This window comes from Nicotiana tomentosiformis, chromosome 1 (assembly GCF_000390325.3).
Source record: "Nicotiana tomentosiformis chromosome 1, ASM39032v3, whole genome shotgun sequence".
Classification (NCBI taxonomy): Eukaryota; Viridiplantae; Streptophyta; class Magnoliopsida; order Solanales; family Solanaceae; genus Nicotiana; species Nicotiana tomentosiformis.
Window position 1 is genome coordinate 132,571,037 of NC_090812.1, and position 72,089 is coordinate 132,643,125.

Consider the following 72,089-nt stretch of genomic DNA (forward strand, 5'->3'; position numbering starts at 1 on the left):
TGGCTGCCGGCTAGCCATTATTTGGGATCGGGATGATGGGATACTTGAATTTGACTCAATTGTTAGTCGGGCTATGTACAGTTCCGCAGATGTCGGATCATTGAGTATCCTCGTGTCGGGAGTAGTTGTAGAATGCATCTCCGCTTGCTGGGAGAGTTTTGCATTGAAAGTGTCTCCGCTTATTGGGAGAGCTTTGCACTGGAAAGGTAAAGTATCTCCACTTGATGGGAGAGATCGACTTGTAGAGTGCGTCTCCGCCTATTGGGAGAGCTTTGCACTGAAAAAGTAAAGTATCTCCACTTGATGGGAGTGGTTGACTTGAAAGAAAAATGTAATCATGGCTGTAAGCTGCACGAGCAAAATGTCAAAATGTTCAAGATAACAATCAAGGAAAAGACAAGCATGCCCAAGAGATACTCTTGACTGCGAGGCTAAGTTGCGGGCATCGATTGGCAAAACGTTGGCGATAAGATTTGTAGCTGTCTACTCTGCTCACGATGTGACAGAACGATCGTGCGGATCGCTCATGTTGGCAGAGCGAACAATTTGCTATATACATGGCTTCGATTGGCGAAGCCGACGTTTACTTTGTATAAGGTGCTCCGATCGATTGAGTTAGCAATTTTCTATATACAGGGCTTCGATTGGTGTAGCCAATGACTCATTTTGTACAAGGTTCTTTGATTGGTTGAGCGGACTATTTGCTATATACAGGGCTCCAATTGGTGAAGCCAACGACTTGTTTTATACAAGGTGCTCCGATTGATTGAGTGGACAGTTTGCTATGTACAATATTCCTTGTTCGTGTCAACAATCTGATTCAAATATCCCTGCAAAGTATTCAAGGGTTAACTTTAGTTATACCAGAAAGATTTAAATAGAGGAAGAGGGGTGATAATCCTGAGAGAGCGGCAGATCCGTCAATTGCCCTAGTATATTTCCAGCATTTCCTTGCGTCATGTTGGCCCTGCACTCAAAGACAAATTCTTAGCGGGAGGGGAGTTGGTTTGTGTCGACCATAGTACTGGCTTTGCCCATTCCTGGTAAAGTTACGCCATGAAGTTCAGTAGGTGGAAAAAATTATGATATTTTACAAAACATTTTTTAGATTTTTTTTGTTTAAGGCAAATGCCGTCGTTCCGGATTATGACATGCTTCGAAAGTTCCTTGAGTGCGAGCGTTGCTTCTTGAAAACTCTATCCCATTGATGTCTGTCACGCCCCAAACTCGGGGAGCGCGACCGGCGCTCAACCGAGAAAATACGGCCGAGTAAGCCCGTTAGATTTCCTTCTACCCAAACTCATCCATGAATAAAGAGGAGATGTACTCCATTAATCAAACACTGAAATTTTTTTATTAACAACTTCCTTTTCATTCCCATTAGCAGCATCATTCATAAATTCCAAAATATTACGAATTTATAGAATTAATAAAAAATATGATTTTCAAATACTAACATTTCTAGTTCAATTCCCCACATCAATCACAACCCACAACCTGTCTACGGAGCCTCTAAGTACAATAGAAGAGTAATATGAAAATGCCGGCAATATGGCCCCGGCTATACCTCAAAACGCAGTACATAAGAAACAAAAGATACATGACCCCGAAATGGAGTGGGGCTCACCAAATCAGCTAGAAAGAGTGTACTGCTATCACTGATCAATGTCGCCTGCTGTAGAACCACCTGCATCCATTAAAGATGCAGCACCCCCGGCAAAAGGGACGTTAGAACTGTCGAATAACACTAGTATGTATAGATAAAAGTCCTCTTTCAAAATAGAATGCCCATATAAGTAAAGGCAACACATAGAAACAACAATTCATAATCAACAATATCCAAATGTCTAGTTAAAACATAATAATTTTTAAAATACGAACTTCATATATAATTTTGGTTGGGAGATCATTAGCACCGATATACCACCATCTTTGTTAGCACGGAGTCCGATCACGCCCGATCGGCTAGGCCATCTCCCCACAAACAATGTGGTTTGACATGTGATGCGAAAGAAAGTTGTTACCAAGAGTAGTACCACCATATCCGCAATATGGCATCTCATCTCCTCCCGATCAGCTAGGCCGCCTTCCCACATATGCCGTGTGGGTTGACTTTTCCAATCCACACTTTTTACCAGTTTCATCCCAATTAAGGGGAATAATATCATAATTTTACCAATATTTCAATTTCATCCCAAATAAGGGGAATAATCACAATCGACCCCTACACCGACACGTGTAGTTTCAGGTGTGGACCTTATGACCCACCCTTCCTCTATTTTGCTAATGAAGCTCCCAAAATATTTTTTATTTGATTTGCACATAGAGGTAACATAAATACAATTGTACTCACCTCAACATCTTTCACATTGTATAAATTCTCATTAGTATTTCCAGTCATTCACAACGACAATATTTCCTTGGCTCATTTGGCCATTCACAAGATTCTTTATTCCTGGCACGATGACCGTATTTCATATTTCACACTTTCACCTCTTTCAATTTCAAATATCACCATCAAATATCAACATATAAAATATTCCGAAAATCACAACTTTAAGTTCATTAGAAATGAACAATTTAAGCACAATAGATGTTTTTCCGAAAAATAGAGTAAACTAATTGGCAATTGATGCACAAGTTTAAATCATCAACAAGTGACACACCATTTATTCTTGAAATACTTTTTTTCAAAAAGGGCAATACACAATTTCCACTCATAAATATGTAAGAATGCAAAACACATTGAAAATGTTCACAAAGCATAGTATTGTTAAAACAGCCACATATGGCATGACTCGAGTACAAAAGCTTTTAGACAATTCTATTTTCGAAGTCATTTTAAAACAGTTGAGTCGAGGCTCATTTCATAATCCTTATCACATATTCTCATTTCATTGGCACCACTAGCCATAACTATAAATTAAATTCTTGGCACGTTGGCCACACTCTATTTCTTCAATTTGCTTATTTCATTTTCAAGCATCTTTAAAGATTATCAACAACAAGACACTTTCAATCAAGACTTTAGGTACATATATGACCAATTTTGAGTCTTAAGCATATCGAGTTTTTCTCACCCAATTGGTATACTAGTTTTCATTTAAAACACGACTCAAAGCCACAACATTTTAATACGCAAACCATACTTTGAATATCTATCTTTCTACGTAAGGTTCATTCGGAATAAACAAGTTTATAGGGAATAACCCGGAATATAGAAGTTGGGAATCTTGAGCCAATCATACTTGATCTTACTGAAACATTATGGTTATCTATTCTAAGAGAGAAAGTTTAGCCAACATACCTCTCTTTGAGCTTTCCTTAAATTACTACAACATTCCGGAAATTATAGCAATCCCAATCTATTTTGAGACATAACAAAATTGAACCATAATTAGGAAGATATTCATGGTTTCAGCTCATTTGAGCATTTTATCAAACACTAGGTGTGCAAATTTAACTACAATGTTCTTTTACAAAATTTCCTTCACTCCACAACCTAATCCTTACTTATTTAAGCTCAACAATCTTCCCACAAATCTTATTGGTACATGCATGTATAAATAATACTCTCATACCCAAGAATTATACTCCTAATCAACCATCTTCTACCCAAATTCGAAATTTAAAACTAGGGTATGGAATCTTACCTCTTAGATGAAGAACTTGTGAGATTTCCTTGTTAATCTTCCAAGATTTGAGCAAGAATTGATGAATAAATTGTTGAGGAACACTTTCTCACTCTAGGGAACTCTCTAACCCTTGAAATATCAGATTTTTGCTCAAGAAATGAGCCATTGCGTCTATTTAACGAATTAGGGTCGGGTTATAAAAACCCAAAAATGAAGCTCCAGAACAGGATATGTGGTCGCATAGCGATCACATAATTGATATGCGGTCTGCATATCAGCCGCAAAATTGGTGCCCAAAATTGATGTCGCATGCCTGGGTCTACGGTCACTATGCGGTCCGCAGAGTGATTCTGCGTCCGCATAGTGGGCCGTAGAAATGCATTTTTCTGCTCAAATTTTCCTTTACTCCGGCACCACGAAACCTTAAACTCATTTGCAAAATTTTACGTGGCTTTACACTCAAGTAGTTCAAAATTTTCCGGGGTGTTACAATGTCGATCTTCCAAGATACTTCTGACGACATGGCTGCTTGCCGTTGCGATCACGTCCTAATATAATCTAATGCATTACAAAGGTTTCCTAGGGTTATGACCGAACCCTTCCAGGTTGCCTACGTATCCAAACGGAATCAGATCTGCATGTAGTTCATGGATGACGATAAAGAAAATATGATAAATATGACCGAGCCTGACTCAGGCAGCCTACGTATCCAAATAGAATCAAGTCAGGACGTAGTTCGATTACAAAATATGCGCAATGATGAGATTAAGAATGGAATGGCTGAGTCTAACTCAGACTGCCTACGTATCCAAATAGAATCAGGCCAGAACGTAGTTCAATTTCAAAAGACGACTGAATCCGATGAGGATTGCCTACGTATTCCTTCCCAAGGAAATCAAGTCGTGGCGTAGTTTCGAGCAACATACAAAACAATATTTGGATTTTCTATTACAAAAGAAAGGGGAGAGAGAAACCGAACCCTACGTGGGTTGCCTACGTATCCCTTAGTGGAAAGTCAGGTTGAACGTAGTTCTGTTATAGCAAAAACCTAACTCTATTGCCTTCAAACGTAGTATCTCTTGATTTTGTCTGAGTTGATTGGCTTCGTGCTAACTCTTCCGTCCATTTTTTCCAAGATTAGAGCTGCACCCGACAACACTCGCTGAACCACGTAAGGACCTTGCCAATTCGGTGGGAACTTTCCTTTGGCTTTTTCCTGGTGGGGAAGATTTTCTTTAGAACCAATTGCCCCGATGTAAACTAGAAAGGCTTCACCTTTTTATTAAATGCACTGGCCATCCTATTCTGATATAACTGACCATAGCATACTGCATCCATTCTCTTTTCGTCAATGAGCATGAGTTGCTCCTGTCCCGTATCCACTCTGCATCGTCTAACTTGGGGTCTTGGATGACTCTTAAGGACAGTATCTCGACCTCTGTGGGTATCACAACTTCTGTGCCATATACCAACATGTATGGAATTTCCCCAGTGGATGTTCTCATGGTGGTCCGATAACCCAGCAAGGCGAAGGATAACTTCTCGTGCCATCGCCTATGATTGTCCACTATCTTTCGCAGAATTCTCTTGATATTCTTGTTGGCTGCCTCAACTGCTCCGTTCATTTGCGGTCTGTAGGCTGTGGATTTGCGGTGAACAATTCTGAGCCTCTCGCAAATTTCTCTCATGGGATCACTGCTGAGGTTAGCTGCATTGTCATTGACGATTGAATCGGGTATCCCAAATCGGCAGACGATGTTGTTTCTGACAAAATCTGCCACTACCTTCTTTGTGACGGCCTTGTAGGTAGATGCTTAGACCCATTTAGTGAAGTAGTTGATGGCTACCAAAATGAAGCGGTGCCCGTTTGATGCAGCATGCTCTATTGGTCCAATCACATCCATGCCCCAAGCGGCGAACGACCAAGGTGAACCCATCACATTCAACTCATTGGGAAGGACCCGGATTAAATCCCCGTGGATATGGCACTGGTGGCACTTCTGCACATACCGGATGCTATCGCTTTCCATGGTCATCCAAAAGTATCCGGCTCTCAAGATCTTCTTGGCTAATGTGAAACCGTTTATGTGAGGTCCGCACGTTCCAGCATATATCTCATCTAATAGTCTGGTTGCCTTAATGACATCTATACATATCAACAAACCCAAGTCTGGGGATCCTCCTATACAGGACTTCCCCGTTAAGGAAAAAGTAATTTTCCAACCTTCAGAGCGCCCGCTTCTGACTATTAATAGCATTCTCCTGGTATTCTCTTGCTTCAAGGAATCTTCTGATGTAGTGGTTCCATGGTTTACCGTCTGTCTCTTCATCTATATGAAAGCAATACACATGTTGATCCCTGATCCCTACCTCGATAGGGTCGATATAATTCTTATCTGGATGCTGAATTATGGATGGTAGGGTTGCAAGAGCGTCGGCAAACTCGTTTTGGGTCCTGGGAACTTGCTTGAGCTCAATCTTCATGAACTTCTTTCATAACTCTATTACATAATGTAGGTATGGAAGGATCTTGACGTTTTTGGCAGACTACTCCCTTGGACTTGGTGTATCAATAGTGTCACGCCCCAAAACCGAGGAGCGTGACTGACGCTCAACCGAGTGCACCCGACCGAGCAAGCCTGTTAGATTTTCTTCTACCCAAACTCATCCACGAATGAAGATAATACATATTTTCACTAATTAGACAAAAATGTGATCATGGTCTACAATACCAACTCATTACTAATAGTTTGCATCATTTTTAAAGTCTCAAATGGGACAAGTAATACAACCACAACATAACATAGTTTGTTTTTACCAGCACTAATACACAACTCACACTATGTCTACGGAGCCTCTATAGATAAAGAAGAGTACAATGATAATGCCAACAACAAGGTCCCGGCTATACCTCAAACAAAATACATAAAGAATAGAAGATACATGACCCGGGATGAAGTATGGCTCACCAAGTCAGCTAGAAAGATGGTGTACTGCTTTCACTTATAAATACCTCCTGCTGTGGAACCACCTGCATCCATTTAAAGATGCAGCGCCCCCAGCAAAAGGGACGTTAGTACCATCGAATAGTACTAGTATGAAAACCAAACACCAATTTAAGAATTTAGAAATACAATATGAATATGATGAATCAGGGCGACAATAGAATTATATAGCTAACCGTTTAAACCATAGCAAGCTTATTAAGAGCTATCGATAACATTTATAGGATTTAAGATGAGATCCTCTGTAATTATCTTCACACAAAGCGGCCCTGTCGCCTCACCCGATGTATGCGGGTCGTGGTGTAAGTACAATACCACAACTCTACTCAAGAGGCCCCACTGCCTCACCCCAATATATGCGGGTGGATGTATAACCATAGTACCAAGAACATACACAAAGCGGCTATGCTACCTCACCCCAATGTATACGGGTGGAAATGCATCAACGATACAAATACCAACACAAAGCGGCTATGCCGCCTCACCCCAATATATATGTGGGTGGTAGTACCACAAAAATACCAAAACTATACACAAAGCGGTCATACCGCTTCACCCCAATGTATGCGGGTGGAGGTGCAGTCCCACAATACCATAATCCCCATACAAAGCAGTCATGCCACCTCACCCCAATATATGCGGGTGGAGGTATATCACAATCACAATCTCTACACAACTTGGCATAATAACTTTCACATAAATCACGACTTGAAATTATAACATGTGGATACACAATCCATAGTTTGGGACACATCTTCAATTTATAATGCAATATGATAAGAGCATTTGAAACAAGAATTGAACATATATTGTCACGACCCAACTGGAGGGTCATGACTAGCACCCGGGCCATACTTGCCGAGCACCAACGTACATTTTATCTAACCTTCCTTATTATCTTTAAGGGCCGACAAGACCAATATAAATGAAAGATATGGATCATGAACATCCAACAATGAAAGATAATGTCATGAACATACGTAACATGGGACGACAAGACTGTCAAGAAACTATATATAAGGTACGAGCTACCATGGTGCCATGAAAGACTATACAACAAAAATCAGCCGACAAGGCATTCCAAACCATACATGAGTCGACACCTGTCTATGAGCCTCTAAAAGAACATAAGTGCTACAACATTGCCGGAATAGGGCCCCGACATACCCATAATGTCTATAACAAAAATGCATACCAAGACCACGGCAAGTCCGGAGAAAGGATCTTGCCAATAACGCTGAACCAGATAGCCTACTGTGATGGGGGAGCTGCGTCTACCCATCTATCAGGACCTGCAGCACGACATACAGCGTCCACAAATAAAAAGGACGTCAGTACGAATAAAGTACTGAGTATGTAAGGCAGAATAGCATAAGTAAGAACAATAATGTAAATAGTGATAGGGAATATACAACCTGTGACATCTGGGTACCTCTGAGGGCTACTGACATGAAATACATGATACATACATATATATATACATAAACGTTTAAAACATATGCCTTTGTGGGCATCATCATCATCATATCGTACCCGGCCATAATAGGCTCGGTAAAACGTACCCGGCCATCATAGGGCTCGGTAGAATCGTACCCGGCCACGTGGAGCTCGGTAAAACCCAACTGATCAGTGGTTGCACAATAGGTGCCATACCCGGCCGACTATAGCGCGGCTCGGTAGAGTAAAATAGATACATATATATGATGCATGCTGGACTCGTTGGAATCATATTTTGAACCTTTCGGAGTGACGTAAGGTCGGTATCCTTCGTACACGTTATTAGGATTAACTCTTCATCAAGAATCTTATAAGAATCAGGAACTACCAACAACATTGATAATATAAGAATAAGAGAAGTAACATCAATATCAATCGTTTCATAAGAAGGGCAGCAATGTAAGTACTGCTAGCTTCTAAGAGTAGAGTATCTTTGGGAGCTCGTTCATTACATTATGTACAATTGGAGTCGTGCAAAAGAATGAAGGGGATAGACTCACATACCTTGTATATACTGCCCAACCTCAAGCTATGCAAATATCACGACTCCTTAGTCTACAATAAGATAAATGACACTATCATTATCGTTTAAGCGTCGTAACTATTATGTATCGACCACAACCTATTTTACGATGAAACGGACAGCACCTCCCCTATTTATATGACTTCCCACAAGTCAATACAATCACCAAAAAGCCCAAACAACATCATTAATAATCATATTGAGCCTCCAAAACAGTCCACCAACCAACAACATTACTACCAAGCTTTTCGATATATATTTCACAAGTTCTAGCTTCAACGACTTAGCTGCAACTTGGATAATCTTAAATATATATAGAGTAAGAGGTTACTTACCTTTAAACAGAAAGAACAACTCCAATTTGACCTTAATTTTCTACGAAATATCCCTTCAATTCTGCCACAAGAACAAGGAAGCGAAACTAGCAATTAATTCGGGTTTTTCGGCACTAGAATTACTTTAGAAGACTTGAAATCACCTAGGGTTGATATTAAAAACTTGAAGGTGTATTTACAGAACATAAAGCACTTAAAACAACCTCCCACACGAGCTGGAACAACACAAAAATCAGCAACAACAAGAAAAACAAGAAACTTACTAGCACCACGGGATTCCCGACATTTGATTTGTGTTGTTTGCCCTTTGTTTGGGTCTTGGATCATGAGAGAACCTTGAGAGACTGTTTTTAGGGTTATAAGGTCTGAATATACTGAAAAATAATGACTTAAAACGGGGTTGAGTTATCTTATATATGTCCAAATGTCTTAAACCGCCTTTGTGGGCCCCATAGAGAGCAGCTTGGCGCACTCTCGCGAAAACGCGAATATCTCTCTATTCCGAGATCATATCGACGAACGGTTTAATGCGTTGGAAACTAGACTCATAGATCTTCAATTTGATAGGTAGATCACCCCATAATTCCAAGCACATTGGGAGTAAAATGCAGTAACATTTGACCTAAAGTTTAAGTAAAATTATAAACCTAAGTTGCGACAACTTTTATCGACTTTTATTTCATAACTCGCTTGACTTCAAGACTTATGATGCGGATATTATATGATTCAAATACATTAAAACAAGACCTCTTGGGACAGTTAATCACCTCTAGTGTTATCCGAAAATACGGGTTACAACATCCTTGATTAGCTTAACTTCAAATACTTGTTAACCACTCTTATACACCCTTGTATCGTTTAAGACCAATAGGATTAACTTATTATCATCTCAAAGATAATCTCTTCTTGGATTTACGTCGACTACCTTACGGCGTGATCTATGATATGCGAATTTGGGTTGTAACATCCTCTCCCCCTTAGGAACATTCGTCCTCGAATGTAAAGGTTTATGGGGTGTCTAACTCATCGTGGATTCCGACGGAGATTTCCGGCTGAGTTTCCCTTATAAAATGGACACTAGCCAAACTTGCAAGCAGTTAAACCCAACCTATGGCCATACAAGACTATACAAAGCATTATGGATATATACATTATCTGCATATCACCATTTTGTATTAAAAAAAAGAGTATTCACAACCTATTGCTTATCTCATAGAGCCGTTTCACCTTATAATGCGTCCTTCTTTCCCCCGGTATCCTCGTTATTTTCACTCTGGAATAGGTAAGGGTATTTAGACTTCATCTCCTCTTCTGCTTCCCATGTCATTTCTTCTATATTCTTGTTCCTCCATTATACTTTCACGGAAGCTACATCCTTTGTTCTCAGCTTGCGGACTTGTCGATCTAATATAGCCACTGGCACTTCATCATATGATAGATCCTTTGTAACTTGTACATCTTTGATAGGGATGACCCGAGAAGGGTCTCCAATACATTTCCTCAACATAGATACATGGAATACCGGGTGGACAAATTCCAATTCAGATGGCAATTCTAACTCGTAAGCAACCTGTCCAATTCGTCGAAGAATTTTGTACGGCCCAATATACCGTGGACTCAACTTACCCTTCTTCCCAAAACGCATAACACCCTTCATCGGCGAGATCTTCAGGAAAACCCAATCACCAACCTCAAATTCCAGATCACGACGTCGGACATCGGAATAAGATTTTTGCCTGCTTTGTGCCGTCCTCAGCCGCTCTTGTATCAGTTTCACCTTCTCAATGGCTTGGTAAATCAAATCTGGCCCATATAATTCTGTCTCACCGACTTCGAACCATCCAACTGGTGATCTACATCTCCTCCCGTACAGTGCCTCATACGGGGCCATTTTAATACTGGAATGGTAGCTATTATTGTAGGCAAATTCTATAAGTGCCAGATGGTCATCCCAATTCCCCTTAAAATCTAGAACACATGCTCGTAGCATATCTTCCAGCGTCTGGATGGTACGTTCAGCCTGTCCGTCAGTCTGTGGATGGAATGCAGTGCTGAGATTTACTTGTGTGCCTAAACCCTTCTAAAAAGACCTCCAAAAGTTAGCCGTAAATTGAGCTCCTCGGTCTGATATAATAGATACCGGCACACCATGAAGCCTAACAATCTCCTTGATATACAACTTCGCATAATCTTCAGCCGTGTAAGTTGTCTTAACTGGTAGAAAATGGGCAGATTTTGTAAGTCGATCAACTATCACCCAGATGGAGTCAAACTTATGATAAGAGCGAGGTAATCCAATAATGAAGTCCATATTAATCACCTCCCATTTGTAGGTCGGAATCTCTATATTCTGAATCAATCCACTGGGTTTCTGATGCTCGATCTTTACTTGTTGATAATTAGGACACTGGGCTACAAATTCTGCAATAGACTTCTTCATGTTATCCCACCAATACTGCTCCTTAACGTCATGATACATCTTTGTCGAGCCAGGATGGATAGAATATCGGGACTGGTGAATCTCAATCATAATCTTCTCTCGCAACCCTGCCACACTAGGTACACATAATCGGCCCTGGTATCTTAGTGTCCCATCTCCTCCGATCTTGAAAGCTGTAATCTTACACTGCTGAATTCCCTCTCTCAATCTTACTAAGGTAGGATCTTCATATTGCCGTGCTTTTACCTCGGCTACCAAAGATGATTCTGCTGTATTCTGTACAGTAACACCTCTGTCATCAGAGTCCAACAATCTGATTCTCATATTGGCCAGCTGGTGAAGCTCTTTGGTCAACCCTTGTCTACCTGCCTCAATATGTATTAAGCTTCCCATTGACTTACGGCTGAGAGCGTCTGCCATAACATTGGCTTTACCGGGATGGTACAATATCTCGACGTCGTAGTTTTTCAGTAATTCAAGACACCTACGCTGCCTCAAATTCAACTCCTTCTGCTTGAAGATGTATTGTAAACTCTTGTGATCTGTGTAGATGTCAACATGGACGCCGTATAAGTAGTGCCGCCATATCTTCAAAGCATATATTACTGCAGCCAATTCCAAATCATGAGTCGGGTAATTCTTTTCATGCTTCTTCAATTGTCTTGATGCATAAGCAATCACCTTCCCACGTTGCATCAATACGCACCCCAAACCTATACCTGAGGCATCACAATATACCACATAACCTTCTGTTCCTTCTGGGAGAGTGAGCACTGGCGCGGATGTCAATCGATTCTTTAGCTCCTGAAAACTATGTTCACAAGCATCAGACCACTGGAACTTAGTTTTCTGTGTTAACTTAGTCAATGGTGCTGATATAGAGGAAAACCCTTCTACAAACCGCCTATAATATCCTGCTAGCCCCAGGAAGCTGCGGACTTCTGACGGTGTTGTAGGTCTCGGCCAATTCTTCACTGCATCGATCTTCTGAGTGTCGACACTAATACCCTCATCAGATATCACATGGCCAAGGAATGCTACTGAGTTCAGCCAGAATTCACATTTAGAGAGCTTAGCATATAACTTATGATCATGAAGGGTCTGTAATACTATCCGCAAGTGGCCCGCATGTTCCACCTCCGAACGAGAATACGCCAGAATGTCATCAATGAATACGATCACGAACATATCAAGATAGGGCCTGAATACACTATTCATGAGATCCATAAAAGCTGCTGGGGCATTGGTTAGCCCGAACGACATCACCAAGAACTCAAAGTGCCCATATCTTGTCCGGAAGGCCGTCTTTGGAATATCCTTATCCTTAACCCTTACCTGATGATACCCTGAACGCAAGTCAATCTTGGAGAAATACTTGGCACCCTGGAGTTGGTCAAACAGGTCATCAATCCTTGGAAGTGGATACTTGTTCTTTATTGTAAACTTATTCAACTGTCGATAATCGATACACATCCTTAACGACCCATCTTTCTTCCGCACGAACAAGACTGGTGCACCCCAAGGTGAAGTGCTAGGCCTAATGAAACCCTTATCCAGCAAGTCCTTCAACTGCGCCTTCAACTCTCGCAACTCTGCCGGGGCCATCCTGTATGGAGGGATAGAGATCGGTTGAGTGTCAGGCAACGCATCAATGCTAAACTCAATCTCCCTTTCAGGAGGAAGGCCTGGGAGTTCATCTGGGAAAACATCTGGAAATTCATTGACCACGGGGATGGATTGTAGAGTAGGCGGCTTCGCCTCCACATCCCTAACACGAACAAGATGATAAATGTAACCTTTTTAGATCATCTTCCTTGCCTTAAGATAGGAAATAAACCTACCTTTCGGCATAGCAATGTTCCCCTTCCATTCAATGGTGGGTTCACCCGGAAACTGAAACCTAACCATCTTTGTACGACAGTCAACAGTTGCATAGCATGAGGCCAACCAGTCCATTCCCATTATCACATCGAAATCAACCATTTCTAACTCAAATAAATTTGCCGAGTTTTGACGACTACAAATCATCACAGTGCAACCTTTATATACCCTTCTAGCAATCACAGAATCTCCTAACAGAGTGGATACCGCAAGTGGTTTACTTATCAATTCAGGTTCAATGCCAAACTTATTAGCCACAAAGGGTGTAACATATGATAAGGTAGATCCTGGATCAATTAGCGCATATACATCATAAGAAAACACAGACAATATACCTGTAACAACATCCGGAGACGATTCGAGATCTTGTCGACCTACTAGAGCATAGGTTCGATTTTGAGCACCACTCGAACTCGGCACTGAACCTCTACCTCTACCACGACCTGTCGACTGCTGAAAACCTTGTGCTGGAGGTCGAACTGATGAGGAAGAACCAGACACAGATCCAGTCGGTCGAGCCATACCACCACCTCCTCTGTTAGGACAATCCCGCATCATATGGCCAGGCTGTCCGCAAGAATAGCACGAGTCGAAACCTCGACGGCACAGTCCAAAGTAGGCCTTGCCGCACTGATCACAACGAGGTGTTGGGGGTCTCGTCTGACTCGTATCTCTATGAAATTGTGAACCTGATGCCCTCGAACTCTGACCTGAACCAGAATAGGTAAATCGATCATACCGAGGCCTCTAAAACTTTGGAGGAGCACTAGCTACAGGTGGCGCCGAACTCCTCGAAGATTGGGGCCTGATACTACCTCTGAACTCATCAGAATACCCTGAAAATCTCGCCCTCTTATGCTGGCCCCTATCCTGCTCCCTATCTGCCCTTTGCTGGCGCTTACGATCCTCTAGGGTCTGGGCATAAGCCTGAATACGGGAAATATCCATGCCCTCTACCAAGGAGGCTGTTGTGCACTCATTTATCAGATGTGGTCCCAACCCGTTCACGAACAGATGCACCCTATCACTCATTTCGGCCACCATATGGGGAGCATACCTTGCTAAAGAATCAAATTGTATACTATACTCTCGTACACTCATATTACCCTGTCGAAGGTTCAAGAACTTATCAGCTCTTGCTCGTCGTATCTCAACTGGCAAGTAGTGACGAAGAAAGGCCTCAGAAAATTCCTTCCACACGGCTGGAGGAGCATTCAGACCCCTAGATCTCTCCCAACTATCATACCATAAAATCGCTAAATCCTGTAACCGATAAGAAGCCAACTCTACTGCCTCCGTATCACTAGCATGCATAACCCGCAATGTACAATGAACCTGATCAATAAATGTTTGCGGGTCCTCCTTGGGGTCTGATCCGGTAAACACTGGAGGGTCTAGATTAATAAAATCACGAACTCTCGCACTAACCAGTTTATCAGCAGCACTGGTATTCTGCCTCTGAGCCTGAGCAGCTACCAAGCTAGTCAACAACTGCACCGCACTGCATATATCGTGGTCTGTAGTGCGAGACGGAGGAACTGGATGTACTGGGTGCCTCCTAATATCCTCTGGAGGAGACAGAGAGGTATGAGACGGCATCTCACTCTGAGGCTCACTTTGGCCTGCTATAGCTGGAGGCACCTGAATGTTACCCTCTCCTACAACTGTATCAAGCCGTTTACTAATCGCTTGCTTCCTAGTCGAAGGCATCGCTAAAATAAAACAAGGTGAATATTAGATATGAACACTTACGACTCAACTCTACGCACGATCTAGATTCAGGAAGAAGGTAACAACCCTAGATGTCACGTAGCCTCCTGATTATAAATGTGGCGCACTACACATCCATAATCAAAACTCTACTAGACACGGCTCATAGACAACCCCTAGGACAGACTTGTTCTGATACCAAGTTTGTCACGACCCAACTGGAGGGTCATGACTAGCACCCGGCCCATACTTGCCGAGCACCAACGTACATTTTATCTAACCTTCCTTATTATCTTTAAGGGCCGACAAGACCAATATAAATGAAAGACATGGATCATGAACATCCAACAATGAAAGATAATGTCATGAACATACGTAACATGGGACGACAAGACTGTCAAGAAACTATATATAAGGTACGAGCTACCATGGTGCCATGAAAGACTATACAACAAAAATCAGCCGACAAGGCATTCCAAACCATACATGAGTCGACACCTGTCTATGAGCCTCTAAAAGAACATAAGTGCTACAACATTGCCGGAACAGGGCCCCGACATACCCATAATGTCTATAACAAAAATGCATACCAAGACCACGGCAAGTCCGGAGAAAGGATCTTGCCAATAACGCTGAACCGGATAGCCTACTGTGATGGGGGAGCTGCGTCTACCCGTCTATCAGGACCTGCAGCACGACATGCAGCATCCACAAATAAAAAGGACGTCAGTACGAATAAAGTACTGAGTATGTAAGGCAGAATAGCATAAGTAAGAACAATAATGTAAACAGTGATAGGGAATATACAACCTGTGACATCTGGGTACCTCTGAGGGCTACTGACATGAAATACATGATACATACATATATATATACATAAACGTTTAAAACATATGCCTTTGTGGGCATCATCATCATCATATCGTACCCGGCCATAATAGGCTCGGTAAAACGTACCCGGCCATCATAGGGCTCGGTAGAATCGTACCCGGCCACGTGGAGCTCGGTAAAACCCAACTGATCAGTGGTTGCACAATAGGTGCCATACCCGGCCGACTATAGCGCGGCTCGGTAGAGTAAAATAGATACATATATATGATGCATGCTGGACTCGTTGGAATCATATTTTGAACCTTTCGGAGTGACGTAAGGTCGGTATCCTTCGTACACGTTATTAGGATTAACTCTTCATCAAGAATCTTATAAGAATCAGGAACTACCAACAACATTGATAATATAAGAATAAGAGAAGTAACATCAATATCAATCGTTTCATAAGAAGGGCAGCAATGTAAGTACTGCTAGCTTCTAAGAGTAGAGTATCTTTGGGAGCTCGTTCATTACATTATGTACAATTGGAGTCGTGCAAAAGAATGAAGGGGATAGACTCACATACCTTGTATATACTGCCCAACCTCAAGCTATGCAAATATCACGACTCCTTAGTCTACAATAAGATAAATGACACTATCATTATCGTTTAAGCGTCGTAACTATTATGTATCGACCACAACCTATTTTACGATGAAACGGACAGCACCTCCCCTATTTATATGACTTCCCACAAGTCAATACAATCACCAAACAGCCCAAACAACATCATTAATAATCATATTGAGCCTCCAAAATAGTCCACCAACCAACAACATTACTACCAAGCTTTTCGATATATATTTCACAAGTTCTAGCTTCAACGACTTAGCTGCAACTTGGATAATCTTAAATATATATAGAGTAAGAGGTTACTTACCTTTAAACAGAAAGAACAACTCCAATTTGACCTTAATTTTCTACGAAATATCCCTTCAATTCTGCCACAAGAACAAGGAAGCGAAACTAGCAATTAATTCGGGTTTTTCGGCACTAGAATTACTTTAGAAGACTTGAAATCACCTAGGGTTGATATTAAAAACTTGAAGGTGTATTTACAGAACATAAAGCACTTAAAACAACCTCCCACACGAGCTGGAACAACACAAAAATCAGCAACAACAAGAAAAACAAGAAACTTACTAGCACCACGGGATTCCCGACATTTGATTTGTGTTGTTTGCCCTTTGTTTGGGTCTTGGATCATGAGAGAACCTTGAGAGACTGTTTTTAGGGTTATAAGGTCTGAATATACTGAAAAATAATGACTTAAAACGGGGTTGAGTTATCTTATATATGTCCAAATGTCTTAAACCGCCTTTGTGGGCCCCATAGAGAGCAGCTTGGTGCACTCTCGCGAAAATGTGAATATCTCTCTATTCCGAGATCGTATCGATGAACGGTTTAATGCGTTGGAAACTAGACTCATAGATCTTCAATTTGATAGGTAGATCACCCCATAATTCTAAGCACATTGGGAGTAAAATGCAGTAACATTTGACCTAAAGTTTAAGTAAAATTATAAACCTAAGTTGCGACAACTTTTATCGACTTTTATTTCATAACTCGCTTGACTTCAAGACTTATGATGCAGATATTATATGATTCAAATACATTAAAACAAGACCTCTTGGGACAGTTAATCACCTCTAGTGTTATCCGAAAATACGGGTTACAACATCCTTGATTAGCTTAACTTCAAATACTTGTTAACCACTCTTATACACCCTTGTATCGTTTAAGTCCAATAGGATTAACTTATTATCATCTCAAAGATAATCTCTTCTTGGATTTACGTCGACTACCTTACGGCGTGATCTATGATATGCGAATTTGGGTTGTAACATATATCTTCATCACAAAACTTATCGGAATACTCGATTTGTAATCAACATCTCGGAACTTACAAGAAAAATGGGAATTCCAATTCTTAAAGAAGGGTTTAGCCAACATACCTCACTTGAGCTTCCTTACACTCTAAATGTTCCGAAATTTTTAGCAACTTCAATCTATTTTAGAAATATAACAAGTTGAGCCAAAATTAGGACGATGATAATGATTCTAGCTCATTTGAGCATTTTATCAAACACTAGGTGTGCATTAAGGTTTCAAGGTCCTTTTATGGAGGATTCCATCATCCCACAACCCAATCTTTACTATTTTTAGCTCAACAATATTCCTACACCCTTTGATAACACATGCATGTAAAATAAACAACTCTCATACCCAGAAATTATCTTGGTAATTACCCATTTCTAGACAAAATTCGAAATTGAGGGTTAGGGTGTAGAATCTTACCTCTAGGATGAAGACCTAGTGAGTTTCCCTTCTTAATCTTCCAAAACTTGAGCAAGAATTGAAGAATAATTATTAAAGAACACCTTCTCACTCTAGGGCACTCTCTCTCACTCTAAAATGTCAAATTATAGCTCAAAAATGGCCCAAAGAGTGTATTTAATGAAGTAGGGTAGGGTTTTAAAAACCCAAAAATAGAGCTCCGAAACAAGGTCTGCGATCGCATAACCGATATGCAGACCGCATACCGGTCGCATAATCGGTGACCAAAACAGCCAGAAACCTGTCCGTGTCTGCGGTCACTATGCGGCCCGCAGACCTGTTCTGTAGTCGCATAGTCGACCGCAAAATTTCATCCAAACTGGCCCTCTCCTGCCTATGAACAAAACCTCTTTGATGTTCATGTCGACTGCCATTCTGATCCCAAGGATTCATGCTTCATACTTGGCCATATTATTGGTGTAAGGGAATCTTATCTCCTTTGAAATTCACCACTCCGTCGAAAAACATTCTCCATCCAGGGTATGATTCTGCGATATATTCTCCGGAAAACAATACCTCTTCGTTGGGAAGGTACATAGTGAGCGGCTCATAATCCTTGTCCATTGGATTCTCTGCAAGGTGGTCGACTAGAGCTTATCCTTTGATAGCCTTTTGGGTTATGTACATAATGTCGAATTCGCTTAGAAGAATATACTATTTAGCTAGCTTTCTTGTAGGCATCGACTTCTGAAATATATACTTGAGTGGGTCGAGCCGAGATATCAAATGTGTGGTGTACGGTGACATGTAATGCCTTAATTTCTGGGTGATCTAAGTCAAAGCACATCAAGTGCGTTCTATCAATGTGTATTTGGCCACGCATGGCGTGAACTTCTTACTTAAGTAGTAGATGGCATGCTCCTTTCTTCCGGTTTTGTTGTGCTGTCCCAACACACATCCAAAGGCGTTATCCAAAACTAACAGGTACAACAACAGTGGTTTCCCACGCTCGGGGAGAACCAACAATGGTGGATTTGACAAATATTCCTTAATTCGGTTGAAGGTTTTCTGACACTCCTCTGTCCACTTCGTGGCAGCATCCTTTTTTAGCAGCTTGAAGATAGGTTCAAAAATTACTGTAGACCGGGCTATGAAATGGATGATATAATTCAGTCTGCCAGGATTCACATCTTTCTTACTCTTAGGTGGTGGCAACTCTTGAATGGCTTTGATTTTTGAAGGATCCAATTCTATCCCTTTTTTGATTATAATGAAACCTAACAATATTTTAGCAGGGACTCCGAATGCGCATTTTACTGGGTTCAACTTCAAGTTGTACCTTCGCAAGCGTTCGAAAAATTTCCTCAAGTCGTCCAAATGTTCTGAACTCTTTCGAGATTTGATGATGATGTCATCTACATATACTTTGATCTCTTTGTGAATCATGTCATGAAAGAGGGTTGTCATGGCCCTCATGTAAGTAGCATCAACATCTTTGAGGCCGAATGGCATGACTCTGTAGCAATAAACTCCCCAAGGTGTGGTGAAGGCTGTCTTTTCTACATCTTCTTCGTGCATCAGGATCTGGTGGTATCCAGCGAAACAATCCACAAACGACTGCAGTTCATGCTTCACGCATTTGTCGATGAGGATATGGATATTTGGTAAAGGGAAGTCATCCTTTGTGCTGGCTTTGTTGAGATCTCGGTAATCCACACATATCCTGATCTTCACATCTTTCTTGGGTACTAGGATGATATTTGCTAACCAAGTGGGATTATTGGTGACCCTCACTACATTCACCTCTATTTGCTTGGTTACTTCTTGTTTTATCCTCAAACTCAGGCCAGGCTTGAATTTTCTGGGTTTTTGCTTGACTGGTGGTCTAGCCGGATCGGTAGGCAATTGATGCGAGATGATGTCAGTACTTAATCCAGGCATGTCATCATAAGACTATGCGACCACATCGATGTATTGCCGGAGGAGCTCAACCAGTTCTTCCTTCTGTTCTGCCTCTAGATGGATGCTGATTCAGGTTTCTTTCATGTCTTCCTGGCTTCCGAGGTTGACCACCTATGTTTCTTCAAGATTAAGCTTTTTCTGGCTTTCCAGCTATTCGATCTCTTGTGGGAGATTGTCTGGCATCATACTCTCATCGTATTTCTTGTAATCTGGATCGTTTTGCTCGAGGTTTTATTACATGTCACAATTGCGAAACCTAGTTTTTTATCATTTTGATTACTGAAAAGAAAAACTAAGTATAAATGAAGTGGTAAATAAAGTTGCAATAATTTTAAGAAAGCAATTCTTTTTATCTCATCAAAATAAAAACGTCTGAGCGTTCAAAGAGGCAAATGGAAAAAAGTACAGATACGGTTTAGGCCTCAATTGACCGTGCGCTTTTGTTTTTCAATTTTTTTTTAAAATTCCACACTACTAAGACTCCCTGCAAACCAAAGACGGGCTGGCGATCCAATTCCGTAGATCCTATCCTGGTTCGGCATTCCGAATGGTTGGTGTCTCGATATCTATTCCTTCATAGCATTCCTCAATCATGGTCACGAACAACTTTCCTATCCCATTGACGATATCATCCTCTGGTGTTGAGTTCTAGACCATACCCAAAATATGCTCTGGCACAAAAGCCTTTTTCCCAGAGCTACCGGTATAAGTCTTCCCAATCGGAGGCTGATACCCTATGCCAGCTCTTCCTTTCTGCCCATTCGGCTCAATCGGTTATATTATCCCATCTGATCGTGCTCCCAGCCCGGTTCCTAGTCTGTATCCATATTTTATCATTTCCCTTATGGCAACTTTGATCTATACGACGATTGCATTCCCAAGTTTTGTTCAGTATCTTCTATTTTGGTGGTTTGCATGATCTCCACTGCATGGAAGGCGACTCCGTCTAGCCCTTATATGAACGAGACTGTAAGTTTCAGATAAGCTGATTGGCTCCATTCACTGTGGACCACGATCTCTTGACAACCCTACTCGAATTTCATGCACTGGTGTAGGGTGGATGGGACGACCCCTGCCATGTGTATCCAGGGCCTTCCTTGCAGTAAGTTGTATGAAGAGTAAATATCCATCACTTGGAATAATATGGGAAACTCGACTGGTCTGATCTGTAAAGCCAAATAAATTTCTCCAATGACATCATTCTGCGACCCGTCAAAAGCCCTTACTTTTACGTGACTTTCCTTGACTTCTCTCAGGTGGATACCCAACTCTCGTAGAGTAGAGAGTGGGTAGATGTTTACTCCTGATCATCCATCAACCAGTACTCGATACACTACCTTATCTCCATATTTGATAGTGATGTGTAGAGCTTTGTTATGACCCACACCTTCGATAGGAAGCTCATCTCTTCGGAAAGTGAACATATTTTCTTTGACCATTTTCCCAATAGTAGCTGCCAGTGATTCACTAGTGGTATTGCTCGGCACACTTACCCCACTTAGCACTTTCATCAGGGCATCTTTATGACTGTCAAAACTCATCCATAAATCCATGATTGATATTTGTGCCGGAGTTTTCTTCAGTTGTTCCTCCAAGGAGTATTCCTTGGTTGATATTCTCTTCTAGAGTTTTGTGGCCTCGGGATCTGTTATATTTCTTCTTTGAATCTGCTCCCTTCCCAGATTCCCTCGATTTGCATCCTCAGGAGCATAACAACTTCCCTACCAAGTCATACCATGGGCTACCGTGGAATCTGTCATCTTGGCCTTTCCCTTATGCTGATATGTCTACGGGACGGTTTTATAATCCTGATCTTCTTCGTCCACGGTAGTGGTGGTGGGCTATTACTGGTAAGTCTGAACCATCACCGTAGGTCACAATTGTACTATGACCATCAGAGTCCTTTGAGGTGGGATCCTTGTGGCCTCTGCGTTTCCTATCATCACAATGGTTCCTTTCAAATTGTATTCTTCATCCAAGGTGATAATATTGATCCCTTGATTCCGGTGATTCGACAACGGATTGCGGTTCACATTGGGCAGCGCCAGAGTGCGCTGAATGGCTCTGCTTTTGATCAGTGATTCAATTTCATTTTTCAGCTTAAACCAATCTTTAGTATCATGACCAGGCATGTTTGAATGGTGTCGCGCCCCGTTTTCTTGCAAAAGCATGTATCGACATGTGGTAACTCTTTTACATGGGTATTAAAAGAGGAGAGTCGCCACCTAATAATTTTTAAGGTGCGGTAGGGCACCTATTATCAAATAACTCTATTTTAACTAGTCCGTGTCGCCAAAGATCGGGAAAGAATCAAATTACCTCAAAGCGAAAGGGTTAGGTTCTCTTCGAGGTCCACAAATGTGGTTCCCAGCCGGATTTTATGCTATGTGGGGTTATTTGAATTATAATTGTCCTATGTGATCATGTAAATTAAAGGAAGATAGGGAATATAAATATCCAACTACGATGTAAAACAAGTATAAAGAAGATTGCACATATGAAGGAATATACTATACATTAATAGATGATTGGTACAAGTCTTTGGAGATTACAAGGTACAACCTAATTTGTTCTAAATCCGAATAAACAAAGGTGTAAGTAGTAAACGTATATGGGGGGGGGGGGGGGTCCTATGTTTCTTAGCCTAAAGGATCACCCTGCGCAACATAAATAATACTTCGCAACTCCCTTAAGGTAGGAGTTGCTCATATTATTCAGTGGGCATAGACTATCATCTCCTCTACCCAATTACTATCTTAAAGTTGTCTACCTAAAGCGCTCTAGTTCAATTCTAAACCGCGTCCTATGCGTGCATTACCTATCCCATGCCTATGGTCCAGGTGCCTTGGACATACTACTTGGGTGGTTCTAGACTTTAGTTAGGGTGCTCAAAATGATAAAAACTAGGCGCACATTCAAAATAGATAAGACTTCACATAATAGCAATAAAGGGCTCAAGTTAGCCTCCATACATAAGCACAAATACACGCCAAACAGTCACATATTTTATGCTAACTAGGTTCCAGATTATGCAGTAAATGGCCATAGGCAGTTTTGGAATTGAAATGTATTAAAGTTGTTCAAACCTATAGACATGGTTTCTATGTTATTGAATGGCTTAATAAAATCTCGTAGACTGTACTTCTAGTCGGATTATCAAAGCTGCTGATTATAATCATTATTAAAAGCCTATAGGCATGATCTCTAGGTGATTTGAACTTGGGCAGTGAAACCATTGAAAAATCAGAATTATTCGTCTTTGATCCTATAGGCATGCTTTCACAGTAAGTAGCAATACCCTATAGGCATGCTCTCTAAACAGTTGGTATTTGAACACGTACTCGTTTTGTTTATCCCTGTAGGCATGTTTTCTAGGCAGGCAGAGTGATAAGAATAGCTACAACGACAATTTAATTAATCAATTAAGGTCCTATAGACATGGTATCTAGATGAGTCATGTGGCTGGAGGAAATATCAATGGAAGCAAGTCTTAACTACTTAACGCAATCCTATAGGCATGATATCTAACAACACATAGCAACAGAGCAAGTTGAGAAAATAACCAATGATGTTTAAATCCTATAGGCATACTATCTAATAGCATATAGAGGTGGAGCATGTGAACAAGTGAAACACTTAGGTTTCTATAGGCATGCTTTCAATCAATGTATAGAAAAAGAGCATGCCAAACAAGATAGCAAATAAAGCATTTAGACCCTATAGGCATGTTTTCTACTCATTCATGTGAGAATTAGAGTACCCCAGCCCCCTTTTGACTAATTCCCCCATCACTTGTTATTACATACCCAAATAGCACAATTACAAGCTCTATAGAATGATCACATGCCCAACTAGGATCACTACATGCCCACCCTAAATACAGAATACCCAGGGGTGCTACTGGGCCTTTGATTAAGCTTGGAACCTTGTGTGGATGAGCAGGCCCATACTCCAGATGGCTGTTGATGTGCTTCAACTCTCACTACCAAACAGGCCCAACAAACATGCCCAACAAACAGGCCCAAACAACTGCCTTGCTTACCCATTTGAGTACTAAACCAATCATAATAACAAGTGACAAGCTATATGCTAGGCCAATTTAACAACTTTGAAATCTAAGAACTTATTCCTTAAGGCTATAGTTAACAGAGAAACATAAACCTTTCAAACCAAAGGCACACATGCAGGGTTATACAAGGTCTCATCAGACATAGCATATACAAGATCGATACAAACTATATTTCCCAGGGAACAAGTTAAGATATAGTAGGCCAAAGATAACAGAATTTTAAAGTTGAGCATAGTTCAGAATTAACCTAAAGGGGACTCTTAGACATAAGAGTGTTAACAAGGACATTTAAAGGAGTCCAAATTAAGAATACAAGTAAGGAGCAGTTATACAGGAAAGCCTTAAACGTGAGAGCCTAAGGAAAACATGATTACAGCTAACTTGCACCCAAGCAGAATAACAAATAGATTAGTAGACATGGGAATAAAATCACTTAGTTTGAACATGAAAAGCTTAACATTGTCAGGAAGATATCAGTCATAACACGAGGCTCAGAACCTTAAAGAAAACATAAGGACTCATGGTAGGTGAAAGCATGCCAACTCCAAACTAACATGTCAAACATGCATCATGACTTATCCCAGTTGATCATATGGGAAGAATATGCTAAACATATTCAAATTTATCCCTGCAATCTTAAACAATCAATGAGAACATAACAACATTAGAGTTTACAAACAGCAGAGAGGCCTAGCTGGGACACTATTGGTATCATGATGTCACGCCCCAAACTCGGGGAGCGCGACCGACGCTCAACCAAGAGAACCCGGCCGAGCAAGCCTGTTAGATTACCTTCTACCCAAACTCATCTATGAATAAAGAGGAGATGTACTCCATTAATCAAACACTAAAAAGATTTTATTAACAACTTCCTTTACATTCCCATTAGAAGCTTCATTCATAATTTTTAAAATATTATGAGTTCATAGAATTAATGAAAAACATGATTTCAAAATACCAACATTTCTAGTTCAATTCCCAACATCAACTACAACCCACAACCTGTCTACGGAGCCTCTAAGTACAACAGAAGAGTAATATGGAGATGCCGACAACAAGGCCCCAGCTATGCCTCAAAATACAGTACATGAGAAACAAATGATACATGACCCCAAAATGAAGTAAGGCTCACCAAATCAGCTGAAAAAAGTGTTCTGCTATCACTGGCAATGTCGCATGCTGTAGAACCACCTGCATCCATTAAAGATGCAGCGTCCCGGCAAAATGGACTTTAGTACTGTCGAATAACACTAGTATGTATAGCTAAAAATCCTCTTTCAAAAATAGAATGCCCAAATAAAAAAAGGCAACACATAGAAACAACAAGTCACAATCCACAATATCCAAATGTCCAGTTAAAACATAATAATTTTCAAAATACGAACTTCATATATAATTTTTGGTTGGGAGATCATTAGCACCGATATACCACCGTCTTTGTTAGCACGGAGTCCGATCACGCCCGATCAGCTACGCCATCTCTACACGAACAATGTGGTTTGACAAGTGATGCGAAAGAAAGCTGTTACCAAGAGTAGTACCACCATGTGCACAACATGGCGTCCGATCTCCACCCGACCAGCTAGGACGCCTTCTCACATATGCCGTGTGAGTCGACTTTTCCAATCCACAATTGTTAACAGTTTCATCCCAGTTAAGGGGAATAATATCATAATTTCTCCAATATTCCAATTTCATCCCAAATAAGGGGAATAATCACAATCCACCCCTACACCGGCACGTGTAGTTTTAGGTGTAGGCCTTATGACCCACCCTTCCTCTGTTTTGCTAATGATGCTCCCAAAAATATTTTTAGATTTGATTTGCACACAAAGGTAACATAAATACCATTGTAACCACCTCAACATCTTTCACATTGTATAAATTACCATTAGTATTTCCAGTCATTCACAACGACAATATTTCCTTGGCTCATTTTACCATTCACAAGATTCTTTATTCCTGGCATGATGGCCGTATTTCATATTCCACGTTTTCACCTCTTTCAATTTCAAAGATCACCATCAAATATTAACATATAGAATATTTAAGAAATCATATACTTCAAATCCATTTGAAATGGGAACTTCAAACACAAATGGTTTCTTCCCAAAGAATGAGGCATACCAACTAGCAATAGAAACTTACATCAAAATCATAAACAATCAATACACCATTTATTCTTGCAATACTATTCCTCAGAAATAACAATGTACAATTTCAACACATGAGTATATAGAACTCGAATCACACTGGGTATATTTATAAAGTAAAGCATTAGTTAAAGCAGCTACTTATGGGCATGAATTGAGTACAACAACCTTTAGGTAGTTCTATTTTTGAAATCATTTTTAAACAATCAATTCGAGGCTCATTTCATATTCTTTATCGCATTTTCTCTAAGAATTTTCACTACTAGCCACAATCATAACTTAAATTCTTGGCACGTTGGCCACACGCTATATCCCCAATTCAATTATTTCATTTCCAACCACCTTTATAGGTTATCAACAATAAGACATTTCCAATCAAGACTTTTTGTACACATATGAGAAATTAAGAGTCTTAAGAATATTGAGATTTTCTCATACAATTTGGCATACTAGCTTTCATTTAAAATATGATTCAAAGCCACAACATTTTAATATGCAACCCATACTTTGAAACTCACGGGAACATTATGGAATTCGATTCTAAGAGAAAAAGTTTAGCCAACATACCTCAATGGAGCTTCCTTAAACTCTAAATTATTCCGGAATTCTTAATAACTTCAATCTATTTTGAGACATAACGAAATTGAACCATAATTAGGAAGATATTCATGGTCTCAGCCAGTGTTTTAAAAGGCGTGGGCGTAAGGCGATGCATTTTACATATGCCTCAGCGGGGCGTAAGCCCCATAGGTATCCAATTTTTAATATTTTATAAAATAATATAATGACAGTAAATATTTATAAACAGGTAAAATTGCATAAAAATTGAAGAAAACTATATATATATATATATATATATATATATATATATATATATATATATATATATATATATGTGTGTGTGTGTGTGTGTGTGTGTGTGTGTGTGTGTGTGTGTGTGTGTGTGTGTGTGTGTGTGCGCGCGCGCTCCATTCCCACAAAGAAACTAATCAAAACAATCTATTATATGCTACTTACAAGCACAAGTAATTTGAGTCTAAAAGAATAAAGTTTTCTATATGGAGGAACAAAAAGGATGATTAACCTCCAATTTGAACTTTGAATTTGCTGCTATGAAGGAGAATGTAGTTCTCTTTGTATTTGTAAAAACAATTAACTATTCATTGCTTTTGGGAGATATTAGCAGACTAGCGGACAAGATAAAAAATTGGGAAAGACCATGAATTAGGGCTTAAATCAATAAAAAAGGTTTTGACTTTTAAATTTAATACTTTTGAGTTCCTTTTAAACCTTTTGAGTAATTACCAAACTGACTTTTGAGAATTTGGGTATTATATGAAGGACTTATTCAACAAATTTTATTTTAATTTGAAAAAGTCTCAGGGGATTACTCCTCACTAAAAAAACGCACCTCGAACGCCCGGGCATACGACCCGAACGCCCGGGCGTACGCCCCAAATTACTGGGCGTACGCCTCTTGAGACTTTCGCCCCACACCATCGCCCTGGAGTATTTTTGGTATGCCTTGCCTCGGGGCTCCCCTTGGGGCTCACCCCGAAAACGCCTTTTAAAACCGAGGTCTCAGCTCATTTGAGTATTTTATCAAACACTAGGTTTGCAAATTTAACCACAAGGTTCTTCTACAAGATTTCCTTCACTCCACAACCCAATCCTTACTTATTTAAGCTCAACAATCTTCCCACAAATCTTATTGGTACATGCATGTATAAATAATACTCTCATACCCAAGAATCATATTCCTAATCAACCATTTTCTACCCAAATTTGAAATTGAAAACTAGGGTATGGAACCTTACCTCTTAGATGAAGAACTTGTGAGATTTCCTTGTTAATCTTCCAAGATTTGAGCAAGACTTGATGAATAATTAGCCTAGGGTTTCCTCTCTCTCTCTAAAACACTCCCCCTTCTCTCTAAGACATTAGAAATTTGGTAAACAATGACCCTTTTCGTGTATTTAACAAAGTTGGGTCGGGTTGTAAAAACCCAAAAATGAAGCTCCGGAACAGGGTCTGCGGTCGCATATGCGACCGCATAATTGATATACGGACCGCATATCAGCCGCATAATTTAGCCTAAAAAACTGGGCATGACTGACCTGGTTTGCGGTCATTATGCGACCCGCAGACCTGTTCTGCGGTCACATAATGCACTGCAGAATTGGTCTCCAAGCCTGCCCTTTCTTATCTTACTCTGCGACCATTCTGCGGTCCACAGAGTGATTCTGTGACCGCATAGTAGGTCGGAGAAATGCCTTCTTTTGCCGAAAACTTTCCTTTACTCTCCGGTGCATTGTTCAATCCTCAAACACGTAAGTCTACTTTGGCACCACGAAACCTTGAATTCATTTGCGAAATTTTACTGGGCTTCACATTGAAATACTTCGACATTTTTTGGGGTGTTACATTCTTCCCCGCTTAGGATCATTCGTCCTCGAATGAGGGTCAAAATCCATAATTAGCATTCAATGTGGTTCAACTGTCAGTTCACACACACACTAGTAGTTTTAAAATTTGGCTAACTCCCTAAATTTCCAAAAATTTCGCAAAAGTCTCCCCTGTAACTGGGCCTATCCACTTGCCCGAGTAACACCAAAATAACTCCTAACAACACATCCACAACCTAATAAAGCACCACAATGTATATATCAATAACACTAACCTTAGCATTACAAGCACTGCATTATCAAAATGATATTTGGACAGGAACTGCACATTTTAAATCATAAGACCTAGAAAGTACCTTTCAAATCACCGTCATTTGACTATACACTCAAGTGAGAACATTCTATTTCCTTAACACTCTTGGCCCTCAAGGTGGCCTCCTTGATTTACAGACTTCGTCATAACACATTAATGAAGGAAATCTCAACTCTCGGACTTATCTAACAAGGATGGCAAGTGGATATCCCTCGGAATCCAATTATCCATTAACTTCCCCTTCTTACACATAGACACATGAAACACCAGGCACACGAAGAACAAAAATAAGGAAACATCATACTCATAGTTTGGCCTATTTCCTTCAAGATTTCGTAAGGACTAATGTGACTACACATACTTTACCTTTATTAACAATTCACATAGCATCCTCATGGAGAAAATATTGAGAATAACCCATTAACTTTCTTCAACTCTAAATCTCTACGCCGAACACCCAAACTAAACCTTTGGCAACCTCCAACAATTTCTCTAAGATATGCTAGCATGAATATGATGATGAAATTTCCTATCCGTCACCACGAAACCTTGAATTCATTTGCGAAATTTTAGGGGTTTCACACTGAAATACTTTGAAATTTTCCAGGGTGTTACACATGAATTGACTCTAGCATATTGTACATGAAGATTCAACAGAAAGTAACTCATTTGAACAAATTCTGGGCATGAATTAGTCTCTCACAAGAAACTAAGATATGGAATCATAACAAGCAACATGTGTAAATAACATAATGGCTAGAAATCATTCATGCTGAACACATATAATAAGCATATATTAAAGTTTCGAATTTTGGCAAGTTTGGATATCTAAACTATAGAACTGCTGAATAGCTTCAAGGTAAACATAATTGTATACGAAGATGACACGATATTGAAATCATATTGGTTTACAAAAGTTCAAACAACAGGAACACACAGAGCACTAAATACAAGCAAAAGAAAAAAATAGGATTGCAAGAGTCGAGGTACTCACCAGTTTGCAGATCAACAAGTAGGTAAAGGAGAAAATCAAGTGCCAATAGTAGTTCAGTTAGCAATAGTAGAGAAAGAATAGCGGGACTCCCAAAATCCTAGTATGTCAGAGTTCCCAAGGGTTTCCAGTGAACCCCCGACAGTGCTCGCAATGAGAAAGGGCAACAATCGAATTTTGGTGGCCTTGGCTTTAAGCTGGCAAGGTCTCAATTTAGAATTGTAGAACGAGTGAGAGTGTGAGAGTAATAGCAGTCGTTAAGGTTTCCTAAAGGGGAAACTGGGGAGGGGTTTTATAGTGTTTAATCAGGCGAATAAACAAGGAAAGATATCACACAAACATAAACTAGGAAAGGAAATATCGCATGCAAATCAATAATGTAGCCGGTGAAGAGAGAAATTGAACTCCAAACCCTAATTAGGATTCCATGTTTGAAAACTTTCCTGCTGGTGTGAGAAATCAACCATTTTCTGTGTATATAGACGGGATATTGTCCAGATCTTGGAGATTGAAGTTGAACGGGCCCGATTATGAGAGATGGTACTTGCCAAATTTAGGCTAGTACTTAAGTAATGCCATGGTCGCGTAAATAATGATGCGGTAACACGAATAAGGAAGGTGAATCACAAGAAGATTCCATTGTCTAGCTAGAATTAGAGGGATTAAGGGTGATAAGGCGACTAGGGTTTGACAGGAGAGGAGAAGAGAGGGTGAGAGGATTTAGGGGCCGCAGTCTCACAGAAATGGTATGGTTTGAGGTGGGTTTGGTTAATTAAAGGGAGGGGTGGCTTATGGGCCATTGATCATCTGAGATCAATGGCAAAAATTAAAAGGAGGGTGGGGCGGGTCGTTGAAATGGGTCGCGACCGGGTTTAGTAAAGGGGTCATTTGATTTCTGACTGTTGAAGGGTTAAATGGGATGGGCTAAGTGCCTTGGGCCTGTTTTTGGTCCGAAATTAGCTCTATATTGGGCTATAAATTAAATACATGAAATTCATTAAAAATAAATTATACAAAATGACTAATAAATAATAAAAATATTATTTAACATATTACACACTTAAAAACAATAACTAAGAGTTATAAAAATATAAAATAATACTATTTTGACATAAATAATATAATAAATGTAATAATTATGAGAATATAGGCCATTATTGTGACTAATGTAGATAAAATAGAAAACAATACAAATGTAATTATGTAAGAATGAGATAAAATATTATAAGATGCATGTAGGTATAAAATGATGAATTTGGATGATTAAATGCCCGAAAAATAATTTGAAGGGATAATTGATAAATATTTGAACAAATTAAATGCAAGAAAATCAATTTTAAAGCTTAAAAATTATCGAAAATACTTGTGCACCCCCTATAAATTGGGTAATAGTGCAAAATGATATTTTGAAAGTATATGGAATACTTTATAAAACATGAGGGCAAAATTGGGTATCAACAGCTGCCCCTCTTTACCCGGGAATGATGAAAGAGTTGTCGAGTAATGAAAATTATGATCAATTTTGTCCGAATGAGCAAGGATGAAGTGCTTTTGAAAAAATGGGGGCTGAACCCTAGTTCTTGAGTTGTCTACATATCCCAGGTGTTAGGGTAATCAGGTCGTGTGTAGTTCTGGATCCAATGGCAAACGAAACCGATGGAGTTGTTATAAGGATGGTCATACGTTTCGAGGAAGGATCTTTTGGATAGGATAGTGTCATGAATACCGGATAATTTCAGGTGGAGCTATGAATGCGAATTTGAACGTTATGGATGTACAAGACAAGCGTTTGAGCGGTTATGGGATGGAAATGACCAATTGCTAGTGATCGGTTACATTGGAGGTGATCAAAGGATGTAAACATTGTGAATGGAAACCGGAGCGAGAATTGCTCCTGTTTGTAGAACGGTTACCTCCCGAGTTACCTGCAAAACTTAAAACACAATGCATGCAATTATATGTAGTTATTGCAGAAATTTAAACATGATGCAAATTCCCTTTGGACCATGAGAGTTGTCTTTCGGACGATGAGGATGACGTCCTTAGACTATGACGTCCTGGGCCATGAAGCGTATGATAAGGGATCCACAGGCCATGAAATGGTGTCCTCGTTCCATGAGGATGTTGCCTCTGGACGATGACACCTTTGAATAATGATATGCAGTTTCAAGAAATCCTCCGGCCATGGCATGAGGTCTTCGGCTATGAGGATGATGCCTTCAGACTATGACGCCTTCGGACAATATGGCGATATCTCAGCCCATGAAATACACGGATGCATTGTATTGATTGCTTGATAAAGGGAACACGTGATGCTTAGTCATATGCAAGAACGAGACAAGTCAATGCTTGGCCTTATGAAAATGATGGAGACAACACTTAGTCTCATGCAATGTAAAGAGGGCAGCTCTTAGCCCTATGCAGGGGAAGGCAGTGCTTAGCCTTATGCAATAATGGACGTAGTGCTTAGCGTCATGCAATGTAATGAGGGTATTGCTTAGCCCTATGCAGAGGAAGGCATCGTTTTGCCTTATGCAATAGTAGAGGCAGTGCTTAGCCTCATGCGATGTAGTGAGGGCAGTATTTATCCCTATGCAGAGGAAGTCAGTGCTTAGCCTTATGGAATAATGGAGGAAGTTCTTAGCCTCATGCGATGTAATGAGGGTAGTGCTTAGTCCTATGCAGAGAAAGGCAACGTTTAGCCTTATGTAGTAGTGGAGGCATTGCTTAGCCTCATGCGATGTAATGGAGACAATGCTTAGTCTCATGCAATGGAAGGCGGCGTTTAGACTTATGAAATAATGGAGGCAGTGCTTAGCCTCATGCAATGTAATGGAGACAGTGTTTAGTCTCATGCAACAGAAGGTAGCGTTTAGCCTGATGCAATAATGGAGGCAGTGCTTAGCCTTAGGCTATGTAATGAGGGTAGTGTTTAGCCCTATGCAGTGATGAGGGAAGTGCTTAGCCCTATGCAAAGAAAAATGTCAATTTAAGTATGAAGAAGCAAAGTGGTTCTTAGCTTAACGAGTTTGAGTTTGGCGACTTTGTCGGTGTGAAGATAGTGATCTTGTTGTATATATATTTTAGACGTGCTCATCAATGTTATGTCCGTTATGCCTGCATCCAAAGAAAAAATGTGAGTTTTGGGGGAGAAGGTCGGTTCGTGCTCTTGATTCTTCATTTCGACTCCGCTCTTGTCTTGATGCCTTGTTCGTGTCACCCTAGGTAACATCTGGCTATTATAGAGATGCGATTGTGAAAATATGCATTTATGGTAAATCATTTGTAAGTATTGCTTTAAAATAATGTACAAAAGTAAATAGTTTGGTCGAATAATAGACCTTGACATGCTTTGAGACATTGCGATATTCTTAACTCGGAATTTTGAGGATCCCCTCAAAATTCTGCCCCAGTTTAATGTATACTCCTGGCGATGCACTTCTCGACGATCCTTAACGTAACGAGGTTAATGAAAACTCAAAATCTTGCCCCAGTTCCTGACCGGAGAGGGGAATGAAGATTTTATTATGATATGACCTAACCCACATGTATGCCTACGTATCCCCTCTTAAATGGGAATTAGGCCAAGCTTAGTTCATGTTACATCAAAAGAAAGTGCAAATATAATCTCTGCAAGTATGAGTGCCCCCTCTGTCAGTACTCAGTGAACCATGTAAGGACCTTGCCAGTTAGGTGAGGATTTTCCCTATGCTTTGTCCTGATGCGGGAAGATCCGCTTCAACACCAATTCCCCCGGTATGAATTGCCTCAGTCTAACCTTCTTGTTAAAAGCCCTTGCCATTATATTATGGTAGAGTTGACTGTGACACACCACATTTATACTTTTACCGTCAATGAGAGCCAATTTCTCATACCGGCTCTGTATCCATTCCGCATCGCTGAGCTCGGCCTTCTGTATGATTCTTAGGGAAGGAATCTCCACCTCGGCGGGTATGATAACTTCAGTACCATAGACCAATAGATAGGGGTTTGTTGATGTGCGGACTGTGGTGCAGTACCACAAAGAACATGGTAGCTTTTCATGTCATTATTTCTAGTTATCTACCATCTTCCTTAATATCTTCTTGATATTCTTGTTGGCGGCCTCTACGACTCTGTTCATTTGTGGCCTATATAGTGTAGAGTTATGGTGCTTGATTTTGAATGTTTCACACATAACTTTCATCAGATCATTGTTGAGATTGGCAGCATTATCGGTAATGATTGACCCAGGCACTCCGAATCGACAAATAATACAATTCCGGACGAAGTCCGCTACGACCTTCTTGGTCATAACTTTATAGGAAGCGACTTCAATCCATTTTGTGAAGTAATCTATGGCTATCAAGATGACTCTGTGGCCGTTGGAAGCAGTGAGTTCAATTGGTCTGATGACATCCATGCCCCAGGCAAAGAAAGGCCACAGTGAACTCGTTGCATTGAGTTCGTTGGGTGGCACCTGTATCATATCAGCATGTACCTTGCATTGGTGGCACTTTTGTACATATTTCATGCAGTCTGTCTATATGGTCATCCAGAAATACCCTGCCCTTAATATCTTCTTGGCTAGAATGAACCCATTCATGTGAGGTCCGTAGGTTCCGGCGTGTATCTCTTCGATTCACCTAGATGCCTCCTTAGCATCGACACATCGCAACAGTACCAAGTCAGGAGTCCTTCTACATAGAATTCCTCCACTTTGAAAGAAATGGTTGGCCAATCTCCGAAGAGTGTGCTTCTGGGTGTGTGTAGCATTTCCTGGGTATTCTCCTTTCTCCAAATACTCCTTGATATCGTGAAACCATGGATTTCTATCGAATTCTTATTCAACATGAGCATAATAAGTTGGCTGCTTATGAATCTCTATCAGGATAGGATCAATAAAATTCTTGTCTGGATGTTGTATGATGGAAGACAAGGTAGCCGGCGCATCGGCGAACTCATTCTGAACTCTTGGAACATGTTTGAATTCTAAATTTGTGAATCTCTTGTCAAATCTTGAACACAATGCAGGTATGGAAATATATTAGCGTTCTTGGTGGCCTATTCTCCGAGTACTTGATGTACTACCAGATCTGAATCTCCGATTACCAACAATTCCTGAATATTCATGTCGATGGCAACCTGAGTCCCAAGATGCAAGCCTCATATTCTGCCATATTGTTGGTACACGAGAATTTGAGATTGGAAAATGCCAGGTAATATTGACCGGTTTCTGATACTAAAATAGCTTCAATTCCCAATCCTTTGAAGTTTGCGGCTCCGTCGAAAAATATCCTCCAACCATCATATGCTTCGGCAATATCTTCCCCTATAAACGACACTTCCTCGTCGGGAAAATACGTCTTCAATGGTTCATATTCTCCATCTACGGTGTTCTCTGCTAGGTGATCAGAAAATGCCTGCCCCTTGACCACCTTCTGAGTCACATAGATTATGTCGAACTCGCTTAGTAATATCTTCCACTTTGTTAGCTTACCCGTAGGCATGGGTTTCTGAAAGATATATTTCAGCGGATGCATTTTTGATATGAGATATGTGGTGTATGCGCAAAATTAGTGTCTCAAATTCTGGGCTATCCATGTCAAGGCACAACAGGTACGTTCCGACAAAGAGTACCGGACTTCATAAGATGTGAACTTCTTACTCAGATAGTATATTGCTTGCTCCTTCCTTCCGGTTTCATCACGTTTCCCCAAGACGCAACCAAAGGCTCCATCCAACATGGATAGGTATAGCAGTAAAGGCTCCCAGGCTCTGGTGGGACTAACACGGGCGGCTTGGACAAGTACTCCTTGATTTTATCGAAAGCCTTCTGGCACTCTTCAGTCCAACTCGTCGCAGCATCCTTCCTCAGCATTTTGAAAACTGGCTCACATATTACCATTGCCTGTGCTATAAAACGGCTGATATAATTGAGGCAGCCCAGAAAATGCATCATATCCTTCTTGCTCTTTGGCGGTGGCAGGTCCTGAATAACTTTGATCTTTGACGGGTCTAACTCAATGCCACGACGACTGAAGATGAAACCCAACAACTTTCTAGTGGGGACTCCGGAAGAACATTTTGCAGGATTCAACTTCAGATTGTACTTTTGTAGCCGGTCGAAAAACTTTCTTAGGTCTGTTATGTGATTCAAACTCCTCTTAGACTTGATGATGATGTCATCCATGTATACCTCTATTTATTTGTGTATCATATCGTGAAAAAGAGTAGTCATGGCCCTCATGTAGGTCGCCCCGGCATTCTTTAAACCAAACAACATCATTTTGTACCAGTATATTCCCAAGGCGTGATGAAGGCTATCTTTTCGGCATCCTCTTCGTCCATCCAAATATGGCGATATCCTACGAAGCAATTCACAAAGGATTGGAGTTCATGCTTGGTGCAGTTGTCGATCAGTATGTGTATGTTGGGTAACGGGAAATCATTCTTAGGACTTGCTCTGTTCAGATCTCAATAGTTAACGCACACCTTGACTTTCCCAACCTTCTTTGGAACCGACACAATGTTGGCTAGCCAGGTTGGGTACTCGACCACCCGAAGGACCTTGGCTTTGATTTGCTTGGTAATCTCTTCTTTTATCTTTAAACTCATATCTGGCTTGAATTTCCTGAGCTTCTGCTTTACAGGCGGACACATAGGTTTTGTAGGTAACTTGGGAGCCACTATGAATGTGCTTAACCAAGTCATGTCATCGTAGGACCATGCGAAAATATCCTCATATTCCTTTAGAAATCTGATGTACTCTTCCTTCTCTGATGGTGATAGATGAATGGTAATGCGAGTTTCTTTGACTGTTTCAGAATTCCCTAAGTTAACTGCCTCAATTTCTTCCATATTGGATTTTGGTTTGTTCTTAAAACTCTCTACTTCTTTGATAATTTCCTCTCAAAACTCTCTACTTCTTTGACAATTTCCTCAGGTATTATATCATCTTCCCAATCTTCCGAATCACTTTCCTTATGTTGAGTTGTCTCATTACATGTCACGGTCGTAGGTTCATCAGGATATGTAATAATTATGTTGAAAAAGAATGTAGAAAGATAATGATATAAATAAATGAAAAGCAATGATGCATTAATTAAAACTTAAAACTGTCAGACAAGTACGACTCGATCTCTCGAGTAACTATTTCAAAACAAAACACTAAAAATGTCTTAAATGCCAAAAACCAATTTTAAAATGAATCTTGCTAGTTCTGTCAAGGCTACCCAGGTGCTCGGCGAGCCTGGGATGGTGCATCAGTCCAGTTCCAGAGAACAACTCCATCTCCCACGGTATGAATGGTAAGGTTATCCTCCTCCTCCTCCTCCTCCAAGATCGCACTGCAATCCATAATTTCCTCGTCTAGAAACAGATTCCTCATGCCGGCCAGAACCTCATCTTCCTCGAATCCCCAAATCACATCAGTCTGGCGGAATATCTGGTGCAGCAATGGTATGGGTTGTTCTAACGGATAGTAGAAGTCACGCCATGGTGGTATCCAATCATTATATTATTGCACGGTGTATTCATATCCAAGACCAAAGGTTATGCCATGATTTTATGGTCGTATTGGTACTGTGATCCCTTGAAGCTTAGGTCCAAGGCCCTTGCCTGGTTCATACCCTAACCACATCAGTATGCTCTCTATCCTGTTGCTCCACCATCGCCCTTTCTCGATTGCGTTTATCCGCTTAATGCTGTGGAATGTTTCTCCTCCCAAATTCCTTATATTCTCGATAGATGGCATAGTCTGGTTGGTATAGATAGGGTTACTTCCATTTCCGTGAATAATCACCTCCTAATGATTCCACTCGAACTTCATATCCTGGTGCAGAGTAGAAGCGACGACCCCAACCACATGTATCCATGGTCGTCCCAATAACAAGTTATAGGTAGCGGATATATCTAGCACCTAGAATTCAACGTCGAACAAGGTTGGGCCCATCTTCAGATCCAGGTTGATCTCTCCAATAGTGGCTCTCTAAGACCCATCAAATGCTTTCACGTTCATACTTCCCATCTGTATCTCATGCAGACCTTTACCCAGTCTTTTCAATGTGGTCAGCGGGCATAGGTTTAGGCTTGAACCCCCGTCTATCAGAACCCTAGCAATAAACTTGTCTTCATATTGCATAATGATGTGCAATTCTTTGTTATGACTTAATCCTTCCAGTGGCAGCTCATCTTCGTGGAAAGTAATCTTGTGACTCTCCAGTATCTGCCCTACCATGTTCGCCATCTCTCCACTAGTGATACCGGTAGGTACATAAGTTTCACTTAACACCTTCATCAAGGCATTCTTGTGCGCATATGAGTTTTGCAACAGTGACAAGATAGATATTTGGGTGGGAGTCTTGTTTAGGTGATCAACAATAGAGTATTCCCTCACCTGTACCTTCCTCCAAAGATCATCAGCACATGTCTCCACAACAAGTGGTTTCGGTGCGGTCTCTTTACTCGTTCCTCCAAGATTTTACGGTGTGTAAACCCTACCGGTTCTAGTCATTCTTTGTGCAACACCTGTCTCTTCCATCTTGGCTTTTCCATTTATCCTTGCCTCCACCACATAATCCCATGGAACATTATCAGACTTGTAAGAGACGGTGTTGGAGCTACCATCACAGTGAAGGGCGTAGTTACATCGACCTTGAATGGTGCCTGGGTTTACACCACAATTAGCGAGAGAGTGACAGGATATGTTTTGGGAGCATCCCCCTCTCGGATAAGCTGGATAGATCCTTCCTGATCCCATTCTTCATCAGTTTCTATCACATTAACTCCCTCACCTGTGATCAGGAAGAGGGTTATTGCGGACATTCGGCATAGACTCCTTTGCCTGTATAATTTTGGTGTCAATCAGTGTCTGGATATTATCTTTCAACATGTGGAATTCCTCGATAGTATGACCCTTCATGCTTGAGTGGTAGGCACAAGTCTTCTTGGGGTTAACCCACTGGGAAGGATTTTCAGCAGCAGCGGCAGGAATGGGAGTGACATAACCAGTGGCCTTCGGTCTCTCATATAGATGGGCTATGCGTTCGTGTATTGTATGGGAGTTCTGTGGTTGAAGTTTGGTCGTAGCTTTGAGTAGTTTTGGCGGGAGGGAGGAGGTGAATGATAATATGCTATTTGGGTATTAAAGGTATGATAGATGGTAGCAGGGTATTGGTATTTTGGAGGTGAGGGTTGATATGTTGGTAGAGGTGTCTGATGGTTAAGGGGAGACTTAGGGCCCTGGGCTACCATCACGACTCCCACTTCCTTCTTCTTTGAAATACCTCCAGACTATAAGGCTTTATTGGTGGCTTGCAGCACCTCAAAATTGGTCACCATACCGCTCTTGATTCCCTCTTGTATCCTTTCTCCCAACTTGTTTATGTCGGAGAACTTTCGATTCTCCATAACCATCAATCTTTCGTAGTACTATGGATCTTGAGCTCTGACAAAAAACTTGTTCATTTTCTCTTCTTCTAGTGGTGGCCTTACCTTGGCGGCCTCTGATCTCCAGCGAGTAGCATACTCACAGAAGGTTTCTGTTGGCTGCTTCTTGAGGTTCTGGATATAGAAAGCATCTGGTGTGTTTTTTGTGTTGAACCTGAATCTATCTATGCAATCGGATTCCATGCTTACCCAGTTCGCCCACTTCTTTGGGTTCTGACTAAAGTACCAGGATAAGGCATCCTCGGTAAGGCTTCGCATAAACAACTTTATGCGGATTTGATCATTCTTGCCCACTCATACAAGCTTGTCACAGTAGGTTCTTGTACCTTAGGATCACCAGTTCCATTAAACATTTCAAACTTAGGAGGTTTGTAACCCTCCGGCAGTTCCACGTCTGGCTGGATACACATGTCTTCATAATTTAAACCTTCAACACCTTTTCCACCACTCTGGACTCTTCCTGTCAGCTTCTTAAGCTCTTCAGCCATGTTTTGGATGAACATGTCCTTCTTAGTTGGTTAGGACTTTCTTGTTTGGTTCGGGTATGTATAGGGTTTGCTGTGGGGTATGTGGTGAGGTATCTACGTATATCGGGTTGCCTTGGTGTGTTCCTAGGACTTGAGTATATGTGTGATCATTGATTGAGCCTCTAGGTGGATCGGGAATATGTTGCGACACGTTTTGAGGGGTATGATAAGTAGTGGTTTGCGGATACTGGGTCGGGTGATGGTGTTGTTGAGGGGTTTGTACTGGTGGAGGGTTAAGGTTTTGAGGGGGTGCAGGGTTATGATATTGGTGTGTTGCGGGAGGATTTTGTGGAGCTATGGGTGGTGGATTTTGGGCATGTGTGTTTTGGGGTGGTGTTTGATTATGGGTTGCGATGTTCTGATGGTTGATGTCGGGGACATTTAGAGTAAGGGAGAGGTTTGCGAGATTTCGGACCTGCTCAAGCTCGCCTTGTAGCTCCAAGATTTTCTGTTCCAACCGTAGGACCAACTCATTTTGTCCTGGTATACTCTTTCCATCTGAAGTTTCAACGTTCTCTGTTATGGTAGCGTTGTCCTTTCGATTACCACTTAAATTATCCATATTCCCTTTGCCTTTGCTTTTGCTTTTGGGTTCACTATGCTGATGATGCCAGAATGCATGAACCAACCTTTGGTAATGAGAGTAATCAAAACAAAAACAAAAGTCAACCAAGTCAGTAAGATGAAATGAAAGAGTGCTTGCAATATTTAAGAAAGTAATACGTAAGGTCATGCATAAATTCGCGTCCTAATTTGGGGACCTCATTGTGCCTGAGGTAGGCCTAAGCGACACATAGACTTGGAGAAAATTCATTCCAACGTTGCCTCATCCCATTAATGTGAAAAATAAATCAAATCAATCTTTACTAAATCGAAATAATAATGTGAAGTCACTAATGGCATGAAGCCTTATTACATTGAAATCTAACGAAATCTAATCTAGAAAGCAATAAAGAACATTATCTCCTAATCTATTTGGTCCAAGAAGGGCCTTCTCCATGCTTTGCTCTTTTGACTCCATCAATCACACTTCCCAGGTCGTACATGTCGAGTAGCAAGTAAGCCATCGCCAACTTCCCTCCATCATGGCCCATACCTTGACAATCCCAAAGCTTCTTTCTCATTTTCCCCTCAAGCTCCATCAACCCTTGCTCTAGGTGCTCCAACCTCTCTGTCGACTTGTTTGCAATCTCCTTCCATTCCTTGATCGCCTTTATATCTACCTTATGTTGTTCCAGATGCTTAGCTTCAGATTCGAACACTCTTTTGCGTAGCCTCTTGTACTTTACCTGAGCCTCAGCCACCTCATCTATGGTTCTATCTTTTAGATTGACCCCCGGTTTGACGTCCCCGTTTATGTCGTTTTCCAACCATGAGAGGTAGTATTACATATGACTGGCATGATACTTGTCTGGTTCAATAGTCTCCCCATCCACAATGATCTTTTGGTTCCTCATGTGCTAGGCTTCAAATTTTAATTGGATAACATCTCCTTTGAAGTCCGTTTTATACTGAACCATGTTGGAAACCTGAGGTATGACTTGCTTCCTCGCAGCTTGCCTCATTAACCTTATAAGAGCGTAAGGGTAGATGCCTCGTAACCAATTATTGCCAAGTGAGGGGTTCCTTTGGACTTGATGATGAACTCGCGACTAGGAAACGACTCGAACACCCAATGCACTTGCTCGTCTGTCAGATTACTAAAGAAACACACCCAACCTACAACATTCCTAGGCTTCGCAAACCTATTTAGAGACAATGTCATCTTCTTTGGATGATGACTGGCTATGTAGTCTTTCAGTGGTCTGCACAAGAGCTCCTGGTGGTAATTTCCCCTCTAGAAGTATTCTAGCAGCTAAACCTGTAGTAGGAGATTGCTACTCACGAATTGACCAAACCCATGCTTGTACCGATCCAAGGCTCGGTACATCTCAGCCAGTATCATAGGGATGTTGGTGTATTTCTGCCTCTCGATACCCTCCATCACGGTCGTGGCGACGATGGCTAAGCGAATATGAATTCTCCCTCCTTTCATCGGAAAGATCAGCAAACCCAAGAAGCAGATTATGAAGACATAAACCCGGCGGTGTACCCATCCCAAAGAGGTAATAGCCAGCTCATCGTGATTCAAGCGATACGATTTGCTGTGCCTATATAGCTCATAGAGAAACTCAAAGGGGATGTAGGATATCTTTAGGCAAACCAATTTGTCGTTCTTCTTAAACCCTAGCATTTTCAGAAAACCGCGTGGGGTGCGATTTTCTGGAACCAACTGACCCAGACTATCCCATGGTAACTTGGCAAAGCCTCCTATCTCTTCTAGAAGAGGAGTCATTTCTATATTGCCAAATAGGAAGACATCTCTCTTTTCATCCCACAACATGGTGGCTACCTCAATTAATTCCCTATCAGTAAAGACGGCAAGTTACCTAACACTCTTCTCACGTGATTTATATCACATGGTGCAAGGTCATTCCACCAGTCAATTAACAGAGGTGGGATTCGTGCTTCATTTTCTGCAAATAAAGAAAAGTTAGCCCTCCCCCCCCCCAGATTCGACTATTTACACAATAACGGTCAACATGTTGGCACGTTTTTTCCAAGTAATGCACATAATATGATGGTGTCCTTTGGTACTGTGGAAATCCCTTTGGACTTTGGACAGGGTTTATCTAAGCGGATTAATGCGTCAATGATGTTTCAATCCATACTAGGTTTAACATGATGCATGTACACTTCCAAATCAGAGCGAGGTTTCTAGAAGGGTCTATACTGATACTCTCAAGTGGACAACTTGAGAGGAAAAGGCACGAGACCTTTGACTGCACCGCTGATCGACTAGTTTACTGCTAATAAGCCTTTCTGGGTTAAAAAAGGGGTTTTAAGAAAGCGCGGACACTCATCAAGTGATGCTATGTTGATAATATGCACGAGTGGAATATGATGTGGAAAGCATGCTTTATGCAAAAACAGTAACAAGTTGCCAGATAATTTGCATGATGAAAGCACATAAAAATAGTAAATAATGCGATAAAGATGAATATGAGAAGGAAAAGAAAAAGGAAAGACAAAGGAGAGAAGTTAGCATAACTCATTAAAAAAGTTCAAGAACGTAATTAAATGACGCAATAGGGGAGATAGGCACATGATATAGTAATTTTAAGCAAATAAGAGAAATAGGGAGGGGACGTACATGATATAGCTATTTTAAGCAAATAAGGGAGATAGGGAGGGGATGTACATGATATAACAATTTTAAGCAAATAAAGGAAATAGGGAGGGGGATGTACAGGAAGCAAAATAATCCGTTAATCCACATAAGAGACAACTTAATTATGGTAAGAGCCTAAGTATATCTCGAGCAGAGTCGACATACTGTCGCACCCTGTTTTCTCGCAAAAGCGGGTTTCAACATGTGACAACTCTTTTAAATGGGTATTGAAATAGGAGAGTCACCACCTAACGAGTTTTAAGGTACGTTAGGGCATCTATTTACAAATAACTCTATTTTATCTAGTCTATGCTGCCAAAGATCGGGTAAGAGCTTAAATTACCTCAAAGAGAAGGGGTTAAGCACTCTTCGAGGTCCACAAATGTGGTTCCCCATTGAGTTTTACGCTATGTGGCATTATTTGGAATATAATTGTCCTATGTGATTATGTAAATTAAAGGAAGATAGGGAATCTAAATATCCAACTACGATGTAAAACAAGTATAAAGAAGATTGCACATATGAAGGAAATAGATGATTGGTACAAGTCCTTGGAGATTACAAGGTACAACCTAATTTGTTCTAAGTCTAAATAAACAAAAGTGCAAGTAGTAAACGTACATGGGGGGGGGGTCCTAATTTTTTTAGCCTAAAGGATCACCCCATGCAACGTAAATAATACTTCACAACTCCCTTAAGGTAGGGGTTGCTCATATTATTCAGTGGGAATAGACTATCATCTCCTGCTACCCAATTACTATCTTAAAGTTGTTTACCTAAATCGCTCTAGTTCAATTCTAAACCGCGTCCTATGCGTGCATTACCCGTCCCATGCATGTGGTCCGGAGGCTTTGGACCTACTACTTGGGTGGTTCTAGACTTTACTTAGGGTGCTCAAAATGATAAAAACTAGGCACACATTCAAAACAAGTAGGACAACACATAGTAGCAATCAAGGGCTCAAGTTATCCTCTACACATAAGCACAAATGCACGCGAAACACTCAATGATTTTATGCTAACTAGGTTCTCGATTATGCAGTAAACGGCCATAGGCAGTTTTGGAATTGAAACACATTAAAGTTGTTCAAACCTATAGACATAGTTTCTATGTGATCGAATGACTTAATAAAATCTCATAGATAGTACTTCTAGTGGAATTATCGAAGTAGCTTATTATAATCATTATTAAAATCCTATAGGCATGATCTCTAGGTGATTTGAGCTTGGGCAGTGAAACCATTGAAAACTTAGAATTATTTATCTTTGATCTTATTGGCATGATTTCTAAGCGAGTAGCAATAACCTATAGGCATGTTCTGTAAACAATTAGTATTTGAACACGTACTCGTTTTGTTTATCCCTATGGGCATATTTTCTAGGCGGGCAGTGTGATAAGAATAGCTACAATGTCAGTTTAATTAATCAATTAAGGTCCTATAGACATGGTATCTAGATGAGTCACGTGGCTGAAGGAAATATCAATGGAAGTAAGTCTTAACTACTTAACGCAATCCTATAGGCATGATATCTAACAATACATAGCAATAGAGTATGTTGAGCAAATAACTAATGATGTTTAAATCCTATAGGCGTACTATCTAATAGCGTATAGAAGTAGAGCATGTGAACAAGTGAAACACTTAGATTCTTATAGGCATGCTTTCTAACAGTGTATAGAAATAGGACATGTTGAGCAAGTGAAGTACTTAGGTTCCTATAGGCATGCTTTAGGTGTATAGAAATAGAGCATGTCAAACAAGATAGCAAATAATGAATTTAGACCTTATAGGAATGTTTTCTACCCATTCATGCGAGAATTAGAGTACCCTAGCCCCCTTTTCACTAATTTCCCCCATCATTTGTTATTACAGACCCAGATAGTATAATTACAAGCTTAATAGAATGATCACATGCCCAACCTAAATACAGAATACCCAGGGGTGCTACTAAGCCTTCGACTAAGCTTGGAACCTTATGTGGATGAGCAGGCCCATACTCTAGATGGCACCTTATGTGGATGAGCAGGCCCATACTCTAGATGGCTGTTGATGTGCTTCAGCTCTCACTACCAAACAGGCCCAAACAACTACCTTGCTTACCCATTTGAGTACCAAACCAACCGTAATAACAAGTAACAAACTATATGCTAGGCCAATTTAACAACTTTGAAATTTAAGCACTTAACCCTTAAGGCTGTAGCTAATAGAGAAACAGAAACCTTTCAAACCAAAGGCACACATGCAGGGTTACACAAGGTCTCATCAGACATAGCATATACATGATAAATACAAGCTATATTTTCTAGGGAACAAATTAAGAGATAGTAGGCCAAAGATAATAGAATTTTCAAGTAGATCATGGTTCAGAATTAACCTAAAGGGGACTCTTAAATATAAGAGTCTTAACAAGGACATTTAGAGGAGTCCTAATTAAGAATACAAGTAAGGATCAGTTATACAGGAAAGCCTTAAATGTGAGAGCCTAAGGAAAACATGATTACAGCTAACTTGCCGCCAAGCAGAATAACAAACAGATTAGTGGACATGGGAAAACAATCACTTAGTTTGAACATGAGAAGCTTAACATATTGAGTGTCAGGAAAATATCAGTCATAACACAAGGCTCATAACCTTAAAGAAAATACAAGGACTCATGGCAGGTGAAAGCATTCCAACTCCAAACTAACATGTCAAACAGGCATCAAGACTTATCTCAATTGATCATATAGGAAGAATAGGCTAAACATATTGGAATTCATCCCAGCAGTCTTAAACAGTTAATGAGCACATAACAACATTAGAGTTTACAAATAGCCGAGAGGCCTAGCTAGGACATTATTGATATCATGAATTGACTCTAGCATATTGTACATGAAGGATTCAGTAGAAAGTAACTCATTTGATCAAATTTTGTGCATGAATTAGTCTCTCACAAGAATCTAAGGCATGGACTCATAACAAGCAACATGTGTAAATAACATAATGGCTAGAAATCATTCATGCTGAACAAATATAATAAGCATATATTAAAGTTTCAAATTTAGGCAAGTTTGGATATCAAAACTACAGAACTGCTGAATAGCTTCAAAGTAAACATGATTGTAGACAAAGATGACACGATATTGAAATCATATTGGTTTACAAAAGTTCAAACAACATGAACACATAGAGCACTGAACACAAGCAAAAGAAAAAATAGGATTGCAAGAGTTGAGGTACTCACCAGTTCGCAGATCAATAAGTAGGTAAAGGAGAAAATCAAGTGCCAATAGTAGTTTAGTTAGCAGTAGTACAAAAAGAACAGCGGGACTCCCAAAATCCCAGTGTGTTAGAGTTCCCAAGGATTTCAAGTGAACCCCCCGCTGTGCTTGCACTGGGAAAGAGCAACAATCGAATTCCGGTGGCCTTGGCTTTCATCCGGCCAAGGTCTCAATTTAGAATAGTAGAACGAGTGAGAGTGAGAGAGTAATTCTCACGCCTCGAAATCGTGGAGCACGACCAGCGCTCAACCGAGTAAACCCAGTCGAGAAAGCCTAATTTACATTAACCTCTCATCATTACTCATGCATGATTTACCATAACATAATAAGATCTTGACTTTCATATTAAATACATTTGGCTCAATGGCCCATATTTTCTTTCTCGTGGTGGTTACACAACACTATAAATAGCTGTAAATACTATGAACATAAATACATGACAAAACTCAAATCTTTAATTACATGACCCACAGTGTACATGGAGCTTCTATGATAATGGATACCTATATACATAAAATGAACTAGACCCAAACACCCACTAGAACTGTAGTGGGCTCACCATAGGTTGAGTAGTGAAGAAGATCCCTATCAAAGATCCATATCATCCTATAGAAGTATACCTGCATCCATTAAAAGATGCAGCGCCCCCGGCAAAAGGGACGTGAGTACATGTGGAATAGTACTCGTATATAAGGCAGTCAAAACAACATATGAAAATACGGTAACTCAAATAAGAGGCAAATAAAGTACATCAAGAAACTACGAAACATGCAATAAAATCACATTTCAAGTCTTATTATACTTGCATCATTCTAACCTTCTTTTAGGATCAACTGTGCCATATGAACTATACATGGAATACATAATATAATGTAATTATAACAACATGTACAAATAATGCCAACGAAAGTGGCACCTTCCTCCATTAATTTACACATATACATTTCGTAGACCATCTTTCGTGTTAACATATCATATTATACACCTATGCGTCTCATAAACCGTTCATAACGTTCACTTACACAATACAAATACACCTATTCAAGGGCTTGGAAATACAACATGAATATGATGAATCATGGTAACAATAAAATAGGCTTAGATAGCCGTTAACGTCAAGCAAATTTATTAAGAGCTTCCATTCAAATTTATCGATATTAAGTCGGGGATCCTTTATAACCACCCTCACACAAAGCGACCATGCCGCCTCACCCCAATATATGCGGTGGAGGTGTATATTCATACCACAATCCCAACACAAAGTGGCCCTGCCGCTTCACCCCAATATATGTGGATGGAGGTATATCACAATACCACTATCCCAACACAAAGCGGTCATACCGCCTCACCCCAATATATGTAGGCAGAGGTGTATCACAATACCACAATACTTACACAAAGCGGTCCTACCACCTCACCCCAATATACACAGGTGGAGGTGTATCACAATACCACAATCCATACACAAAGCGGTCATGCCGCCTCACCCCAATATATGCGGGTGGAGGTATATTCCACAATACCACAATCCCTACACAAAGCGGTCCTACCGCCTCACCCCAATATATGCGGGTGGAGAGGTGTATTCCACAATACCACAATCCCTACAGAAAGCGGTCATGCCGCCTCACCCCAATATATGCGGGTGGAGGTGTATTCCACAATACCATAATCCCTACACAAAGCGGTCCTACCGCCTTACCCCTATATATGCGGGTGGAGAGGTGTATTCCACAATACCACAATCCCTATACAAAGCAGTCATGCTGCCTCACCCCAATATATGCGGGTGGAGGTGTATACCATAATACCACAATCCCTACACAAAGCGGTCCTACCGCCTCACCCTAATATACGCAGGTGGAGGTGTATCATAATACCACAATCCCTAACCAAAGGGGTCATGCCGCCTCACCCCAATATATGCGGGTGGAGAAATATTCCACAATACCACAATCCCTACACAAAGCGGTCCTACCGCCTCAACCCAATATATGCGGGTGGAGAGGTGTATTCCACAATACCACAATCTATACACAAAGGGGTCATGCCGCCTCATCCCAATATATGCGGGTGGAGAAATATTCCACAATACCACAATCCCTACACAAAGTGGTCCTACCGCCTCACCCCAATATATGCGGGTGGAGAGGTGTATTCCACAATACCACAATCCCTACACAAAGCGGTCATGTCGCCTCACCCCAATATATGTGGGTGGAGGTGTATTCCACAATACCACAATCCCTACACAAAGCGGTCATGCCGCCTCCCCCAATATATGCGGGTGGAGGTGTATTCCACAATACCACAATCCCTACACAAAGCAATCCTACCGCCTCACCCCAATATATGCAGGTGGAGGTGTATAACAATACCACAATCCCATATATAAACTCAAAGCAACATAGTTTGTCATTACATTTAACATCATAATTACTCGTATCATTGGAATACTTCATGTTCATGCTCATCATGGAGAAACACAACTCATTACATTAGCACATGCATGGTAAACCAATAAGTCGATTTCAATGGCACATGGGCCTAATTCCTTTTCTTAAGTTCATCGTCATTTAACAATGGACATCTCCCTTCCATCTCATTATTCACTCCCTTGACCTCTTGAGGTATCTAGGTTCATGACTCTTGGGGACTTAACAATCAAAGTCATTTACATATATTATTTCAGAAGCATACCGCTATAGTTGAAACCATTGGGACATACAACACTTCGAAATTCTCATTTAGGCAACGATCACATTTCATGTTCATACTATCACTTACTTGTACTTGCCATGGCTGATCATAGAACATTAAGAGCATTTAGAACATTTAGGAACATCATAGACTTTACTCGCAAGAACGTAGGGGCTTATAACACATTGTAAACAAAAGTACAAATATGTACATCTCATAACCTTTCACACCCTATATCACGTAATCCGTACTTTCAACCACTTACAACATTATTATTTCATTGGATCTCTTGGCCATACATATGATTCTTCTTTCATGGCACAATGGCCGTATTTCCTATTCCACACTTTCATATCTTTCCTTTCATGGATCATCATCCTAAATATCAACATATACAATATCCCGGAAATCATAACTTTAGGTTCATTAGTAATGAAGACTTTAAACACAAAGGATTTCTTCTTGAATTACTTTTTCCCAAAAAGGACAATACACAATTTCCATTTACGAATATGTAAGAATGCAAAACACATTGAAAATACTCACTAAACATAGCATTAACTAAAACAGCCACATATGGGCATCACTTGAGTTCATAAGCTTTTAGGCAATTCTATTTTCAAAGTCAATTTTTGAATTTGAATCAAAGATCATTTCATAATCTTTCTCACATCATCTCATTTCATGGGCACCATTGGCCACACGTATAACTTTCACTCTTGGCACGTTGGCCACACTTTATATCCCCAATTCACTTATTTTACTTCCAACCATCTTTATAGGTTATCAACAATAAGACATTTCCAATCAATACTTTAGGTACACATATGAGCAATTAAGAGTCTTAAGCATATTGAGTTTTCTCACACAATTTGACATCATAACCTTCCTTTGAAACACCACTCAAAGACATAGCATTTTAATACACATATCATTCTTGAACACATTCCCAAAAGATAACATAATGTGATAAGAACATTCGAAACACGTTTAGAATACATAATTCTCGACACTTTGCTTATTTGGGACATTCAAATTTATTGGGAACAACCCGTAACATAGAATGAGGAACTTGAGACATCCATACTTGAAACTTAGAACATCATTGAATTCAATTCTAAGAAGGAAGTTTAGCCAACATACCTCGCTTTGAGCTTTTCTTAAATTACTTCAACGTTCTGAAAATTCTAACAATCCCAATCTATTTTGATACATACCAAAATTGAACCATAATTTGAAAGATATTCATGGCCTCAGCTCATTTGAGCATTTTATCAAACACTAGGTGTGCAAATTTGGCTACAAGGTTCTTCTACAAGATTTCATTCACTCCTCAACCCAATCTTTACTTATTTTAGCTCAATAATCTTCCCACAAATCTTATTGGTACATACATTTATAAATAATACTCTCATACCCAAGAATCATACTCCTAGTCAACCTTCTTCTACCCAAATTCGAAATTGAAAACTAAGGTATGGAACCTTACCTCTTAGATGAAGAACTTGTGAGATTTCCTTGTTGGATTTCAAAGTTTGGACAAGATCTTGATGAACAAAACACTTCATCTACTTCCTCTCTCTAGAACACTCTCATTTCTCTCTAAAAAACCTCATATAATTGCCCCAAAATAAACCCCAAAGTCTATTTATCAAAATGGGATCGGTTATGAAAATAAAAAAATTAATCCTCCGAAAGCAGGTCTGCGGTCGCATAATGGACCGCAGAATGGGTATGCGGGTCGCAAAAATCAGTGCCCAGAACTGGGCTATTCTGGTCCATTCTGCGACCAGTTTGCGGTCGCAGAAGCACTTTCGCGATCGCAGAATTATTCTGCGATCGCAGAATTGTCGCAAAATCTCATTTTTCCAGCCTTTGGTAATTTGGTCATAACTTCTTGTAGGAGGGTCCAAATGACAAACGGTCTGAAGCGTTGGAAACTAGACTGAAAGATATTTAATTTTATAGGTATATAATCTCCTAAGTAGTTATAGTTTGGTAGAAGCATGCGTTTGAAATAGGATCTTGTGCGAACTCACTTGAAACTTTATCCCATCATAAAATTTTCAACTTGACTTAGCCTTGGGGATTTTCATAGACCATAAACCATTCTTAATGCACATCATACATATATTATCATGATAAATTGATATCATTCATATAATAGTCCTTGTCTACAAACAAAATAATATAATTAGCGCACATCAATTTTCTTAATAGCGCTTAAGGACTTCAAAATTTTTTGCGGTGTTACAGTAATAGCAGTCGTTAAGATCTCCTAAAGGGTAAACTGGGGAGGGGTTTTATAGTGTTCAGTCATGCAAACAAATAAGGAAAGAAATCATACAAACATAAATAAGGAAAGGAAATATCGCGTACAAATCAGTAATGTAGCCGGTGAAGAGAGAAATCGAATTCCTAACCCTAATTAGGGTTCCACGTTTGAAATTTTGCCTGATGGTGTGAGAAATCAACCCTTTTCCATGTATATGGACGGGATATTATCCAGATCTTGGAGATTGAAGTTGAACGGGCCCGGTTCTGAGAGATGGTACTTGCCAAATTTAGGCAAGTACTTAAGTAATGCCATGGTCGCGTAAATAATGACGCGGTAACACGAATAAGGAAGGTGAATCACAAGAAGATTCCACTGTCTAGCCAGAATTAGAGGGATTAGGGGTGATAAGGCGGCTAGGGTTTGACAGGAGAGGAGAAGAGAGGCTGAGAGGATTTAGGGGCAGCGGTCTCAGAGAAATGGTAGGGTTTCGGTTGGGTTTGGTTTTAGTAGATTGTGCAAGATAAACGTAGTGAACCCCAACATAGTGAATTCAGTCTCGCAAATATGACATCGTAATCCTTATGAAATATTCAGATAAGAGTTGGAGTAGTTAAATGTACCGTATAAGTGTTACGGAAATAATAGAGAGTGCCACAGAGAAGATAAACAAAAATTTCAGTTCAGAAGCAACTCTACGAGCACAAGGGCGTAGAGTTAAGTAACTAGGGATAATTATAGGTGAGCAAGAACATCAAAAATTTTGTCAGGTATATGATGTAATAAACTCGCATCTTTACAAGAGTCAGAGGGTCTCCCCTAAGTACTACAACGAAAGACTAGCTAAGGAAATAAGAAAGAAGTCTTAAACCTAAGCATAACGACCTAAAGAGGAAATGATCTTGTAACAATAGTCTCACTACAACATTGTATGCACTCCATAAAAAAGTGGCACCTATCATGGCTAATGAATGGGAGTAAAAATCAAAAATGATATTTGAGATCATATGAGTTACAGGAAATTCAAGTATTCGTGGGCACTAAGACAAGCCAAGTTCATGTATCAAGTTGCAGAACGATCATGAAAAGTAATTGTATGAATAGATATGTGTAGGTTACAAGCTAAAGTATGTAGATCGATAAGGTTTTAGGTAGATAAGAGTAAGGATAAGACACGATGAGTGAGAAGGTGACAAGAATAGGTAATGCCTCGGAATTAAGCCCATCAAAACAAGAGAGCTGATGGTTTCCGTAAGTTATAGAAATCTCAGTATACCCTGAATGAACTCAGAGGAGTCTAAGACTAGGAGCAATTAGAAGAGATGAAATGTTGCCCTGGTAGTAGAATAAAGGTGTAATGGTGATAGATACAAGGATGTCGTTTAGGCCTTTGATTGAGTAATGATTTTAAGAAAAGGGATTTCATGAATTGCAAGAGATTAGAATACCTCCCATAAGATGAATCATGTTGGGATGCTATGAAATACGGTTATTGAAGTATAGTATCGTCCCTAGGTGGATCAAGCAAATAACTGCAGATGTTCCCCAATGAGACGTGAGCCCTAATGACAATGTATTACGTAAGAAGTTTCAACTTATCAGTGGTAGATTACAAATCAACATTAAGGTGAATCAACAATGGATGGATAAAATTTACAAAGTATGAGATGAGATTAGGATGTCATCCTTAGATGAACAGTAATGAGGAAGCATTAAAGGACTTAGATTTATACATATAGGATAAGTAGTGAGAGAGTAACCTGGAGTTAGGCAGCAAACCCCAGTAATAATAAACCGAAGTAAGAGTTATGGTATAATATGACCTACGTAGATGTAGTAAAGCCATAAGCACTGATAACCGAGGCTATGAAACAATATATAGCAATAGTCGTAAGCTCAACAAAATACCGAGCGAAGAACTTCAATACACCTATAGATTCCAGAGGGACAACTTGTCACAGTTCTGTATATGTTCACAAAGTGAGGCCTAGAGATTGGCTAAAAGCTGGAGGAAACAGGCCTTAAGGGGGGAATGCCCTGGCCTTTGAATTTACTTACTGAACAATTGCCTAGATGGCAAGGACAATATTAAAGTATTCTTAAGATCTATAGGCTATAAGACTGATAGGCGCATCAGTCAACATTCGAGGATGAATGTTCCAAAGGAGGGAATGATGTTACACCCCAAATTTTCATACGTGAGAGTACGTCGTAAGTCAATTGATGTAAGCTCAGAAATGAGATCGTTTTTGAAAGTACATAAAGTAAGTTAATCATTTTACATTGGAGGTTTAAAATCTTTAAGATCATGAACAACAAGTACCAAGAGGGTTGGAAAGCTTAGAAGCTAAACGAAAAATAAGTTTCGTCGAAAGTCGATAAGTATGGAATGTTATAACATACACTTTGGGGTGAGACTAGGATTATTAACATGATAAGGAGGTTATGTTATGATTTATTTTAGTCGTATGATAGTCGTATATTACGTTTTGAAGTCAAGCGAGTTGTGGAACAAAAGTTGGCAAAGGTCATCACAAGTTAAATTCATATGTGCTAAAAATTAGGTCCAATGTAGAAGAGCTTTTCTCCTAATATACTTGGAATTACAGGATGATCCACATATCAAAATTGAATATCTACGAGTCTAGTTTCTAAAGCATTAAACCGTTTATCGATACGACATTGGAGTAGAGAGATATTCATGTTTTCACAAAACTGCGCAAGCAGCTCCCAATGGGATCCACTTAGGCGGTGGTCGGCCTACTTCACTTTTAAAACGATTTGGACGACCTTTATTTCTCATTTTTTGACCCAACCTCGTCCCTACACTCCTCCTAACCTCCTAAACAGATATCATAAGGGTTTGAAGTGATTCCAAAGTGATTACACCATATTTCAACATCAAAATTTAGTTCTAGTGAAGAACAACACCTCTCTGAGGTTGTGTTGTCATTGAGGATAATTGTGGACTATGTTCGGTTGAAATTTCAAGTTGTTGCTACTAGATAAGGTGAGTATAATAGCCTACTAATTGTGCTTAAACTTGGTTGTATGTTGGTTATGTTAGGATGATAAACTACAAGATAATACTTGGATTAGCTTGAGATGCTGTTGTTCTTGATGGATTGATTTGAAAGTTGCTCTTATGGACTTTAAGTGGCTGGAAATTATGGAAAATAAGTTGGCTATGATATTGTTAGTATGATTATGTTGGTTTACATATCAATCTTATTGAGGAAATTAATAACTAGAAAAGAAATGGCTATAAAGCACTTAGAAGTTGTCCATAGTGATATTATCTTGTGTTAGGCTATTTCGGGTAACTTTTAAATTGAGTACAAGGTTGGAAATCCTTTAAAAAGTATTGGTTATTATGTTGGATATATTAATAAGTTCAATAATGAATGATCATGGGGTTGAAGGGTGCTAAAGGGATTCAATCCGAGCTTGCCGCTCGTCGTGATATGTTGATGACTTGTTAATGAAATATTTTGTACCCTATTGTTGATATTTTTCTTATTGTTGACGTTGTTCTTATTGTATTACTCTGGTTGTTGTTGTTGGTATATGGTATTGGAGGAGTCCCTTGTTATAGAGAAGATGCTTCCCAAATTTACATAAACGAGCTACTAGTTTAAGTTGCGGACTTAGCCTTTACTCAGCACTGATTTTGAATCTCATTATGCTATGGTAGATTGAGTTGAGTTGTTTGAAGAATTGCTTGAAAGGTATTAAGGATTCAACGTAGTTAAGGTATGTTAAGTATATCCTTTCTGTAAGCCCCGTAAAATTTCGTAAATGAATTTAAGGTTTCGTGGTGCCGAAGTAGGCTTACATGTTTGAGGATTGTAGCCGCGACTCGGACTTTTTGGGTTGAACAATGCACCAGAAAGTAAATGAAAAATTTGGGCAGAAGAAATGCACTTCTGCGGCCCACTATGCAGCCGCACAATCACTCTACGGACCGCATAATGGCCTCAGAGTGAGGCATGCAACTGGGGAATTTTGATGTCATTTTGTGGTCCATTATGCGACCGCAAAACAATTTTGCGGGCCGCACTTTGATCGCATATCCAGCTTTGAGATTTTTCGGAGGGAGGTTCTGCGACGCATTATGTGACCGCAAACCAGTTCTACGGCGTACCGCAGAATAGGTCTGCGGGCCGCATAATGACTGCAGACCGGGACAAATTTGCCCAGTTCCGAAGGGCAATTATGCGGCCTATTCTACGAACCGCATACTCTATTCCGGAGCTTCATTTTTGGGATTTTTATAACCCGACCCTACTTCGTTAAATAGACGATTTGTACCATTTTTGAGCTAAAATCTGATGTTTTAGAGAGAAGTGAGAGTATTTTATAGAGAGAGGAAACCCTAGGCTAATTTTCATCAATCTTTGCTCAAGATTTGGGGAGATTCACAAGGAAAACTCACAAGGTCTTCATCCTAGAGGTAAGATTCTACACCCTAACCCTTAATTTCAAAATTTATCTAAAAATGGGTAATTAGCAAGACAATTCTTGGGTATGTGAGTTGTTTATTTTGTTTGCATGTGTTATCAAAGGGTGTATGAATATTGTGAGCTAAAAATGGTAAAGAATGGGTTGTTAGATGATGGAATCCTCCATGAAAGGACCTTGAAACCTTAATGGACACCTAGTGTTTGATAAAATGCTCAAATGAGCTAGAACCATGATTATCTTCCTAATTTTGGTTCAACTTGTTATATTTCTAAAATAGATTAAAGTTGCTAAGAATTTCGAAACATTTTAGAATTTAAGGAAGCTCAATTGAGGTATGTTGGCTAAACCCTTCTTTAAGAATTGGAACCCCAATACCCTTGTAAGTTCCAAGATATTTATTATAAGTCGAGCACTCCGAATAAGTTTTGTTGCAAAGATATATGTTCAATTCGTGTTTCAAATGCTTTTATAATATTGTATTATAAATTGAGGATGTGTTCCAAACTATGGATTGTGTATCTACGTGTTATAATTCCAAGTCGTGATTTATGTGAAAAAATATTATGCCAAATTGTGTAGAGATTGTGATTGGAGTTACACCTCCACCTGCATATATTGAGGTAAGGCGGCATGGACGCTTTGTGTATGATTTTGGTATTGTTGTTGCACCACCACCCACACACATATATTGGGGGTGAGGAGGCATGGCATCTTTGTATAGGTATTGGTATCGTTGATGCATTTCCACCTGCATATATTGGGGTGAGGCGACATGACCACTTTGTGTAGGTTTTTGGTACTTTGATTATACCTTCACCCGCATATATTGGGGTGAGGCGACAGGGCCGCTTGAGTAGAGTTTTGGTATTGTGCTTACACCTCCACCTGCATACATTGGGGTGAGGCGGCGGGGCCGCTTTGTGTGAAAATGGTTACAGGGGATCTCATCATAAATTCTATAAATGTTAATGGCAGCTCTTGATAAGCTTGCTTTGGTTTAAATGGCTATCTGTGCTATTCTATTGTCGTCCTGGTTCATCATATTCATATTGTATTTTTGAATTCTTAAATTGGTATTTGGTTTTCATACTAGTACTATTCGACATGTACTAACGTCCCTTTTGCCTGGGGCGCTGCATCTTTAATAGATGCATGTGGTTCCACAGCGGAGAATATTGACCAATGATAGCGGTGCTCATTCTTCACAGCTGACTTGGTGAGCCCCATCTCATTCCAGGGTTGTGCATCTTTTATTTCGTATGTGTTATCGTGTTTTGAGATATAGCCGGAGCCTTGTTGCCGGCACTACCATTGTACTCTCTGGTATTTTTAGAGGCTCTGTAGACTTAGTGTGGGTTGTATATAGGTGTTGGGAATGATAAACAAGTTGTGTTGTGATTAAATCACTTGTTCCACTTTGAACCATGAAGGTGTGTGTGTGTCTTGGAGACTTATTAAATGAAGTAACTAATGATAATGAATTGGTATGGTAGACATGATAACCTTATTGTCTAATTAACTAAAATATGTATTATCCTTATTCATGGATGAGTTTGGGTAGAAGGAAATCTAACATGCTTGCTCGGTCGGGTTCACTCGGTTGAGCGCCGGTCGTGCTCCCCGATTTTGGGGCATGACACATTCTTTCCTTTTGGCATGATCCATATGATACAATGAAACAAGCAAACACATAACTTTCACAAATGACTCTATTCTTAGAAGTACTAGGGGTGCCTATGTTCTTGATTCCCCATGTGTCCTATTATTATATCGTCTGTTCATGGGTCTCAGAAAATACGTAAGTTGATAAAGTTTATTTCATGATATTAAACGAAGGCATATTGATCTTATGACATCTCAAGAGATCTATCGACTTACTTCTTATGTATTGCATTCATTTATACATGTACATTGACCCATGACCAGATGGCATTATATACGCGTATATTATATGTATATGGGGTATGAGGAAATGCTATGATGTTATATACGCACCACCACCTGATCAGCTGGTATATGTTGATGATTTCGCCCACAGAGGCCGAGATGATATGATGGGATTCCCTCAAAGGCTTGATGATGTTATGTACGCATATATCTATGCACGATATGATATTTATGCGTATATGCATGATATTATAAATGTTTCATGATTCACAGAGCTATTCAAACTTACATGTTGAGTTCTTTACTCCATGTTTCTTTCATGTCTTTTATATACTGTTTTCATGCCTTACATACTCGGTACTTTATTTATAATGCCATCCCTTTTGCCTTGGGATGATGGTTTCATGCCTGCAGGTCTCGATAGACAGGTTGACAGTCCTCCTAGTGGGCTATCAGCTCAGTGAAAGGTGTTGGTGCACTCCACTTGCTCCGGAGTTGCCTATTTGGTCAGTATGATTTGAACAAGTATTGATTGGTATGACGGGGCCCTGTCCCGACCTTTTTGATGTTTATGTACTCTTAGAGGCTTGTAGACAGATGTCATGTATATGGATACTTGCATGGCCTTTTCGGCCTACGTTTTGAGTGTACAAATGATCATGTTGGCCTTATAGGCCCGTTAAACATGTATAAGTTTCTATATCATGTTGGGTCATCCTATGTCTAGTATTCCCTTATGTTTTATTCTGGTTATCTCATGAAATCCCTTCTGGCTTATTTACCCATGATGGTGTGATATGAAAGATACGTTACGTTGGTACTCGGTTGAGTAAGGCACCGGGTACCCGTCGCGACTCTCCGATTTGGGTCGTGACAGTTAGTTAGCATTTCTCTCCACTCTCCTTGTCCGTGTGGGGAGACCAATGTCTCATTCTCTCGTTGTGGCTTGGGATCATGTTGTTGACGCCCACAAAGTAGTCGACCGTAGACTCTCCCTGAAAGAAATGCTTCGTGGCCCAGATTTGAAGCAGCATATTACAACCCTTAAAGAAATCATACCCTCGCGCACATACAGATAGAGCCCTTAGAATCTCAGCTAGCACCATATGTACCAAAGTGACTTGAAGGTTGCCTCGGAATGTTGCCAGAATAATAGGCAACAAGTTGATATTGATCCGACCTATGGCTGTCCAACGAGACGGGACGGGATGAAACGGGACGGGACAAACGGGACGAAACGGTAGGCCCATCCCGTCCCGCTAACAAACGGGATGAGATGGGATGGGATGGACGGTAGGCCCATCCCATCCCGCTAACAAACGGGACAGGATGGGACGGGACGGGTTCGCGGGCCTTAAGTGCCGTTTTAAAAAAATAATTATTTAAGCATTGAGTTTGGCAACGTCTATTCTTTTGACAATGACTAAGTTTTTAAATTTTGCAACAACTAGTTTTTTGACTTATTTAATAAACTTAAAAATTAAATAGAAATTAGAAAACTAAGTAAAGAATTATAAAATATTAAAACAAAAGACTTGTAATGAAATATTCTAGTAATTATAAATTTATTATAGAGTTATAATTTATTTATTATAATTTCAAGCCATTAAGTAACTAAGTAAGAGTGTAAGACAATTCATAAAAAAATTCAATGCTTAGAGCCTTTTATTTTATTAATAGAACTTTTAAATCTCACATATAAATATAATTCTTTTGAAGAGCACCTAATCTACGCAGCGACCTTTTAGGAAGGGTTCTGTTTGAACTAGGCCTCTTAGTAGCTAATTACAAATTATTATACTAATATTTGTAAGCTCCTATATAACTTCGTTATAACTTATCTATAATTTCTCTCGGACATTGTTCTGGAATTGGCAATGTTGATTGATGTTTCTTGAGTTCTATGCCGTCATAGCTCCCAGTGCTAAGTATCTTATTGTATTCTTCTTCTTCTTCCCTAGTTTCACCACCTGTTATTTTCATAGATTTATATTTATCAAACATTGATCTAACATAAGAATATATGTTAGCTTGGCAGTCTTCGAGAGATGGTTGTTCATTTTCTTGAATTGCTAAATTCTCATAAATTTTACGAACAAGTCCATTTGCACCTCTTAATTTTAAAGATGGGTTAAGTATAGTAGAAATTAAATAAACTTGGGGAATAGGGAAAATATACTTTTTAAATTTTGCAATCATTTCATTAATGGCCGATGCATAAGTTGAATTAATTTTGCAATCATTTCATTAAGCTAGTTGTTGCAGTTGTGTTAGCACTTAGCAGAAGTATTATCTAAGGTGATAGTTAAAATTTTATCAATGAGTCCATAAAATCCAACAATTTGTAGAACTGTAGTTGCAATATATGCTCCAGTGTATTTTGAATCAACAAATTTATAACCAATAATACCTTTTTGCATGTTCCAGTGATGATCAACCCAATGACATGTAACAGTTAAATAATCACAACCATTAGGACTACGACCTATATCAGATGTTATAGACACTTTAGAATCTAAGTAAAAAAATATATAACGAATATACTGAAGATATTCGGTTTGAAATTTAAAAATATCATTTCTAACCGTGGTCTTAGAAAAACCGTAAAAAGCAGAATTATAAGTTTCTTGTATATAATGCACAAAAAAAAAATAGGACGCGGGATAGGCGGGACGGGACGGGATGGGACGAAACGAGATGGGACAAACGGGACGAAATGGCCATCCCGCCCCATACCGTGTCCCGTTTAACATGGGCCCATCCCGTTTAGAATTAAGTAGGACAGGACGGGACAGGATGGGACACGGGATGGGACCGGGACGGGACGAGACGACCCGTCCCATTGGACAACCTTAATCCGACCTCTTCTCTGCGGGAAAACCAACAATCCCAACAGTGCCAGGGAGAAAATGGGCCTGAGACTCTCCCACATTGCTAGTTCACACTGAAGTTCTCCCAAGTACCACTCATAGCTTTCATGATGTCCAAAACTATCGAACAGTTGATCCGGGCTTACCCATCCATCCTTGATGTTTCTCAAACCTCGACTGTTTTCCAAACCCAGAGCATCAAGAAACCTATAACTGAGCATGGTAACTGGTAATATCGGCTTCCTCCCTGTAAATGGAAGCTCCGTGAAACTGGTAACTTCTTCTAATGTTGGCACTAACTCACAATCAGAAAACTTGAACACCACCTTGGCCGGGTCCCAGAACTCTATCAGTAGGCGAGTAAGCACCTTATCAGCTCGTATGTTTAGCAAATCGGTCAGTGCTCCCAGGTTTGTCCGGATATCATCTCCGTGTTCTTGGCAGATATTCTTCCACCACGACTTCAGCTTGTGTGGTGATCCCATCACCATATTGATCTCGAAGATGTTTTTGGTTGAGTTTCAGTTCTGGAGTGGGTAAAGAAAGGATTTGATAAGTATTTGCTTCAGATCTTTAAGTGTCTTGTCGTGTTTGTTCATCTTTCCACAGAAGTCATATTGTTAGGTGCGTAACCCGTTGACATTAAGGTGGCTTTCCTAATTGTGTGTCGATACCAAGGACCGACTCACCTAAAGTTTATGCAGTATAACCTATGTTTGCTAGAGTAGAGTGTTTCCTACTTTTGAATTGGACTGAAGGCTGCGAGAAGTTATGTCAGTTGACCTGACAAAGCCATTCTCTGAAACTAAAGAATTTTTTGAAAAGAAGGTTCGGAGGGGTGTAAAAGACAACCCTCGCATGCCATTGTGTGTGATAGTGTACTGCCAAGACTCGGTAGAAAGGAGTGTGATGACAATATCTAAAGCGGTAACAGATAGAGGTGTAACAATAACATGCATGATAATAAGCAGGCATACTGAGCAAGTAAAGTAGGTAACCACGTAATTTGCAAATTAAAGCAGTGTACAAACAAATCTAAGTTCCAAGTCTAGTCTAAGTCTGCTAAGGTCAGACCTAAGTGGGGTTTCCCCAGCAGAGTCGCCATGTTGGTGCACCCTATTTTGCACTAGTCAAAACAAGATTCAACTTGTGGTTTCTCTACTGTTGATGAAAGAGAGTAGCCACCTAATATTTAAAGGTATACTAGTGTGCCTATTAATTACTAAAGTCGCATTCTTTATTAGTCTGCTAACCCGTGAGATATTGGGTAAGGGTTCTTGTTCTTCTAAGGAAAAGGTGTTAGGCACCCCTTAAAATCTACCTGAGGTAGCTCCATAGGACTTAGACTAGGCTTAAAGGGGTTAGTTGTTTATATTCTGCTTAACTGGTGTTAGAGGGGCAACACATGTATCTATTTCTAAGACTTAATACTTGAAAAGAGAGTGTGTAGTTTTAAAGGACATAGGTTTAGAAACGTTTTGAAGATAATGTTTGTATATACATGTGATTGAAAGAGTTTAGGATATTGCACATAATGTGTGCATTTATAAAACATGTGAGATGGGGTTAAGTTGTAAACACTTGGTATTTAAATGATTATGGCTACTTGTGTAACTCTACTGAAGTAAAATATTGTGAATAAATAGGTTAAGATATACCATGATTCTCAAACTTCATTTTTTGAAGAAATCGTTGGAAGCACCTTTTACTGGGCGACGACATTTGTTTAATTTTGTAGAAAAGCGCAGTTTAGAATACCAATTTTAGATTCCACTTCTGGTTTTTGAAAAGAGAGGATTATCGCCTTTTCCTAAAGCTGTTTTGATACCAAAAAACTTCATAAAATCGTTAGTAGAGATTAGTATAAATAATGTGCAAATAATCAATTAAGATTGTCCATTACTAAGTCTAACATTATTAAATCCTATGTCTTTTAGGGCTTGCCTAGATTTTCTACATAATTCAAAGAGGTAGGGTAAAATATTCAATCTAATATGATAAATGTTGTATACATGTGAGCAATAAAGATAGAAAAATACAGTAAAGCAGTAAAGGGAAAGGATGGACTCTGGTTTTGGGCCAAAAAGAGGCAGGCCCAGCAGATAGCAGAAACGGACGGCAGCAGACTTCAGACCTCCCAAATGCGCAAGTATAGGGCTTGGGCCTGAGTTCTTTGGGAACTCGACATGCCTAATTATAATACATGTTCAAAAAAGAAAGAAGGACATTAGATATGCTACTCTATACATATAATTATACATGAAATGAACTAGTAAGGGCCTAAACAAATTGTAACAATCAATGATAATTTAAACTATAAGAATTATACTAATATGGGGGTCACATATGGCAAAGTGATTCACATTAAAACCTTTCATTATCATTAAAAACTAAACCTAAAGGGAATAATATATGTCAATAGATTAGACGCTAAGGGTAGAGCTCCGTTCATGGCCAAATCTCTCTTTGGACCCCTGACACTTTAAAGTTCCCAAGGGTCTCAACGCCCACGGCAGTGCTTGTGTCAGGGAGAGTAGCTCAACTAAGGACTAAACTCTAGTCCCAAATACCCCTATGTACTCACATTTATTTCTCCCTACAATTTTAAGTGCCAATGAGGCACTTAAATGTAAATCCCAATATCACAATGACACCATACCACAAAAGTGTATGTACATTTTTCATAACAGTTAATACAAAGTACTATAGGATCATAAGGCAACTAATCATCCTAATGTAACCACAATCTAACAAGTACATGATCCAAATGTGAATGATATGATAGGCATGCTCAAAAGAAATCAGCTTCAGACACATAGAGACAAAGGCATTATCAGGTTACTGTTAGGAACCCAAACACTTAGATCCTATATCTACAAAATAGAATAGATGCATGGTTAAAACCTATGAAGTTCCTGGGCATAGACACATTCCCTTAATAGCGTAAGTCTTAACTTCTAACATGTATACAAGCTAACAACTCCTATTGAAATCTCTGAGGATATTAACAGAGATGTAAGTTAACCACTTCAATTGAATTCTTTAAAAGGTGCTGACAGAGATACCATTAACAATTACAATTATAACTTCTAAAAAGTATTAACAAAATTGTAGATTAACAACAACATTTAGAACTTCTAAGAGGTATCAACAAAGTTACAGATTCATAATTTCAACCAGAACTTCTAAGAGTATTGACAGGAATACAGATTAGAAAACTTCAGTGAGAACTTCTAAAGATATTAACAGAGATACCAAACTAACAACTATAATTAGGACTTCTAAAAGGTATTAACAAAGTTACAGATTCATAATTCAGATTAAACCTCTAAAGAGTATTAACAGAATCTTAAGCTAACAGTCTTATTTTACTCAAAAATTCAGGATATGATTACTTCTTTCTAAGAGCCTTCAACTTCATATTAATCCTTTTGGAGAGCAAATTATATTATACTCAATTTGTAGCAACAGAAGGTTCATTCAAAGTTCACAAAATAGGTCTGGTTTATTTATGTAAACTTAATGAAGTTCTAAGGACAACATAGACATATATATGGTTATGGAAGACAAACAGAAATATTAAAGAATCAAGATGAGTGCAGAATCCCAAGAACATATACAGAAGGCATTTAACATGGAGTCATATTATTTCAAAAAAATGAAAGTGTTATCATCATCAAGCTAAAAATGTCACTGCATAGATTTCAGAAAAGGGGTAGGGATATTATCACATTGGGAAATTCTGTCAAGCATGTCATGTATAGGATTTCAAGTATAGTGGAACTTGGTTTTAGCATCTTAACTAAACAAATAGAATACCAGAACCTGCACAAATCTTATGACTTAAGTCTAGTATGTAGTAATATTAAAAATACACACACAAAGATGGTACATGAATCTAGTCTGTTCAAAACATGCTTATACATTATGATCAAACAACCATAAACTTATCAGAGAGTCAATGATCTTCTAAGAGTTGACAAAATTACAGAAGTATGCTAGAAGGGGAGGATAAGTTCAGATATTATAAACTGGCATCCCCAAATCAAGATGACAATCTTATCTTATCACTAATAGGTTCATATTTGTTTAAGTTTGATTTGTCGAGTGAGTTACTACAAATATAATTAATACTTAAGGCAAGTTTTGTCACGCCCCAAACCTGAAGAGGAGTGGTCGACACCTGGTGCCATATTCGGCCCGAGTGTACCACTCTGTAACTGTGAACTCTGGAGGGGTAACCCTCAACTTAGGCTGATGAGGCCATATTCTGAATCATCTGAAAATAACGTCTCTCTCATATGAGGGGTAAACATACCCAAAAGTTGATATATATAACTATGCAGGCCGACGAAGCTGCCATGAACATCTACTGATATACAAAATATACAGGACTCGTCTACAAGCCTCTAGAGATGACTGTATCATGGTCAGGACAGGGCCTCGACCTACCCATCAAACCGGTATAAAAAATGGACTCCAAGGTCTAGACCTGGTAACTCCGAGGGAGTGGAGCTTACCAACAAGCTGATGTTTCACTCTGTCTCCTGAGAAGGTCTATCTAGATATATATCAGGACCTGCAGGCATGAAATATAGCATCCCCAGCAAAAGAGACGTCAATACGAAATAATGTACCGAGTATGTAGGATAATAGAATAAGTGAAAGCTGAGACTGAACTGATAATATAATAACTGAAAGTAACTGGGAGTCAAAAGTAATCTAAATATATGCCTACCTGCAGATAGTGACTTAACTCTCTAAATATAGTAAGTAAAATTGATGTCCGGCTCTATAAGGCTCGGTACGTATAACTGCTCTGCCATAGTAGGCTCACTCATAGGCGCTTGGCCATACTAGGCTCTGTATCTCGGCCTTTCTGGGATTGCTCATAGGCTCTCGGCCACAGTAGGCTCGATATATAACTTACCATCTGATCAGAGGTTGCTCAATAGGGGCCTGCCCACCGATTATAGCTCGATGGTGGTGAAAATACTGTAGTACTTTTTGTATATATATATATATATATAGACCATTTGCTCTCTAGACTGGAAGAATGCAATACTTAAATGAATATAAAGTCCTGATAAGGAAGAATATGATAACTTATGAGACTAGGATAATGTACATAAATTAAGGAATATGAACTTCTCTTTATGTCTCGTTATCAAACACATGTAGTTACGGGATCATGCCAAATGAAGGAAAGGTTTATCCTTAACATACCTTAGCCCCATTTAGTCCTTAATATCTTCCAAGCAACTTTTCAAACAACTCAACTCAATCTACCATAGCATAAGGAGATTCAAAATCAATGGTGAGTAAAGGCTAAGTCCGTTACATAAGCTATTAGCTCATTGACGTAAATTCGGCTACATCTCCCATGTAACAAGGGCCTCCTCCAATACAATATACCAACAACAACATCCAGAGAAATCCAAAAACATATAGATATCAATAACAAGACACCATATAACAACAACAAGTGACCACTACTTCATGACGAGCGGCAAGCTCCGATTGGAATCTGTATAACCCATATCACCCCTTATATACTTCTTACTTTAACTTAACAGTATCATGAACATGATAATGAAGTCATTCATCAATGATTCTAGCCTTATACCATATATTTATAATAAAGGAAACAATCCACAACTCCAAATATCCTCAATTAGCAACTTTATTCACTAGTTCATGTCTAATCCATCCATTTAACTTAATCAACATCAAGATAACCTTAACCACATGTAAGAACACAATACACATACCTCCTATAGTAGCTTCAAGTCGAAAGCAAAGTTATATTTAGCTTACAGCAGCCCTCAATGGAAATACCACACCATATAAGTGACCTAAGCTAATCTTCACTTCCAATATAAAGTTTCATATGTTTCTTTCACCAATTCACTTGATAAACATATAGACATGCATAAAAACAGAAAACATATCATAATCAAGTTATTTTCCCCATTTTTCAGTCATAATATATATATATATATATATATATATAGCCTTAAAACAACCCAAAAAAATAACATCTCTTCCCCTTTCAAGTGATATCTTGTAATCTTTCACTCCAACATCACAACCAACATGTAATTAACCTTAAACACCATCAAAAGGATTTTAAACATACCTTAGGCAGTAGATAACATTAGAACCCTAAGCTTAACTTAGCTCACCATCATCCTTATTCACATCACAACACCATAGAAGGGTTATTCTTCACCTTTGGCTAACTTTGATGTTGGATTATGGTGTATTTTTTTGGAATTTGTTTGGAGCCTTGGGGGATCTGTTTGGGATATTTTGGAGAGTTTAAGGGTGGAATGAGGTCGAAAAATGAGCAAATCTCATCCCAAAAATAATATAAAAATAGGTGAAGGACGGCCACCGACCAAGTGGGTCCCATAGGGCTGCATGCGCAGTCTCGCAAAAACGAGAATATCTATCTACTCCGACGTCGTATCGAGAAACAGTTTAATGCGTTAAAAACTAGACTCGTATAAATTCAATATGGTAGGTGGATCATCCCTTAATTCCAAGTATATTGGGATAAAAGCTCAGCTACATTTGACCTAATATTCAACATAGTTATGAGTGTAACTTGTGATGACCTTTGCAAACTTTTGTTCCATAACTCGCTTGACTTCAAAACATAACATACGACTATAATACGACTAAAATAACTCATAGTCTAACCTCCTTATCATGTTCATCACCCTAGTCTCATCCCAGACGTACATGTTATAATATTCTGAAATGGTCGACTTTTGACAAAACTTATTTTTGTAAGTTCGTTTAGCTTTTAAGCCTTCCAACCCTCTTGGTACTTGGTATTCATTATCTTAAGTATTTGTAACCTCCATATTAACATTATTAACTTACTTTATGTATTTTCAAAGATGATCTCATTTCTTAGCTTACATCAATTGACTTGCGATATAATTTTATGTATGAAAATATGGGATGTAACATCATTCCCCCCTTTGGAACATTCGTCCTTGAATGTTGACTGATGCGCTTATCAGTCTCATAACCTATAGCTCTTACAAATACTTTAGTATTGTCCTTGCCATCTAGGCAACTATTCTCTGAATAAATCCAAAGGCCAGGGCATTCCCCCCTTTAGGTCTCTTTCTCACACCATGACCTGTGGTTGGAATTCTTCCAATCTCGTAACCATCGCTACCTTCTGTCATGCAGCCTGTACGACTTTGTCCTTGTATGCGCGCCTATGTGACTCTTCTCTCCCTTCTCCTCCAGCTTTTAGCCAATATCTAGGCCTCACTTTGTATACATATACAGTACTCTGACAAGCTGTCCCTCCGGGCATCTGTGGGTGTACTGAAGTTCTCCGCTCGGTACTTTTTTGAACTTATGACTATTGCTATATTTTGTTTCATATCCTCGGTTATATATGCTTATGGCTTTACTACATCTAGGTAGGTTAGACTATACCATAACACTTACTTCGATTCATTGTTACCGAGGTCTGCTACCCAACTCTAGGTTACTCTCTCGCTGCTTATCATATATGTATAAATCTAAGCCCTTTAATGCTTCCTCATTACTGTTCATCTTAAGAATGACAGCCCAATCTCATCTCATACTTTGTAATTTTTATCCATCTATTGTTGATTCTCCTTAATGTTGATCTATAATCTACCACTAATAACTTGAAACCTCTTACATAATACATTTTCACTAGGGCTCATGTCTCATCGGGAACATTTGCAGTTATTTTCCTGATCCACCTATGGATGATACTAAACTTCAATAACCATATTTCATAGCATCGCAACGTGATTCATCTTATGGGGGTATTCTAATCCCATGCAATTCATGAAATGACTTCTCTTTGAATTATTACTCAATCGACGGCCTAAATGTCATCCTCTGATAATTTATCATAATTGCACCCCTATTCTACTACCAGGGTAGCATTCCCTCTTTTTAAATGCTCCTAGTCTTAAACTCCCCCGAGTTCATTCAGGCTGTACTGAGATTTTTATAACTTACGAAAACCATCAGCTTTGTTGTTTTGATGGGTTTAATCCTGAGGACTTACCTATTTGTGTCACCTTCTCACTTACCTTTTCTTATCCTTACTCCTGTCTACTTAAAACCTTGTTGCTCTACCATACTTCAGCTTGCGACATACACATATCTATTTTTACTACTTTCAACCTTCATTTAACTTGATAGCACCACAGATTTCCTTATGTTATTCTGGAACCTCAAGCGAGACATCACGCCATCTCTAACTCTTTTTTACTCTCTTAACTAGACCTCTCTGTATTTGGAAACCATAGGATAGAAGATATGCCACTGACGACACAACTATCATTTGTGGATACTGAATCACAATGCTTCTATCTCTCTATCTGAAGTCTAGACTATTCACAACCTTCTGCACTTGAGTATCTCGTACCTTCTTCACCTTTACCTTACTTACCTTTAAATCTCGCATCGTATTTTTTGTCTCTTTCATAATCACCCTTCCACATAGGTGGAATTCACATCCACAACTTGAAGCTCTACCATAATACTTGCACCTCTAGTGCATACACAATCCGGTGGGAGATTCATACTTACTCCTTATGAGGCTGATACTTTTCTAACTGGCTTTATCGTAGAGCCGTTATAGAATATGGCTGTTGTACTATCTCTCGTGGACCTCTAATATTAAGAGTGATTCTGCAGTGTTTTGAATCGCGATTTCTATAATTATCTAGGTATAATAATAAGACTCCTGATTCACTTAGCTGATGTAACTCTTTAGTTTCCTCTTCTCTCTCAGCCTTTAAGTAGGCTTAAGCTATCTTCCAATCTGCGGCTCAGGGTATTAGTTATTACTTTCGCCTTTCGTGGATGCTATGGAATATCCATAATATAATCTTCTAAATCAAGCCTTTGTCTGTGAGGTGGACTCACTTCTTTCTTTTAACTTATACCGAAGTCTCCTATAGTTGAGGAATGTCAACATATATGTTGCATGGATAATACTTCGAATTATTAAGTGTGTTCATAATGTAACTAACTCTGGGTCATTGATCGAATAATTCCTTTCGTGCTTTCTCATCTTTCTTTAAAAGTAAGCAATTACTTTTCCTGGTCGTTCTGCCACTTGTTGTATGAATACTTGGCTTATCTTAGTGCCCACACCTATTGGAATTTCTTGCAACTCATATGATCTCGAATATTACTTTTTATTTTACTTCTCATTCTTAGTCACGACAGGTATCACTTCATTATGGAGTGCATACAATGTGTTAATGAGACTGTTGTTACAAGATCATTTCTTCTTTAGGTCACTATGCTTATGTTGAAGCCTCTTCCTTATTTCCTCCGCTATTATTTTGTTGTAGCACTTAGGGAAGACCCTCTGACTCTTGTAAAGCTGTGAGCTTTTTACATCATATACCCGACAAATTTTTTAATGTTCTTACTCGCCTATAATTGTCCTTAGTTACTTATCTCTGCGCCCTTGTGCTCGTAAGGTTACTTCTGAACTGAAATTTTGACTATCTCCCCAGTGGCACTCTCTTTTATTTCCGTAATACTTATATGGTACCTTTAACTACCCCAATTCCTATCTGAATATTTTTCAAGGATTACGACGTCTTATTTGTGAGACTGAATTTCCTGTGCTGGGTGTCACTACATTTATCTTGCATGTTCTGCTGATTTATCCGAGACCTCTTGTCTAGCCATAACTAGGCTCTTTCTAAATCAACTACTAACTACTCGTCAGTACATGCTCATATCTATATTCTGCGTAACCTCTCTTGGGTTATGTCTTTTGTCTTAACTTACCTTTCGCACCGGCTCCTAATGTATCAAGTGTTCGTTCAGACTTATTTATCAATAACATCCTGGCCGGGAACCCTTACTGCCTCTCTCCGGCATCATGATTGCATAATGTTCTGGAGTCATAACATATCTGTAGGATCTGAATAAATGCAATCTCATTCTTTTAGCCTCTTTACCGCATTCTTTCTTTACTATTCCATAGTTACTTGAACTACATAACTCCGACTTAATACCATATCACACCGTTTTCCCTCCTTTAGGGGAGTACTAGCATTTAATGCTATGAAGATTTACCTATAAATGTTTTACCTCTTCATCTTTGGCTTCTCTTCACATCTTCACAGACTCTAACTTGCCTTGTCGTTACCCTTCTATACCAAGGATAACTGAATTTCTTACACACGAGAGTGACACCTAGTGTAACTGGCACACTTAGTCCCTTAAGCTTAACTCTGCTCACAGTGCTTTCTTTAGGGAAGCGTCTTCTCGAATGACCTTTAACGGTCATTCTTCTGTTGTCCATTCTATTATTGCCGGAACACGATCTTTGAAATTTCGACGTTGTCGACTATTATCAAATCCTTCGGTCCCTAATTCATGTTCGGTTTTATCTTGTTTACTAGCCCATACTAATTTCTATTACTCCAGGGGTCCAACTTAGCCTTCTGGTAATCATGTTGGAGTCACCAACTCATTTCTCGAAATAAGGATATGACTTTATGGCATATACTCTTTTATAGTCTCAAGCCTATCACCTCTTGTCTTTTCCTTTACTTGACTATAGAGTCTATCATCCTATCATATTATGATTTACCGTTATCACCCTTTTATCACATCTTACTCGTAATGCTTCATTACTCTCTTCTTATTCTCCTGCTAATATCTTTGTCTATTACCTTATTCTGAAAACTTCAACAAAGCATTCTCACTTTTATCTCCCCTTGCTCCATCTCACTGGCTCTTCAGGTCACCTAATATTCTCTTTTTACTAGGGGCGAGAGTCATACTAAGGTAAATATTTATCCTTTCGAGGATTCCACTACATGTCTTCTGATATTTCTTAACGTTCTAGTATTTATATCTGACTGTACTATTCTAGAGTGAACCATCTAGTATGCACGATCTAATAGGGCCTCAAACAACACTACATCGTCAGGAATTCTCTCTCTACTAATGCCCTTACCTGCTGTTGTATTAGCCCTCTGGCTAGCTGTAATTTTTCTAATTGTAAACATCTATGTATCATTGGAAAACATAAGTCCTTACTCAAACTCTTAGGACTCAGCTCTATAACATGATTTGGATTTGAAAGAAAAGTAACAAACTACTAAATGCCTTGTAGCTTCCTATTTATATAATGTGGTGCACAACACATCTATAAACAAGGCTCTACTAGACACGGCTTGTAGACTTCCTAGGATAGAACTGCTCTGATACTAAGTTTGTCATGCCCCAAACCTGAAAAGGCAAGGCCGGCACCTGGTGCCATACTCGGTTCGAGCGTACCACTCTGTAATTGTGAACTCTGGAGGGGTAACCCTCAACTTAGGCTGATGAGGACATATTCTAAATCATATGAA

General features: G+C 39.6%; 2 protein-coding genes across 2 annotated transcripts; both read right to left on the bottom strand.

Annotated features, from left to right (window-relative positions):
- Window positions 1-34,888: 34,888 nt before the first annotated feature.
- LOC138909916 (uncharacterized) lies at window positions 34,889-35,588 on the bottom strand. The gene is made up of 2 exons (XM_070201134.1): window positions 35,191-35,588; window positions 34,889-35,063 (listed from the first exon to the last, which is right to left on the bottom strand). Exons 1-2 carry the CDS (start codon window positions 35,586-35,588, stop codon window positions 34,889-34,891), a joined length of 573 nt encoding a protein of 190 aa, XP_070057235.1.
- Window positions 35,589-36,522: 934 nt separating this feature from the next.
- On the bottom strand, window positions 36,523-36,906 carry LOC138909923 (uncharacterized). The gene has a single exon (XM_070201141.1). The coding sequence runs from the start codon at window positions 36,904-36,906 to the stop codon at window positions 36,523-36,525; it is 384 nt and encodes a 127-aa protein (XP_070057242.1).
- Window positions 36,907-72,089: the final 35,183 nt, after the last annotated feature.

Coding starts and splice junctions, on each gene's coding strand:
- LOC138909916 (XM_070201134.1), bottom strand. CDS start 35,588: ATGCATCCGCTGAAATATATCTTTCAGAAACCCATGCCTACGGGTAAG. Junction 35,064..35,190: donor GCTTGCATCTTGGGACTCAG/GTTGCCATCGAC, acceptor ATTGTGTTCAAG/ATTTGACAAGAGATTCACAA.
- LOC138909923 (XM_070201141.1), bottom strand. CDS start 36,906: ATGGAAGAAATTGAGGCAGTTAACTTAGGGAATTCTGAAACAGTCAAA.